Here is a 72089-nt window from a genome sequence, read left to right as displayed (position 1 = left end):
GACGTGTTAAGTGTCATGAGGGCTTTTGAACGTAACCTCTATGAAACTGAAGGAATGCTAAGTTAAAAAACTAGTTGGCCAGACATGTTGATGATTGTGCTGCTGAGCTTCAATTGGACAGTAAATCTTTAGGGTATTTTTAATCGATGGATAAAGAGTTAACTGCTTCATGTTGAGTGAACTCCAGCCAGCCTATTTGAATTGGTGCTCTGCCGGGTTTCAGTGTAAAGAAATTCCTTCCCTCCATGCTGCTACAGTAAGATGTTAAACTCAACATCTCTATTTATTTGAGCCCCTGAAGTGTTTCCTCTCTCCTCCCACTGCCTGTCTTTTCATCCTACTTTCCACCACCACACTGGTTTGATGGAAACGCTCAGTCGGTGCCAACACACACATCATGCACACACAATGCCCTGTAGCTGGAGACAGCACCATAAAGCCGGCACCACAGAAACAGCGACTGCAGGCCAGTCCTGGAGACAAGCAAGGAAAAGTGAGCTCAAACTCGACCTTGAACATTTGGACGAGCAGCTGCCCCCTTTTCCCCCATTTTCTCTTCTCTGAATAGAAATAGAGCATCTATCTATATCTGAATTCAGTCATGCTATAGCTTCCAACCACAGTACAGACATGAAGTCATGTGAAACCTCCTTCCCTTTTTGACATATGTGTTGGCTGTAAAGCAACCCCGCATGCCAAAAAAAAAAAAAAAAAAAAAAAAAGTCTGCTCTGCTGGTTTGTGGTTTTCTTTCCAAATTAGATGAGGCATATGGAAAAAAACTACATTTTAGTGCAGGGAACAAACCTGCAGAACACATTACATCAAGCTATAGTGTGTCTTTCTGAAGATATACTGTAACCCATGATGGTTTAATGTGTTTTCACTGAGAGCATGCAGGTCTAAATTTGGACATGAGCGTAGTTTTAAAGCACTCCTTGGCAGAGATGTAATGAGTGCTGACAGTGGAGGTGCCAGGAGGAGCTGCTTGTGGTCTGATTGTTTTCAAAAGAGTCATGATGATTGCTGCGTGCATGAGCAAGAATGGAAGTGTTACAAGATTCTGGAAAGCTTGTGGAAAATACCTTTCAGTCAAAGCTGAAAGAAGTGTCTCCTCACTTTGCAGAGTTTGTAGAGACAGTGAAGTGAAATAAAAGTGGGCAGATCAGCTCCCTGAAATCCTTCTGTTCTGTCCTCTCGAGGATTTATCAGGTGCGTGATGTGTTTGCCCTGGCTTCACGTGCCTGCACCCTCCGGCTATTCTGGGCACAAGACAAACAGCGTGATTACATAGACGAGTGGATATCCACATGAACACGGTTGCCATGACAATGAGGCTGAGCAGGCTTCAGCTCCAGAGGCTACATAAAACAATGTTTACTGCAGGGCTTTAGCAGCATAACAGTGCACTCTGGATGATGGCAGGTGAGATGAAATTTTTGGATAAATGCTGATCGCAGGTTTCAAGGTAGCACTTTATTCTAAAAAGGTTTTAACTAATGGCTTAATTAATAGTTTTTAATAACTCATGCTTTCAGAAATAGAAAGAAGAAAGAAAATAATAGAAAGGAGGGTATATAAGCGATTTATAAGGCATTAGTTATTGATTAATCACCTATTAACAAAACCATTAGTTACAATAAAGGACACCTTGTATCTACCCATTTTCACTATAACCAGCCAAGTAACTGCAAAGCACGGTGACTTTGTGCTGTAGTGGGACATACTGGCAATTAAAATAAAGTCACACAAACCAAATATCATCTCATATGTCTTACCAGCTTTGACATCTAAATTAAACATGTCACGCTACGTACAAAACATGAGCATCTTGTTCACTACAAAAAAATTATGTTCCTCTCACCAACGCTGCTGAATGCCCCCTTTAAATTTTAGTATTTAATTACATTATTATCCACAATTTTAATTCAACTTTTAAAGGCAGAGATGAGTGTCTTTGAGAGGCAGAAATCTCAAATTAATGCTCATTTGGTGTCAGCTTTTTACATGAGGGTTATTCATTTTCATTGCAGCTTTTATCACAGATTTTTTTTCCCACACATGCTTTAGCATTAGTATACTGCTCAGGCACTCTCTCTGTTTGCCACCTGAAACGCTGTCAAGAGCCTTTTTGCTGGCAAGTTTTACCCATTTTTGAGAAGCTAAAAGACAGACTGGTTGTGTCTCCCTAGAGGCAGAGCAGAGGGACAAACAGTGAGCTGAAGCAGCACACAGCATGAAGGAAGCTTCCACTCCCAGTATCCTGCTGTTTTCTTCCTTCCTCTCACACAAACACCAACACAAGCACGATTCATTCTGCCGCTGACGTGGGTCTCGAGGTACCTGACAGCATTCCCTTTTCTTGAATCTTATTTATATTTTAATCCCACGTTTGTTTGGTTCACAACTAAAACTGGTCGAAGAAATGGAAGTGAATTGAAACAAACCACACTGAGTGCTCTGAACCAGCTCCAAAACCTGACATGGAGGATTGAAAAGTAAAAGCCACAGAGGTCGACTGCAGTTCACTGGATCAGCTGAATCCATATCTCGCTTGAGTGAGTGGAATGTGTGTGTGTGTGGTTTTTTTAATTTTATTTTCATGGTACAACGCATTTTTTAAATTATTTTTGTTATGCAGTGTGTTTAGAGAAAAGGAGTTATTTTTCTTTGTAAAGTGAAAATGTTAAAACAATTAACTGATTACTTTCATTGATGTGGAGAACTATATAATGCAGTATGTAAATTATACAAGCTTACCAATGATTAAAGATATTTTAAATGGTTTACTTGTGCTGTTATTGCTTTTCAGACAGGAAAGTGGAAGATCACGATGATATTTCTCCTGAAAACATCTTTTCCAGTCTGACTTCTGTCTCAAACATTTCCTACAAGAAAGAGCTGAAATTCAAAACCAGACCTACTGCACCCCTTGTTGTAAACTGCTGTGAGAGCTTTCATGTAGATTTCTAATCAATATTTGTCCCAGCACTTCCACAAAGGTTTATCAATGCAGATCCATTAGCACTCAAAGCACTCGATGGCTGCTTTCCTGAACAGCTTCACAGACAACGATGAAAACAGGGGAAGCATCACTGCCCTTTGCAGGCAGTAACTGGTTGAAGGTGTGTAGAACAGAAGGCTTTGAATATATATACAAATATGCTGAATCTTTAGCCAGGAAATCACCTGATATTTAACACAGAAGAATAAAACTGCTCCAATAAACAACAGTTTTAAGCTTCTGGTGTCAATAAATAATATCAGAAATACCAGATTGGTTCAGCTGATTGAGTCAATCATGACGACAGAGTTTGTGTAATAAAACCGCATCTAAAAACACTACTTACACGTGTACATCAACATAAAATAGTGATCAAAGTTTTTACTAGACAATCCCAGTATTTAATCAGTTATTTTTGTACATCATGCATTTTCAATTAATCTGGAAATGGGAGTTTTTACTGTTTGAGAAAGCTTTGATTTTATTTCCACCAACTCAAATTGCATCGTATAGAAACATTTTAAAAAGTGAGGATTAAAATCGATATATTCCTTTGAACTTGCGTCACAGGGCTTTCCTGACTGTGAATGAGGCATCAGATTGAATCCTGACTGGAAATCTGCAGAAGTCTGAATCAGAGTAGCCATAGTCATCTCTCAGCTGACAAAGAAACACTTCCTAATTTACTTGCTGTCAAGTGTTCTCCCACTTTCAATGACGTGTGAATATCATTGATGATTTTTGAGGGTTTGTGTGCAGTTTCCCCACTTGAAAAAGGATGTTTCATCTACCCGGGTTATGAGCTGGGCTCCACTCATGAGTCAGACAGTTGCTTTCTTTTTCTTCCTCTTTTATTTTGCAATGATTGCAAGGTCATGGAATACAACGATGGCAACTTAGGTGATGGGTTTAGTTTATAGGGTTAGTTGAAAAACCTTTAAACAAAGCACAAAAGAACAATGTTCACAATATTGCATTCGGCAGATAGTAACAGCCATTCCCCATATACAATTTCACCTTTGTAAATGCCACTCAATTTATGTTTGTTAACCTCAACATCAAATAACTGAAGCAACAAACCATGGCATGACCAATTTTCAACAAATCCTATGCCGCATATGAATTTACCTGCATTTTAAAGAGTTGCTTTTAATCACATTTTAACAAATTTTACTCAACATTTCTATCAGACTTTTTAAACTATTTTTATACTTTTTCATATTTTTACAATTATTTAAAGTGCATAAAGTGACTTTTAAAGTGCATTCCGTTCCAGATCCAATAAATAAACAAATAGAATAAAGTGCATAGTACAACCCACCATTACAAACAGAATGAATTAACTGTTTTTTTTTTTTACCTTAGCTGGAAAACCTCTAATTAGCACCAATTAGCCTGCAATCTTATTTTCAACTGAGCAATTACAAACACAGCAATAAATGGCATACAGATATAAGTTATCAACCAGCCGCTCGTGGCTGACGTCGATCTCCGTGGCTAATGCTAATGCTAACACGTTTTGCAGCGGCACACATCGGCAGGTTAAACAGTCTCCCGGATCTTTCATGGTTCTGCTCTTACCCGCTGCTACCCGGATTTTTGTAGATGAAGCAGTCCTGCACAGTCAGTTTGCCGCAGATCCTCACGCTCACAGCCACTTTGTTTGAGGAGGTCATTCATTCTCCTCAGTGCTGCGTGTGTCCCTTTTTATGCTGCAGGTAGCAAACCTGCAGCCGCAGATTGGTTCCGCCCCAGCTGAGTGTAGCACCTGTGTGAATGCTTCTTCTGTCTATCGGACTTCAGCTTCTTCTTTCTAAAGCCGCGATTCCACAAGCACCGACTCGGCGCGGCTCGGCTCGGCTCGTCTTTGTTTGCGAGCGTTTCCATATGGGTTAGTGCGTGGTATCAGGCACGATTTTCCGTACCTTCTCGGCTGAGGTTCCAAGCGAAATGAAGTGAGCCGAGATATGACGTCTACATAGTGCAGGCCACTGATTGGACAGGGAGTGACGACACAAGTGAGCGACTCCAGCACGAAAACAAAACCGGCATTTAAAAAAACACTAAACAGCGAAGGTGCGCATTGCTCTTCACGGAACTCTCTGTTCTTCATAATTTTAATATGACAGCCAGACCTGTACCCTAACCCTTGCCTTTGGAAATCACATATGGTGTTGTTTTACAGTATGCAAACTGCTGCATTACCACAACACTGCAATTTCCCTTATCTAGAACATTTATTTCATGACAGGATTCATTATATTATAGAATAGTTGGATATTGGTCAAGGTGTTGGGTGTGAGGAAAAAAGAGTGATCCGGTCTGTATTTCAGTTCTTATGTGGCCAGAGTTGAAAAAATAAACACCAAATGAGACTGAAAATCTACAGCTATGCTAGCAGCACCCTGAGGGTGTACATAGACAAGGTAATGCTCCAAGTTAAATGATAAGATCAGTAGCCCACCATGCTCACATGCTAACACGCTAGAATATCTAATTTCAGCTTTGAGGATCTGTAGTCATGGGTTTTAAAAAGCACTTAACAATTTACCCTGAAGGGAAAAATTTGATGATATTTGCTAAAGTAAAAGTCAGGAAATCACCAAAGTCATTCAGATTGATCCTGCTGGAGCCATAAAGGATGTTCAATAACTGCTGAAATATTTCAGTCATACGTCAAAATGGGGGACAGTGCTTTCACACTCTCAGTGAAGGATCACACCTCTGCTCATGATCACACCTTATTAGGGTCATGAGCCAAAACGGTTTAGTGCAGCTGTGGTATCTGACTGTTAAATGCTTCTCAAATCTGAGTGCATTCAGTGTGTGAACATGGATAAAGCTGGTGTCGTCCCTACTCTTCTAGTTAAATCTCAGCAGAATTACAGTTTATCTGTTCCAAAGGGGACAGACAGTATCATGTAATCTAACAACGACCTCTGGGCCCCTTCTGCCTGCTGGACGAGAGAATTCCCACTGAGCTGAGTGGGGAGATGCTGAGGAGATTATATGGTGAGGATGCAACACAGTCGTGTGTTTTCTGCTGATCTGAACATAAGCCGGTTGGGTTAACAGATTGAGGTGAGAATGACTGGATGTGTGGGTGAGAAGCTGGTGAGAGGACGGCTGTGAGGATGCCCTCTGGGTGGGACACTCAGCTGTCAAGGCTCAGATGTGGATCAGTGAGGAGTGGAGGGTGGAGCCTGTCTAGACCAACAATGAAACTCAGCCACAGATGACTTTATCAGCCCTTTAAAATAATACCTTCACAATGGTGTCCAATTGTCTAGATTCTTTGTGCATCTGTTCACATTTTACTATTTACTGTACACTCAAAAATGAAAAAAATCAGTTGCAATTATATGTAACACAATCCGCTTTCCATACTTATTTCAACAATCTCTGTTGCTAAACAAGCATCATGTGTATGCACATTTGAACTGAGGGATTTAATTGCATTAAGGTAACTATACTAAGCAGTGAAACAATAACTGACAAAAAGACGCTTCTAAAAATAATGGATGATTTTACAGTTGCTGCTTTAAACACTGATGTTGAGTGAAAAGGGTCTAGTTCATCCACACAACCAGGAGTCGTGCACAAACACTCATTAATACCTCCCAGAGCCACTGATTCTCACAAACAAATATGTAATTCCAAATAAATGAATGAATAAATAATTGTTTGAGAGTTTGCAAATCATCCCGCTCAGCAGAAGTTTTTTGTTTAACGTCCAGCTCTGCTCTGATGGATTGCTGTGTTAAATGCTTGCTGGTGTCAGTTTCAGCCATTGATTTTCACTGTCCAAGAGACAGTGGTTTAGTTTCGCAACGCATAGCTCTGCTAATTGAAGCAGGCAAAATGTTTGTGGCTGGTGTTGACGCCTGTGTCAGCAGAGACTTTTCATTTTACAACCAATAACCACAGGCCCAGTGATGCTGAGCAGACTGCAGAGCTGCAACTTTTAACTTGAAGTTAATCGACCGATTATGTAAATTTTGCTGCTTCAACCTGTGTGCTTTTCAGAGCCCTGACAGGGTATTTTTATTTCCACTTGAGCGTGTTTTCTGCCACAGTGGGTGGCAACTGTATGAGCACTCAGATAACGTGGGGAGAGTATAAATGCACAGAAGGACAGAAGGAAGGTTTTCTGCCAATAAGAGATGGTGGAGGACTCAGAACAAATATTCAGTAAAGGGCTATTTGCTGAGAAATAGATGGGAAGACTGTCAACACAATCATTTTAGTATAAAGCTAGACTTATGAGGCGATTAGCTTAGTTTTGTATGATAATTGAAAGCAGATGCAGATAACAAGCTTGTAGTCGACTGCATGAGTCTGCACCCACCAGAGAAATCATTTGAGCCAATAACTTCACCATAAAACCATAACTTGTGTTGTTTGACCTCTATTTTTGTATGCAGACTAACAAGATATTTGTAATATTTAAGATTTATAATTTGCTAAATCTGGTTAGCAGGTTAATTTAACAGTGGACAGAGCCAAACTTGCTGTTTCCCCTTGTTTCCAGTTATTTTATGCTAAGCTAAGCTAACTATTTCCAAGTTTCAGCTTTAAAAGAAGGATATGAGAATGACCTATCAATGTTTACATCTCCCAGCAAGAATGTAAATAAGCATGATTGGCAAAAAGGTTGAATTACTATACAGAAACATATGTCTAAATCAGAATAGGTGATTGAACTGGTGTAAGTGCTGTTAGAATAAAAACACCCTTGCTAACCTATGTATGGATGCTCACTTACTTGATAATCAATATTTGGTAAACAATAACAAAGCAGAGACTTACATGATTATGATGTAGTAGTCTCTGACCCATTCTGCAATACAGAGTAGTCTGACTGCCCTTCATTATTATTCTGTTCTCATGAGAATAAATTGCTCTGGCTTGTTTGCATTTGTTTAAGCCAATCACAGTTGTCTTGGACTGAACAAAGCAAAGGATGCAGCTTCACTCAAAATACAGACAGTGCAATTGTTTTTGGGTGACATGCATGCAGGGAGACAAGCAATGTTACTTAGGTAATTCATTGTATTAATAGCAGACCTGCCTTATTGCGCAATCCAGATCCTTAGCAAAACCTTAAATTTTCAGTGTGGTAGGGTGCCTGTTGGAAGTTGTTATTGTTGTTTCCTGTAGTGAAGTGGGCTTTGAAAAACACAGATAGCAGAAGGAGAGGAGAAAACAGCACGGAATCCATGGCCAGTGATAGGCTTATACCCACACTCTACATCTAGTGAGACAGACTAATTAGGTATTTGCCATAGACTACACAAAAAAGATGAACATAGCGGCCATGACATCACCAGTTGGTTTGTGAGAGACAATGATTTGAAGCCTCAAATTTGGTATTTGACTGCCACTGTATTGGTCTTCTGCCTCTGGATATAAAGAGTGAGGGGTGGATGTGACACAGAGCTCAAGGACACTATGCACAGTAATGCAGAAGCTACCTGTTAATCATAGCCACGTCCTAAAGCCTATGCTGCTTTATCATCTATTGTACACTAGATGAGACCATCATTTACAAAATGAACATCATGCTGTATTAATGGAGTCTTGAGACTAGTGATAGAAAGCATAAACTAATTAGGGAAATGTTAACTGAGTTAACATATCAAATGAGAGGTAGAGTCATTTTCTCATAGAACTCTATAATGTGACTTCATCTAGTATCTGGAAGAGTCGCCTCCTGGTGGCCGTTAGATAGGATGCAGGTTTCATTTACTTTCATGGTTGCTTCACTTGCCATACCCAGATACAACGTTCATTTAAAAAAATAAATTATGATCTATGATAGTTAGACGTAATCTACCACTTATATTTTGGGATTCAGTCCTGGTTTATCTCCAGTAAAAACATATCTGTGTGCTGTCGTTCTGTCAGCCATCCAATCAAGTTTAGAATAATGGTCATAATGAGCCGCAGACTCCAACCACACAGTACCGCTAATGTTCTCAAGCGCTCCTCAATGTCATGACAGCAACCATTCAAAATACTTTGAGTCTTCCAAAACTGGAGAGAAAAACACCACAGGCTGCCCTCCCCTACTCAGCCTCATTGTGGTGTGAGAGGAAACCACAGATCAGGGCTGCTTCATCCTCAAGTGTCATCTTTTAGCCTAACATCTTCACAGAAGGGATTTTTAAAGGGAGGGATACTAATATTTGATCAGAAAATGACGGATGATTGCAGCCTGCTGCAATAATAATAATAATAACTCAAACAGAACAGAGGATTGAGCCCTTTTGAATTACTGGGAAAAGGTGAGCTGTTACAGTGTGGGTCTCATTCTAGTCTTCATTTCATGGTTCAGTATTGAGTGGATGAGAAAGTCTGGCCAAACAAGAGAGAGCATGAGCTCACTAAGTTGAACTTTATTGAAGCAGGTGAAATATAATTTGATGTGGATTTTGTGAATTGATCCAGCAATACTGGATCTTTGCTTCTCCTCGGTCTGTGACGGGAGAGAGGCAGAAGACTATAAAAGGAATAAAGCCCAGAATACAGAATAGGAGGTGAAACAGAGAAAAATGCCTGCAGTGACGCAATACGGCTGTAACAGCTGGGCACAGAAATTATGCTTCATCTGTGTTTTCATGCAAAGTCAAAGCATATGTCATATTTTGGCGACTGTTTCTGTAGAAATTAAGCTAGAAATTGCTGTTAATTTGTTTTGCTAGTTATGTTTTGCAGGAAGCATAATTGTTCACTGGCAAGACTTTTATTTTTCAATTCATGCATCAAAAGCAAAGTAAACACATTCTGTCTCAGTTTCAAATCACTTCAAATCTAAGTTGAGATCATTCCCTAACCACCACAAAGTGCTGCTGTAAAAAAACAATGCTTTAACAAGAGAGAAAGTGCTGATACTAAAAATTTAATTCAGACAGCTTTTTATAACCCTAATTACTTTTGTAAATTAGAAGTATATTAAAGTGACAACTGTGATAATTATGGAGTTGTTTTTGCGGGTCAAACCCCATTATGGTGCCAGTCAAGACAACATTTTGATTAAAATTCAAATATTCAGAGGAAGAGATCAGTTCATCTGAGTATGACTGGTTGGTCTACTGAAAATAAGAATCAAACCCTCTGACTTTCTCTCAGCAAACCAATCTGTTCCTCTGTTCAACTGGATAATATGATCAAAAGTGTGTTTTGTTTGCACTTAAATTCCTTTGCCACCTGCCTAACCATTAGACAAGCCTTAGCAAGTTTCTTAATTAGAAAGGCATTTGCAGAAATCATCCATACAACAACATTGTTATTTTTTTCAATTTTGCACTTGCAGGTTAACTCTTTTCACCATGGAGTTCCTTGAGCTGGGACCAGCCAACCTGTCTCCATTATTTTCATCTTTGTATATTCAGTGAAGAGGTACTAGTACCACGGGTAAAAGGGAAAATGGATGTATAAGGGTACATGTTCTTGCATATTTTTCAACATAATCTCCCTTAACATCACTGGTCCGCCAATGTTCAAGCTTTGCTATCCCTTCACAGAAGAATGTCACATCTTGAGCCTCCAGATTCTCCTTAACAGCATGCATGACTTCATCATCAGTCTGAATATGGTGTCTGTGGAAGTGGGATTTCAGTTTGAGAAACAGAAGTCAGAACGTGCAGGATGGGTCAGTAAGGTCTATGGAGCAACAGTTCAAAGCCACATTTGGCTGCATCTGCATCCTGTACTGTGTGGACAAAACACCTTTGTTTCGTTTCCTTCTCACCTTCTGATTTTCAAAGAGAAATGATCACAACTATTTAAGTTTTTGTGGAGAGATATATAAGACTTTATAATATACAATTATGTCCCAAAATTCACCTCCCTTTTCTGGGTGAAGCAGAGAACTTTTTGAGGTACCATTATACCTCTGTTTTGTTTAGTTTCTGTTCTGCATTACATTGCAGTTTTTAGAACAGGTTCAGTAACACGAGTGTCTATTGATTCATTGTTATATGGCTGCTATTTATTCTCTAGGTTACACTTTCGATGGCGACAAAGATTTATTGTATGTCTCAAGTCTCCCATTTTTCATTCATCGTGACTTTGGTTTGGCCTCACAGTTGCAGAGCTATTATATCGACTGAATATGTTGGATGCTTTCTCAGGTGAAAACTTAAAAAAAAATTGCCTGGCTTAAGGAGTTGATGATTTCACCCAATTCTCTCTGGTACTCCCCATTCAGTTTCTGCGCTGTCTTGGCTGTATGTTATTTATCCAGTCATCTCGTCCTCCCCCTCACATTAACGACTGCTTGGATCCCCTGACAGTTTGTTAGGACGTTCCCAGACGGTGGAATGTGCGCTGCCGTCCCACGAGCCGCTCGCTACTGTTGAGTGTTTTTGCTGCAGTGATCTCCGGGCTCCATGGGACGCTGAGGGAAACAAACAAAGGGGCAAAACTAGGCCGCGGTGTTCCCACCAAGTGACGTAACCCAACGTGGGTCAAGGTCGACAGAGGCCAGCTTTTTGAAAATTGCTGTTTGAGTTTCTAATGGGTACCCCAAGATACCGTGGTGAAGTAACTCATAACATAGTTGAAGGAGAAGCCATCTGTTTTGTGTTAGTGTGACTGTGTGTGTGTGTGTGTGTGTGTGTGTGTGTGTGTGTGTGTGTGTGTGTGTGTGTGTTTGTGTTAGCTTCTCAGCAGGATCCACCGGTCATAGTATTCTCCGCAGGTTGTTGCTATTGAGGCCAATTTGTGTTCACCTCTGTCAGATGTTCATGTATTGCAGTGACAGGAAGAGAGAAGAAACAGCCAGTTAACGTAACAGGGAGAACAAAAAACTTTGTTATGATGCTGACACACATGAAGCTTTAGCATTTTTGATTTGTTCAAGGACTTAGCAGAATATTGATCGTATAATCCCTGGACACATAGATCAAGGCATCAAGATTCATTCTTATTCCACTTCATGCCTCCTAAATGGTCGATGTTACCTTGAGGTCCTCTGATTGTCAGATCAAATACTTCTGTTTAAGAATACAGTACAGAGGAAATCTAGACAACAGTTGTGCAGATTAGACATTAAAGACCTGCGCTTTTGTTTCAGGGGCTGCACAGTAGCTTGGTGGTTAGCTAGTTTTGCCTTGCAGCTATAAGATCCCCGGTTATCCTGGAATCTTTCTGCATGGAGTTTGCATGTTCTCCCTGGGCATGTGTGTGTTTTCTCTGGGTACTCCGGCTTCCTCCCACAGTTCAAAAACATGTTGTGGTTAATTGGTAGCTCTGACCATAGGTGTGAATGTGAGTGTGATTGTTTGTCCGTATATGTAGCCCTGCGATTGACTGGTGACCTGTCCAGGGTGTCCCCTGCTTTTGCCCGAAGTCGGCTGAGATAGACTCCAGCCCCTCTGCAACCCTAATGAGCATTAAGTGCTGTGTAGATAATGGATGGATGGACTTTTGTTTCACAGGTTTAAAATGTGTCTTTATAGATATTTTTTAGCTCGTGACACACAAAGAAAACATAACTAGCTTCATCCTCATGCATGTTTTCACTGAAAGAACACTGTAGTAAAATCTGTAATGATTTCATTAAATCTAGAACTGATTGGAGGTTCCGATGGTCTCTTAGTTGCAAATCTATTCTCTGCTTATAAAATAATGGAAAAAAAGCTGGATTAGTTAGATAATGGTGTTTTAAGACATCAAAACTGAATTTCAATAAGGTACTGTAAACCTTTGTGATCTTCTTAATCCAACTCAAAGAAATCAAGTGAATCCTATGCCTGAATAAACTAGATGATCTTTTGGCATTTTATGTTCTGGGAACATCTTCTCTTAGGTATGTATAAATGTCATGTCTTTTGACCTTTCCTTTGGTCAGAGATGCTGGTGGTTCCCATCTAATACTCCTCAAAAGCACTTGATGTGTTCACCCGTTGTAATGCAAATTCAGGTTTTTTATCTGATTTTTATGGCACCAATGTGAGGGGAAATTAGGTCCAACAAATATTCCCAGTGTGAAAGGAGCCAAGGACACTACCAAGTTATCTCTTAACCACCAGAACACCCGAAGCACTGTCCATTTTTTGATTGTTATTTACTTCTCAATGTCACCACAGCATTCAGTTGTGCCAGGGAAAAGCTGCACACCTGATGTTCAGCCTTACAGGTGTTTTCACTGACTGTGAATGAGACATGGAGTCTCTTTGGAAATGTGTGAGCATGTGACTGCAGCTGAGAGAGTTACACTATCCTGCTTATTGGTTCATACTGTTTTGTGTCCTCCTGTCCAATCGCTCCACCAAGCTTCAGTGGAAAAACAAGTCTTTGAATGAATTTTTTAATTATTATGCCATTTGTCGTGCTGCAACTGTATCTTCTTGGCATAAAACCACGTACATGCCTTGATTTATTTGGAAAATGTGTAGTGCAGATTTCACGCTTCAAAATTCAGACACTCTAATAGATTGGCAGACAGTAAATATGGTGTTCTGTAAAGTAAATAGGGAATGATTCTGGACTTAGCCATAGTCTAGAATCTGTAATTTTTTGGAATGGCAAAAGTAGCTTTCTCAGGGAAAATAGTTTATGCAGGGTTGAGGAGATTTACACTGTAAATAAATAAATAAATAAAAATTCAAACCAATTTTGCCCTGTCATTTAAAAATAATAACAAAACAGAAACAACAGACAACTGTTTCTACAGCTCTTCCTTGGTTTGGATTTTTTTTAAAAAGCTGATTTTTCTATAATGCACTGTAAAAAATACAGTTTTAATAGTATTTAACTTTAATTAGTTTGGAACAATTTACTGTTATTTTCTAGGTTTAACTTGTTTTAAATCAACAAGAATGTCATTATTTTACATTTATCTGCCATTATTTGAAACAATATCTACATTAAGAATTTAAAAATCTGGTAAATACTCTTTTTTCGAGTTCGTCTTGTATATTTTGATTTCAAATAATATCTAGTAAAACCACAGAAAAAAAGTATTATTTACATCCTGAATGTGGAGAAAAAAAGGCCAAACTGTACACAATGTTCACATCAATAAAGTGAATTTTTGCAAACACTAATTCATTGTAAAATCACACACTCTTTCATTGTATTTAAATCAGCAGAACATATCAGTATTTAATGGGCATTTACTGTTATTTTCCCAGTTTTCATGTTACAATATTTCACTTTTTGTCAGAATTAATTTTTTGGTAGTGTATCTTGCATGACCACACCATATTTTGTATTCTGGACCCAGTAAAATACATCCTGTAGATCTAAAATACAAGACATAACCATAGTGATGTTGCTGTTACATGACTATACGAGTCTCTGGGGAGCACCGGTCTGATGGTGCTTTCCAGTAATGCATTACAGTAATGCAACACACCATGAAGAGATGGTCTTTTGTATTGCTGACACAGCTCATGGAAATGCTTTTCTCTCTCACACACACGCCTCAAAGACAAATGGATCCACAGCGCTGGTCTTATAGATCCATATCTGCACTCATCTGTACACCACTCTGTTCTAGAATATGACATGGGATGACTACTTCATCTGTAACTCCAATGAACTGTAAAAATACTCAAGTAATTGTCTAAAACTGCTGTCCATGTTCAAAGAGAAAACAGCATATCAGCCTCTTGGCTTAAAATCTACTTTGGTTGTTCGTAGATCAAAGGAATATCTCCTGAGGGGGGAGTCAGAAAAAAAAAGGGAACAAGTGCACAGAGGCCTGGGGTGTTGCCTTGGCACATGCCTGTAGTGGACCCCAAACCAATTAGGCCTTAATTGAGTGTCAGAGTGAAAAGGGGGCCATTCAGCTGAGCCTCTTTCACCCTGTTAGCCAGAGACAAGCATGCTTTGTGACACACGTACTGACTGATCTGGAAGCATTTCGACCCACTTCCAACAGAGGAGGACGGGTGAAAAGGCCGCCTCGGGTCGCTTTCAAAGGCTCATATGCATCTCACGTTCTCTCCCACAAACAAGTGGACAAATGGATTTTGCCATGCAAATGATTGGCCCAATGGTTTTGGCTGAATATGAGTGTGTGCCCTATAAATATGTAGGCTAATGGTTCATTTCCCTCCTGCAAACAGGCAGAATAATGAATCAGATTGGACGAGGATGAGCTCTTTGATGGCATCCTTCAGCGTCGACGGTGTGGAGGTTTCTTTGTCACAATCAGTCTCGGGTGACCCAGTTGTTCTGTATATAATCAGCCAGGGAAAACAATGTAGAAGTAGCAAGTGAGGTAATGTTACCGGTCTTTAATTATTGTGTCGAACACGAGGCAGGAATGTGGGCTAGTTAATTGCAGCAAGATTACTCCTGGAAAGTTTATTCGAGTCCGTTTGGGACACACATATATATATATATATATATATATATATATATATATATATATATATATATATATATATATATATATATATATATATATATATATATATATACATATATATATATATATATATATAAAATAAAAAAAAAACACAGATCAAATACGAATAAAACCAAACTGACTCCTACTTATGTTTTGTTTTCATCTGTATGATCTGTTTGTTACATAAAGAATCTTGAAGTCGAATGCGTATTTGTGTCACATCACTGGAAAAATTCATGCTCCATCATGAAATACTGCCGGGTGTCTGTTGAGATAAACCATGCAGCATGCATCAAATAGCTCGTATATTTGCAACCCTGTCTGGGAGCAGTGGAGTGAGAGCAATATGCATGTCCTCCCAAATCCTCCTCCGAGGCCTCCAGCACAGAGCGGGCCCCAGGAGAAGGTCCCAGAGGTCAGCACAGCTTCTGTCCACAGGCTTTTTTTTTTCCTCACAAAGACCTTACACTCCCACACTCTGCTTGCTCTGCTCGCTTCCACCTGCTGTTACAGATACTTTCACCACATTTGTTTTCATCATTGCCTTCTCTTATTTTTTTCATCCTTTGCTTTGTGATTTTTCTCTTGATGTCTCCGTGTTTCCCCTCATGAATGTGTATGACATCGATTTCCCTGAGCTGCAGCTGAGCTAAGATTACAGATTACATGGAGAGAGAGAGGCTTTACATTCCCAGAGAACCCAACATCCATCCAACTTGCTGTGCTGTGGTACCTGGCAACCAAACCCAGTCTCTTTTTTTTTAACCTCCTGTTTACAGAAAGAAAGAGAACACTCAGTGTAGTGTGTACATGTGGCTTTGAACCAGCAAAGGCTGATTTTCCTTTATTTCCTTTGTGGTTGCAAAGTTCTGTCGCGGACTTGCCACGTTCTGACCTTTAGCCCAGATGTTAAAGCCTTCAAAGCCAACGTGGATAAACATCAGTAGCTAAAAGCCGTGCACGATCGCCGCACGAATTAATGCCAAGCGATCAATGAGGGATTTACAATGTCAAGCTGCTAAATCTTTCTCCTGCTTCACAATAACAGGGTTGATGACAGCAGCCGGAGCATGAACGGTGGTGTCAGGACATGCACACACACATCTAGGTCAATTTGTCAGTTCACTGATGGTACTGACAGTCTGCCAAAATCACCATCAGTGCAGTAATGCAAATAGAACACATTAAACATTGTAGCGGTAGTTTGTCTTAAACAAGGTGAAGTTTTCATGGAACACCAGCACAAATATGTTGATTTTCATTCTTTTGGGGTTTTTTTTGCAACAATTTGATTTCTGTCCATCTGGTTTTGTTTCCTCTAAATGACTCATTTTAACCATTGTGTTTGGCAGAGCGGAGATGATTTATGTGAACTGCGTTTGTAATTAAACTTTGCATTTTATTCAGCAGTGGTGGGTGTTTTTTTTACTGTGTTGGATAACCACAACTAACCACTGAAATGCACATCACGTCTACTTTTTCAGAGAACAGGGAGCCTTTTCCAAACAGAAAAAAGGCTGTATGTAATGTAAAAAATTTCACATGTAGTGATGAATCCACAGAGAATTGTCACTCCACTATGGGTGTTATTCAGCTTAACAGAGTGTTTTAACATCTTTCACTTTAATGTTTTGGTTTAGTTGCCTGCAATTCTATTATTTTAGATCTTACTTCTTGTCATCACTTTCCAGTCCAAATCCAGCAGGAGGCTTGTTTTTGGAAAAAGAACATGAGTCACTAGGTGGTGAACTTAAAGCTTCAGAGCATTTAACAGCTAAACGTCGAACATTTCCCTTAGAAATTGGTGGGGAACTAAAACAAAGCAAAAAGGGGAGCGTTATTTGTCACAATTATTAGGTACTACTGGGGGAGACAGGGTTAAGGACCTTGCTCAAAAGCCCAAGCAGAGGCAGAGGATCTGAACCTCTAATCTCCTGATTATCACTGACAAACCTTTAAGCCACCACTTGCTCTAAAATCACCAAGTTAATTCTGAGGGCTCGTCCAGGATTTGAACCCAGGACCTCTCACACCCGAAGCAAGATGTTACCCCTAGACCAACGAGCCACAGAAAAACCAGAACATCAGTCATTTTTCTTGGTTAAGAGGGCTGAATCCAGGTACTAACAGTTTTATCTATGGAAAGTAGGTTTAGAACCCACACCTCCAGAGAAAACCACAGCCCGAGACCAGTCAGCCATCCTGACAGCTCGTACAGTGAACTGATGTTTCTGTCTACATGATGAATATGAATATATCTCCAAAATGAATGCTAGTACTGCTCTGTTACTGCTCAGTGTGCAAATAGGCAAATGTTTGCTGACAAGTTTGCCTCAGCAGCTTCAGCTGTAATGTCAGTGTGTTTACAGCTTCTTTCTGCTGCCAAGAGCACACGAGATCAGTTATTGCTGGTTTAACTACAAATCCTCAGCATCATCTTGTCTAGTGGGAACTTATCAAGACATTATACTTAGTTACAATAACATAGTTTTGTTATTCAAATTCAAAATTTGTCTAAATCCTTTGGAACTTTCTGACAAAACTTTTAATTCAAGTAACATTTCTTTCACCTGCCTTGTTTTGTGTTGTGTTCTTATGTTCAGCATTCTGAGTCATAACATCTACAGTCATTTTGTGAAATGGAATGCTGGCACCATTTGCAGTTTGAATGAAGTGGTGCTTAATCTCTTTTAAACTTCTTATGTCGTGCAATCCATCACAGTGAATCTCAAACAATTTTGTCACTGTTACAGTGTGAAAGTCTGCCTTGCATCACCTCGCAGCAAAAACTTCACTATGATCTAAAATCTACCATGAGCTTGATATTTAGAGTGAGAGGATGTTGGTATTGTTGCAAATATGTTAAAACATGTACGACCACTGTTGTGGTCTTTTAAAGCCAGTCTCCAAAACGTCACTTAGAAGCTCTGCGAGTGCCTCGTTTACACTTCCACATCATTTTATTTGCTGTTTTTGACTGTTCCAACGCCCCCCCCGGAAAACTTTTCTTCCATTATTAACATGTTTGAAGGTTAAATCTTCTGCTCATGGCCAAGTTCATGGCTTTGAACAAAACACCTTATCCAGTCTTCAAAAGGAAAACTTAAGTTAATATGTATAATCGTATTTTTCACCACAGTCCTTCTTTCTCCATTAATGAACAAAATCTCAATCTTAAGAATGAGATTACGACATTTCACCAATACTTAGTTTGTTTACACCCCCTCACTAGCAAAGTGTTGTTAAGATTTCAAAGGCTTAAACAGCTCAGTAAACATTCTTTCTTTACAGTCCAAATCAAGTTAAAGTTATCATCATGAAACTGTCTCAAACACAATTATAAAATGCTCATTGCTACAGCGGTGTGTCTTTCTGAGAAGGTCAGTCACCTCTTTGAATATTTTAATTGAGACTGAGTAAGGTTAATTTGTCACAGCTGAGAGATCAGCAGAGCACCAAAGAACTTTCACATGTGCAGCATTTCCCCTGCTGGCTGCTTTATCTCACGACCCCCATGTTAAGCTGCTGGTTTACAGATCAGGAAGCAGGTACTGAGGTCTGCTGCTGGGGGAATCTGGGTCACTTGACCAGACATAGCATCACTGTAGAAGCTTGTTTAGGTCATTCTCATGATGAGTGGGATGTAATTACATAGAAACATCAGTGCTGGTTGGCTCTCAGGCTGGGATCTTTGAAGACACTGTACAGAATGTAGTCTTGAGCTCCCAAACTATAACCATAAACACGACTTCTCCCCCTCTCTGTACTGCTTCTATTACCATATCTGAACCTGACATGGCATCAGGCCTCAGTGTTTTTAAACCTCTCTTTGCCAAAGGCAGCAGCACTTCTCACCATCATGCCCTTCTATGGCAAATACAGGAGACGAAGCACAGAGGGCCTTTAAGGATACAGCTTCCCTGACATCACTGAAACAGCAGCTCACTGAGCAACATCACCGCTTCTTTTCTGCCTCCTTGTGGCTGCAAAATGCAAATACATCAATATGAAGCATTAGATGACCACAGATGGATTTACTGTACAATCCTACAGTTTGCCACCATCTTGAGGCAGATTTATTGCTAAGTGGTCTCTGTTGATTTTCTTCATGAAACAGTGTTTTGTTAAAACAAATACTGCATATACTGTTCAAATAAACCTTACAATTCTAACAGTTGATTCAAAGCCTCAACATCACTGTTTCTGTTAAACAGCAATTATTATTATTATGATGTTTTTTTACTCATAATTGCTGAGAATAGGTTTGTTTTCTAAATAATAAGCTTCTTAATTTTATTTCTCAGGGGTATGTGTAATTGTTAGTGGTTTGCATATTTAATAGAAATACATTTGTCAATTGGCATTGACACAATTAAAGTTTAACCTAAAACCACATTCTCTTTCAATGCACAATTAAATCTAAAAATGTACGTGACACTGAAGTAGGAAATTGCTCTACAATCCACAGTAATGGACGAATTTGTGCTTCAAAGTTGTATTTTTACTCTGAATGTTGCTCCAAGTTTCTAATGATAGAATATTTCCTAGTTGCTGTGAGGTGAGCTCTATAGGCTAGGCTAGGCTAGGCAGCTGGATTTGTATAGCACATTTCATACACGAGGGCAACTTTAATCAAAAACCTTCTTTGTGGCATTTAAAATTCAAATGAAAAACAACAACATTTCTGAATAAATTTTAACTTTAGAAACATTTAGAAAATCAAATGATCTATGCAGAAAAAATGTCCCTTCATCAAAGCTTAACTATAATAAAAAGCTTCAGTTCCACCATGTGTGCATTTGTGCAGCTCTACCGTTTGGTTGTAGAGACCTCTAGTGGAAATTCAATTATTTATTCAAGCTGGCTGGTTATACATTGAAGACATCACCAGTAAAAATTCTGTTTTTACCTTGTTATCATGTCTGTCTGGTGCATTTTATGCGTCAGAAGACATATCATGAGAAAAATAAGCAGTAAATACCACGGCTGAGCATTTCTGTCTTGCAGATACAGTGTTACAAGGACAGCCTCAATGACACGGATTCAGACTTTTTGTGTTTATACGAACCGGCTTTAAATTAATCTGTAATTTCTTTTAAAAAAAGTTTTTAACATGGTTAGACTCACTTGCTAAATATGTGACAAAACCTTAATAAAGACCTTAAACTTTTTTTTAAGGTTGGGACGTTTGTACAATAGTTTTGTTTGCCATCTTTGTATTTCACTTAAGTTCAATACAGACTGGAGCTTGATGTTATCCTGATGTATTTACTTGCTGCTGCCACAAGGTGACAGAATATTACTGCAGTTTAGGAAGGTAACATGTTCCGTATCATGTTTTTTGCATGCGTTTCTCAACATATTTGCTGTGTGATTTCTACTCTTTATTTTTGTGATAATAAACATAACTATACAACAGATAAAATTGGTAAATGTGCATAGACTAAAACTGGAGATATTAACATAATTAGGTTGAGCTAATGTTCTGTTTATGCCGTATCAATACAAAATCTAACCAGTTCACGGCTACAAACCAATGACAGGTCACTCATACTGTAGTACTGGTTCCTGTTACACAAACCACACACACTCACAATAAATAGTTTATTTTCACCATGAAAAATAGACAAAAGATCTCCATAAAGAATAATAATTTCTGTCAATAAAGGTTCCACATTTTCATTCATTGTCATTTTAGATGTCCTCTGGATTCAAATATACATTCTTTTGTCTTTTATGTACAGAAGACAGCAGCTGTCCATTTAAACACAAAAACACAGACAAAAATACAATAATCACATTTCTCACATACTGTAACTCAAATACATTACAGCACACTGGTACAGAAATGCTTTGGGCTGGTGGGTGAGTCACTCCATGCAGATGTTGATACTCAAGCTGCCTATGAAGGAAACAAATGAAGTATCCAAAAATCACCTGCACTCACTCACCAGCTACAGTTGTTTTCATCATCCACTCGTCTCCTTTAGTCACAAAAATAGCTTTGATGTAACATCAAAGTTTTGCCTCCACTTCACAGTCGCATGTGCTTTATGAAAAGCCCAAACTGCAGATTGTGGGCCTTCCCTCTCACTTTCTGTGCATTTCTTTCTTCTCTTTGAACCCCTTTCATCTTAAATATAGCGGAAATAATTCAGCAAAGAGTAACAAGGCTTTTCAGCATAATGTTAGGAACAAATGACTGAATGTAATTAGGAATACAGAGGGTGTTTTTCAGTTCTTTCAATTCAAGCATATCTAAGATATGACCACCTGTAAAATATGCTGTATGTACACCACAAGATGTTTGAAGCCACCAGATGATCTCCTCTTTTTTATCCCCTCTTGACGCCTAGCATGCTGCTTGTACAGCCTTCCTGCTGCCCTCTGAGCTTTATTTTTCTCAGCAAATGCTCTTGCATCAGTGATCAATAGTGCACAAAGGCAGTTTGGCACAGTGGAATCTGGGTTTAAAGCCCAATAAAGAAAGAAAGAAACGCCTGATTGGCTCATGCCTTTTCCCACAGACACAATAGCAGCACTGATGAATCACCATTAGCAGTCACACATATGTCAAGGTACTTTTTACATTTTCCAGCTCCACACCTCAGCATGACCAACGGAGCAGATGCAAATCCGCTTTGGAAATGCTGAATCGCGACACAATGGATATAATGGCGCACATTTGAATCACAGTGGGGGTTTGCCGTCTTGTGTTTGAGCGTTGAATTGCCCTGTACATGCAGCAGTTCTGAACTGGGGCAGGTACAGCGGGGAGAGGCCGCACGTCGACGGCGACAGCAGCCCGCTGGAGTCCTCCGGGCCGAGCAATGGATGCGACTCTATAGAACAGTCCTCTCTGTTCAAAACAACACTTTTAAGAAACTCAGCTGTTGTCTCTTCCTCTCTCTGCTCCTCGTCGTCCTCACTCTTCTCATCTTCTGCTGGGTAGTCCATTCGTAGATAGTACAAGTCCTTCTCTTGTCTCACCTCCCCTTCGTCTTCTTGCTCTGATGTTTCAGACAGTTCCTCCACAGAGTTGTAGGACCGAGAGCGTCTTGGGTCGTCCATCTCCCCACCGCGGCAGCTGTCCAGCTCCCACAAGCCGCCGGTGAAAGATCCAGAAATGTCAGAGTTGTTGGCGGAGAAATTACCCTCATCACTGGAGCTGCTGCCTCCTCCATCCTTGTAGTGGAGGTCAACCGGCGGAAGGTCCTGCTTGGGATGGGAGAGCAGCACGGTGGCGTATGTAACTGAGGACTGGGCAGAGGTATCAATGTTACTTGGGTGCTGGTCCTCTGGGAGATCAACTGGCTGTAATTCATCTATTTCTGAGCTAGAAGTGACTAAATCATCCAGGTTAATAGCTACAGAAGTGAGCGTCTCACTCTCTATGAACTGTTCAACAACAGAGTCAAACCCTGGAGGAAGGGAGGTAGCTGAGGCAGTGGTGCTATCAGGAGTCAGAGACACAAGTGGGGTTTGGACAGCCAGAGCTTTGTCCACTATGATGACTTTGGAGATGTTCTCAGAGGAGGGCATTAGTAGCGGCCAGGCTGGCAGACCTTCTGGAGGCTGAAACAGGTGGTCAAAGGTGTCCGCCTGAAAAGACAACACAAATAAAGTGACTTTTCGCAATATGAACTGATATAAAGTGTGGATATAAATATATGATACTGCAGACATTGCTATTATAATGGATGAACGGTGAAGAAAAAGTAATAACTGCATATTTTTGCTCACTACGAATCATAGCTTGAACAATGCTGTACTGAAGCTTGTAGCAAGAGGAAATGTGGTTGCATAAAGCCGATTGCAGCTTCTGTTTTTGTATTTTTCAAAGCAGCAGATAAAAAAACACTGTAAGACAACTTGCATGGTTTTGTTGGTCCATCTACAGCACTGAATTTTAATAAAAACAGGTATGTTATAAATTCTTGTCCAAACGCATGTTGTTTTTAATTTAGAACATACTGTAGGTCACAATTTAGAGATGTCCTTATTACTTTTTCGGTTAAACTTGAGAAGATACTATTCATTTATTTACATTAAATGTAAATCAGCTGATTAGCTTAGCATAAAAACTGACAACAGGTGAAAACAGCTGACCTGGATGTCTTAAATTTAAAAAAATCCTGTCTCTGGGCCTTAAAAACAACACACAGTAGTTTGCTTTTTAGGTATTTGTGAGGAGTGTTGTCCTCATTGTGAGGTTTCCAGGAACTAGTTCAGATTCCAAGGCAACTTTTTGCATTTTTGCAGGTTAAACAAATAGGATGTGTAAATCAGCGACCTTTATAGATGTGCTGGTAAGAGATATGAGAGTTGATTATTCTAACCCTCCACAAGAACGCAAATTAGTCCTCTGAGTCAAATATGACCTAGCAGATGTTGTAAATTACCATGAAATTAAGTCCTGATTGTTAAAAACCTGTTATCCAATAGGAGTTTTCACACATGTACTGCAGCTCTGAACTTTTTTTTTGTTTGTTTGTTTTAGGTATTATCCACAGGAGCTGCATGTGACAACGTAAATGTTGAATTGTTCAGACTGGACAATAAACCGATTTTATCCTGATAGCTGTCTGCTACAAAGTCAGCATCATGTTGGATTGAGCCCATGTATTGAATAGTGCAGGTAACTGAAGAATTTACAAGTTGCAAAGTTTCCTGCTCGTTTGCATTATCTTGCTTCTTACACACTTTATTCCTTCACCTCTCATCACCTAAACTGAACTGAGTATTTCCAGCAGTGAGACGAACGTTCTCCTGTTTTCTACAGTATGCAGTTGTTATTTTTTTGTTTTGGATTTTTTTTTAAATTTATTTATTTTTTTTACCTTTTTGAAGTCTATTCCTTTAGCCCATGAGCATTTGTTCGGGTTGGGAACATCTTTCCACACAAACTTTTTCATCCTGTAAATGAAATACAGCAGATATTCAGGTGGCGTGTCTGGTCTCAATACTCCTTTTTTCCCTTCCTCTCTGTTTTCTAATTTCTCCACCCCTCTCAGCCAACATCAAGTGCAATTACACGTCTGTGACCTGTTAAATGTCACTCTCCTCATTTTTCATGGCCTGCGTCTCTGTGTCCTTAATTAGGCTGCACCCCAGACATTACTATCATCCATCACTTCTTACAGGTGTCTCTGTTAAAAACTAATTCTGTATACACTGATGTTGTACAACTAAAACCTGGTATGACATCAAATGTGAAAATAAAACCCAAAAGATCTGCATGTAAAAATGCCGTTTGCTTCAGTAGGCACAAGCTCTTACTGGTTTTGGGAGAGCACCAGTGTGATAAACAGGACGATGGAGAGGAAGGAGATGATCATCAGCAACATGTAGGCTGCAGGGTCTCCTCTGGAGACTGTAACAATTAGCAAACACACATCAGACCTTTAATTAATAGCACAATGAAAGTGCTGGCAGTGTGTAGAATGTGATACTGATAAAACAAGCTTGTGAACAGTGATCATACTTAAAGTGTGAACTGGCTCCCCTTCTTCCTCAGCAAACACAGGGTACAAGGAGAAGCCCAACTTCTCCGAGCCAATGAAATTACCTGACAGGATACATCAAAATGGTTACGGGTTAGTTTGGCTGAGAACACACTGATAGTCCTTTGAACCCCAAATACTTTCTAGGCATTTTTTTATTTGCTCTTGTTGCATTTTTACTCACTGTGGGCTACTTTTCACTGCAAACTAAAGCCCTTCATATCTATGGAAACACTACAACCACGGCTAGGTGTATTGAGAACTCAAGTGTCTTTCGTGCTGCACATCAAAGTTATGACGCCACAAACAAACATGCAACGAGCATTCACAGCATTTTTCCAAGTTCTCACAGGAGTTACTCATACTAGGAAAATGGTGAGTCTTCTTACATTACTTCATTCTTTATTTCCCTACTTGTCTTCTGTCTGCTCTGTAAACACAGCCTGCAGCTCAGTCAAATAGTCCTTGAATATTTGTCATGTGACTGTTGTTTACAGCATCCAGATATAAATATGAAGCATCCAGAGCCCTCAGGTCATAAGGGACAGGTTTACTGTGTGTTCCCAGAATCAGAACCAAAAACAGTGAAGCAGCATCCAGCTATTATGCTCCTCACCTGTGGAACAAACTTCCTGAACACCTGAGGTTCTGCTCAAACTGTCAGCTCTTTTAAATCAGGCTTGAGAACCAGATTGTTTACTGCAGCTTTCTCTTAGATGCTTAATCTTTTTTCTTGCCTTTGAAATGCACTTTTCTGATCTTAATGTCTATCTTTATGTTTATTTCTATGATTTTAATGTATGTCTACCTCATTTTTCTGAATGCATTTCTTTGCCATGGTAAAGCACCTTGACTTGCCTTGTGTATGAATTGTGCCTAAACTTGCTTTGCCTGCCAGCTGAGTCATTGCATGTTGAATGTAGCATTTTTGATGACATATCATCATTTCAAGTTTAGATTTGGTTAATTCTATGACATCGCTTTATGTCTCACATTATTAGCTCGTGGATTGTTTTATTTTGTGTGATAAGATGCCTTTAAAACCCACTGGCATGTTTTGGGGTTCAGAGAGTTAACAGTATAATATACAGTACTAAAAAAGACAGTAAAGACAGTATTACCTGTCAGATAGACAGGGTGATCAGTGTAGGGCAGTCTGGCCCATGTTTCTCCACTCGGTTCAGAGTCCTGAGAGTCCTGTTGCCTCTGAGGCCACCACTGGACCACCATGAACTGAGGCACAGAGCTGTTGTCCAACAGGCTCCAGGACAGAGACACACAGGTGCTGTTGATGACCAACACATGGAACGAACGCACACAGCGGCCTGCAGAGCACAAAAGGAACAACTGAATTAATACAGCGCTGTCAGCTGACTTTTGCACAGGTGTTTGTAGCTGTGAGCAACAAATCTAACTTCAGCTCGTATTAACCTTTTCACAAACCCAGATTTTAAACACACGAGGAGATTACTGGTAAGATTATATAATCTCACCTGTTACAGACTTCGAGGTAATAGCATTAAAAGCTGTATTTTTGCATTCAAAATTTTAATACTGACATTTGAGTTTTGAATAGATCTGAAATTGTGGGGCAAAGAGAAGCAGGCGAAACCTTCATTAGAGGTCTTTTATAAGATTTTAGAGAGGTTTACCGCACTACTAAAGCCATGTAAACTGTTGCTGCGCTCAGAATAACTTGAGGGTTTGTTTAAATTCTTATAAAAATGTGTGGTTATGAAAGCTGCATTAACTTGGCCCATACACAAGCAAAATATGTGTGGCACATTTGAGGCAAAGTTGTGGTGGAATTACGGCAAAGAGGTTAGTTTTCCAGAGAATGTTGCTTCAAGTTTGCCCGTGTCGGCAACTAGTGGAAAAATTCCAGGAACATTCTGGCAATATTGCTATATTTGTCCCAACTTTAAAGCGTGTTCACCAGCTGCTTGCAACCAAAATTTGCCAGTAGCGATAGATTTCTAGGAAATTTCTGGCAACAAGTTTGCCATTAGCTTCCTGCAAATTTATGGCAAGGACATATTTTTCATATGCAAATTAAATCAGTTGCAAACTTCTGGTGGAATTCTCACTAGCTTTGTGGAAAACAAACAGCACATTTGCTTGAATGTTTACTATTACAGAAAGCTTGCTATAAATCCATATTTATTTTTAATAGTATTTAAAGATAGACTTTCATGGTACTTGAACAGTGATGCAGTAAAATTTGTACCGTTACCTCACAACAAGAAGTATGGGTTCGATCCCACGTACAGGTCACTGGTGGCTACCAATTCAAGTTGCATACACAGAATGGACATATCCTTTAAGTTTGTATGTCTTCTAATTGCACATCCTCAGATACAGAGAAAGTTGCAACATTAGGATTCACTTAAAGTCGTGATTGTTTGTGCTTTTCAGACTGTTTTTACCTCCACCAATTACCATGAGAAATATTTGGACCAGCTGCTAAAAGGTTCACCACATAGTTACTAACTGTTTGCCCTTTGCTACTGCAAAGGTGTTTATCTGCTAGTAAGACGGAAAATGCAAATTCTACAATACTTTAAAGAGAAAATAATGAGAAAATGTCTAACAAACAATGTTCTCTGACAAGTAAATGATAGAAACTGCCCATTTTCATGGAAAACCATTTTCATTCTGCCAGTTAGTAGTCTGTGAATCATGAGTAATGGGAGAGAGACAAAAATGTTGTTGATTGAGTACCGTCATTAAAAAAATGAACCTTGTTACTTCTGTTCTGAATGCAGCTAATAGTATTTACTGTACTACAGCTAATAGCAGCTTTTATAACGTCCTGAGAAACACATAGTTAAAGCTTCTGTCTACATATATGGCTGTTTTTGTCCCCAGGTTTGATGCACATTTTTCTCAAATTAAATATGATTGCCAAATGGAGGTCATTTTTTGGAAGGCAAAACGAGACAGGCAAGAAAAAACGTCATGCGGGCTAGATTAATAATGTCAGGAAATGCTTAGAGAGGTTCTGATTGAAGTGGATGACACAGACCACTTTGTTACTTTCTTTATAATACATGTGCACCTGTGTTTGGACATGTGAGCACAATAACCATGAATCTGTAAGCTCTGATGGATTGACTGATCTTAACCTCACTTATGTAGACCTGTACATCTTATTTACAGTGTACTGAAAAACCCTTTTGGTCTCAGGTAGTTCGCACAGCTTTAATTGATTATATGATCCGGCTCCAAAAATGGAGCTTACCCGGAAGTGTCAAAAGCTTGCAATATCACACCATCCCCTAGGGGCTGGCTCCAAAAAGCTCCATAGACCTCAATTCTACACAGGAAAAGTTACAACTCGACAGACTGCTTTTCTGCGGTCAATGATTTTTTTCTTGCTAGTTTTCATGGTCAAAATGAGAGATCAGGTGGCCAATCTGAAATAAATCAATATTTAATTTTATATAGAGCGTTACAGTTTTGCAAAGTTGGGGGCGGGGCCACTTGATTGACAGTCTGGTCTGGAATGATTGACAGGTCAGGCAGCCTAGACGCTCATTCTCCCTAAACTCTGCTCTCCTCATTTGGATTTAATTCTGGTGTAATAACTGTTAGTTTATTTATCGGTGAAGCAGCAGAACATTTTCCACAGACAGTTTTTCTACCCGCTGGCTTGTTTTAACCACCTTTCTACCTTCGGCTGATTCTACCAGCAGACTCCGAAGGGACTCTGTAAATAAATGTTTATTTGCCTACTGGTGCTTTTAATGCACTTTATATGCAACTTTAGTGTCAGATATAATGTGTGTCATGCACTCTAGATATCGATGGAGTTTATTTCTGTGTGTTGACCAGAAAAGAGTTTAGCTCCACTTTTGGAGGCTAACGTTGTTACCAGCAGTGTCAGTCAACAGCAGAAACCAGGAAACGTGGGCAGGACAGAGAGTCCTCGACTCGCTGTCAGTCTGACCAATCACTGCTTTTCACTTTTCATCTCTGGCTCCAAAAAACCAAAAATGGCTACCAGGAAGTAGCAAAATCCAGGCTTCATTTTCTCAGTGCAGAAACCAACAGGTGACGTCACGGTAGCTACGTCCATCTTTATTATACAGTCTATGGATTTGTCACATTTTGTGGTATGTGTCTTGTGCTTGTTGTCTGTAAAGCAGTCTGCAAAATATTCCAAATCATACCACGCAGAACCACTATGTGCTTAAAGAATACCTTCACTGTGTTTTCTCACTCCTCCTTCCTATCACTCACGTTTAGGTTGTCTCTCCAGCGTCATGTTTATGTTGTTGGTGGAGCTCCCCAGACTGTTGTAGGCTTCCACAGTCACAGTCTGTAGCTCCTGGTTCCACTCGAAGCTGTAGGAGGACACCAGCTCCATCTGCTTCCTTATCACAGCCCCACCTGAGGTCTGCCGCTGGACTATAAATCCATCCACACAGTACGAGTTCCCAGACACTGGTAAGCGCTGCACAACAAATCATAACATTTAAGCATTTTTAATGATTTGCCTTGAGGGACAGAATGTCTCTGTATTCTTCTTAGTTTGAACAAATCCCATGAAAAGACCAAAACTAGCAATGTGTTGCTTCTAACCTAAAACTCAGTGGTTCCTGTTGGATATGTGCAGCTTTAAAAATGGATCGTTCATTTAAAAAAGGCCCAGTAATTACCTTTAGCAGCTGGGCACCGTAGTTTTGAGCAATTGTTACCCAAAAAGAAGAAAATGATGCTTTTGGATGCATGTCAGGCTCAAAATAAACTATAGTTACCATTTCAATATGACACGTATTTTTATAGTTTTTCAGCAAATACTGTGCTCTATTCCACAGAATTAAACGAAATCAGGTTTGGCTACACAGACAATACCAATTGTTTTTGGTCTTTAATAGGATTTGCTGGCAATAAGATTATCTCTACAATTAACCATTGATTATATGGTTAAATATTTAGTTTGTGCACCTCAAACAGTAGAGTGACATTAGTCTGCTGCCTGTGTGGATCATCTTGAAGGATTCTCCAGAAATCAGGGCGTTCAGGAGCTGAGTAGGAGACACATTACCGAACATCATTACAGACAGAGTTTATTTCTCTGCTAGTGATGGAGGTGATCATGTTTCTGAGTACAATTTTTCAAAATAATCCCAAGGTCAGGTGTAAATTAAACTGACAGACCAGGCATCAAGCTGTATCTGCAAATGTCGTCATCATCCTAAAAGGATGGTTCTGTTTGAAATTCTGCTTCATGGGTGAAATGAACAGTGTTTTACCTCTGCTGTTTTGTGGTGTGGAGTAGACAGAGTCGCTCCATTCGCTCCAGTCTCCGGTGCCTTCAGTGTGCATGCAGCGCACCTGAACCACGTACACCCGGCACATGTCTGGCACCAGGACCTCCGCCCAGGGAACCCGAACTGAACTCTGGACCTGCACACAGGACATTTTTAAAGCTCATTTAGGAAAGCAACAAATATCACTAATGGAAAAAACAATCTGATACGTGGAGTAGACATCTGTTTAATCTGTCTGTTCACTTTACCAGAGGAAGGAGGGAAAATGAGTTCTTCATATTTTTCAGCATTCTGAGTGAACGTTGGTATGTGGAAACATTTGAGTACAATTTCCAAAAGAATCTTTCAATCAGTGGAATGAAATACGTTTCATCGAGCTGATATCACTCGAGTACAACTGACAAGCTTGAGCCCATGTCAGAACATCCTGTGTTGAATTTAAAGCAGTATATAAGGCCTATTTATAACATGTTTGTTCCTGCTGCTCTTCATAGATTCAAAAGGAAAAATAATTTAAGGTCCTTTATTCAGAATAAAATGGCAATAAATGAGCAGCACAGAATTGAAAGTTCTCTTTGGAATCATCCAGTCTGCTAAAAATTTAAAAATTCCATGCAAATCAATATGTAGAGAAAATGATTGGTTTACGAGAAAGATCAGAAATCCAAAGTGCCAGCTGATCAAACTTTCAGTCAAAGCCTAGTGGTGGTTAAATAGTCTGACAGACAAACTCACCTTCCAGTCCGGCTCGGTGCTCACAGTGGATGGGGAGTGGTAGCGAAACTGACACTGGACTTTGACTGGCAGAGAGGGAGGCTCCCAAGTGACCTTCAGATGTCCACTTCTCCGGCTCACGGCCTTCACATCAGTGGGTGGGCTAGGCTTCACTGCAGGACAAACAAACAGAGATTCAACTTGTCTCAGCAAATCTCTGACAAAAAACATTTAACTATCACCACTGCCATAGAACAGCCAACATACACAATCATAGCTAAAAGCTATTTTCAAATATAATCTTGAAGTCATGCTGTCTATAATTACCCAGATTCACAATCACTACTTTAGCCTCAGAATTTAAAGATGTCATTCAATAATTCATCTCCTTTTGTATGAATCTTTAATGTAGCAATGGTTGGCTTTGAAGCTTAGTGCCCAATGCTTGAAAGTCTGCTGTTTGGTAAAAGTGCAAATTTTCTAAAATATTTCAACTAAGCAGAAGACAGTTGGCACTCTTAATATATTCCCACAGGCTATATACTCACATGAATAAATTAGAACTTCTGTGACAAGTTAGGTGAATGCCAACTATGCTCAACTGGTCAACTACGTTTTTGATAATTTTTTGCAAAAGTAAATTCAAAGAAATGCTTCAGTAGAGGAAAGAGTTTCATTTCAGCTTCATAGATTGATACATCTATAGAAAGGATCACTAAAGCTAACTTTCAGTCCCTCTTGTTATGTATCTTTGCACGTGATGTTCTCCACACATGGCTATTCTTGTTGCTTACTGTGATCTTCAGCAGACACGTAGACAGATTTGGACCTGATAGGACCCAGCGGCGATGGGACCTCCAGCCACAGTTTGTAGCAGTTCATTCTCAGAGGCTTGATGGTGCAGGTTTTCTGAGAGGATCTACAAACAGGCCCCATCTCCCCCACTGTCTTCCCCGCTCTCTCCTTCTCCTCCATCTCGTCGCAGGGCAGGTCGGCCCAGCTGCAGTGACAAAAAGACAGAGTGAAGATCTTCAAAGCTTTGTCATTTTATTCTTGAACTTATGTCGTTCACTGTGCATCAGATGCTCAGTCGCAGATATTAAATGATAATTCCCAACAATTACAGCTTGAGTCTATTTAATCAATAGCTGAATGTCTTACAGGAGAGGCAGTCTGAAGATGTGTGCTGTTATACCCATATTTAAACAATTATCACATCTCCATCCTCTCTCTGTTATGACTTTGAGTGCACCTTTTGGCACAACTAGAACTTCTGATTTCCAAATCAAAAAGTTTGTACACAGTATGCCATACAAACCCATTTGAACATACTCTGATCCTTATTCACCATTGCCACGACTATCAGATATAATAATGTCTGAAAAAAAAAAAAATCGAAGCTCTGAAAATCTAGCATAATTGCTAAAAGAAACAAGAAACTATTAGATCAATAGTTTGCACAGTTTACACTGTAAATGTCGCCAATAACCGCTCAATGAAATGGAAGGTTGTACAGTTTGAGTAACAATGGTACCATTTCACTTTGTTTTCCAATCGTCAGTGGCTAACCAAAGGTTTTATCTGCAACCTGTGTGTCTCATTTATAGCAATATCATTGTGTTAAATCAATTTTAATGTTACTATAGAGGAAAAATACGGAAACCTGCAAACACTTCTCTTTTTAAGGACAGAGCTCAAGTAGGCAATAAGACAGCTGCAGTGAATAGTTCAACTGTGATGTTGCATAAGAGACACTTGCACAACAAGAGCGACAATTACATCATTCTGTCAGAATTTCACTTTTTCTGAAGTGGAGAAACTTCCTATTGCAGCAAAGCCACATATATCGCTGACACTGACTTAAAGTTTACTGCTCAAAGGAATTCCTGGTTTGATTTTACATTTACACACTATTTCCTGGGTGTGTTCAGTGAACTTGGCGTCCAGGACATGATGTTTTGGTGACTTCTAGGTTGTCAGCACTCTGAGATCTAATTGTTTGCTTCATCTTTTGACACATACAAACATATTCCACCACGGGGAAGATCGACTGTGTGGTAAACGCTGCTTTACCTGGATCGAAATGTGAGTATAGTCAACTGCGTGTCGTTCCAGCTGCAGTGCATAGCATCGATGTCACCGTCAGTTTTACATGTTATGTTAATCAGAGCTCCTAGAACACAAAGAATGAAACACATTAAAGTTGAGACACAATAAAAACAAACCTCACCGGAGATAACCTTTGGGGACTGGGATTGTTTTGGTTCACATTGTTGTGCCGCCACACTCTTTCCTGTTTTTGTCCGCTTAACAGGAAAACTGAAGGGGACATGGACTTCCAGCGTCAGAAATGAAATGTTGATGTTTGGCTTCAGAAATAGCTCAACTATTTCTTAAATCCTAACTAAACTTTTTTAGGGACATCAAACAGCAACAGCTCACCTTCCAAATAGATTTGGCTGTAGGCGAGGGTCCACTCCTTCGTACAACGCAGCACGTCATACATGTGAGTCTCCGATGGACGCACTGTGATCTGGCTGACCTGGTTTGAGTGAAGGAAAAACACGTATTTACATGGACCTTACTTTTCTAAAAAAATAAACAGGGGAGTCATTTTAATTTTTGGAAATGTTCCCAGAATCACACACAGCCCTGCACAGACAGTTTTTTCTTACCCATTGGTTGACTGGGTGGTACTGGCTGTGACTAAGTGGCTGCTTGTGGTTGAGCATCCACACGGCCGTGCTGGCGTTGATGCTGTGGTCGTTGAACACACAGTACACGGTTACGTTCTCGCCACGTCGCGCCACTATTTTGTCAGGAATGTAGCTCACCTCTGCACAAAAGAAAACAAGTGACAGATTTTGAGAAAAACTTTTTGTAATGACCTGCGTCTCTCTTCATCTTTCGTCTTTAAGAATTTCTTTTTGATATGAAACCACAATGAACAAAAAGCTAAATGGATGTCACAAGCAATAAAAGAGAATAAAATAAAGACCATGAGTCAGAACAAAACACCTGACTCAGTCTCATTCATTCACAGTTTTAACGTAGATTTTCACAAAAGAGAAAAACTTTCTCAGGGATTTTCATTTGTCACATGATATCAGACTGTGAGCGTGTTGTCATCCAACCACCTCCTCTGATGCAGATGACTGAAACATCTGTGCGGATCTCAATGTCAATGTCGGCATTATCAGAAAGAGAATGTGACTCATTAGCAGATCAAAAGAGAAACTCCTGTGAATACTAAAATGTGTGCCGCGATCTTTTGTTCTGTCATATGTTGTTTTTCTTGTATTTTATCAAAACTTTTCAGAGTCGTTATTTATTTTTTTGAAAACTTCCTACCATTACTTTAAGGAGGTTTTATGTAGTTCCTTTCTGTGAGATTACTCAAAACATCTGAGTCTCAAACTTAACCCCATGACTCACAAACATGTGGTCACCTGAGGGTCAAGTTTCTTCCAGCGACATGCAGTAGAAGGACAGACTGGCAACATCACATACACAACAGTAAAACCACCTGTATAATATTGTGTAGGTTGGCTCCATGCCACCAAACCATCTCTGAGCTCCACAAACCTCTGAAGGTGTCCTGAGGTACCAGGTACCAAGATATTAGCAGCAGATCCATGAAGTCTTGGAAGTTACAATGTGGGGCCTCAGACTTGTTTTTCTTCCCATAGACAGTTGATTGGACTGAGACACCTTAAACGTGATGTTCCTCAAACCATGTCTGAACAAGGTTTGCAGTGTGACAGGCAGTATTATCTTGCTGGTTGCCATGAAGGGGTGTCTGTAGTCTGCAACAATGTTTAGGTAGGTGGTATGTGTCAAAGTAACATCTTCAAGAGTGCCAGAACCAAAGGTTTCTCAGCAGAACATTGCTCAGAACATCCTCCGCCAGCTTGCTTTGTCGTCCACATGATGTAAAAGAAAACATGACAAATACCTTCTTCCACTGATTCTCGACACCCACATGCTGAACGTTGGCATTTTTTGTCAGTGTCCAGAGATCAGTGTGGTCATTCTGACTGGTCTGTGGCTACACAGCCCCAAAACACAAACGGCTGTGATGAACAGTGTGTTCTGACACCTTTCTGTCAGAGACAGCATAAAGGAATTCAGCAATCTGTGATACAGCAGTTCTTCTGTTATTCACTTCGTCTGTCAGTAAGTTTGATATTGTTGTTCATCACCATATAAATCTGGATGTATATAATCAGGTAAACATATACTCATCTAGTCTGGAAACACAACACTTTCCAATACTAGACTCAATGACTCACTTGTGCTGTTTGAAGCCCTCGGGCTCTTAGCTTTAAATCACGAATGTGTGTTGCAGAGTACAAACTAACAATCAGTCAATATGAACAATTTATCATTTGGAACGGTGTTGATTTGAAAGCGTGCAAACAGCTCTCAAATCTCAGTTCTTAGTTTCATTTCTCAACTTTCACTTTCATAATTTAAAAAAGTTTTTTTTTTTACATAATCTAATATTAACTTTTGGTATAGAAAAAGTACACTGAGGCACAATTAAACACTCTTTTATGAGCTCCTGATGTTGCTTGTACACTACATGCTTGTTACACTTGTGTATGTGAGTTGGATGTAATGATAACAAACTGTCCATTGACATCTGCTACATGTTCAGCTCTGTGACAGTAAACTTTTTTTCACTGCATGATTTGTACCACAACTGTAACCTTGAGGACGACCTGTGACTCGGGGTTTACTGGTGTCAGCCATATTGAAATGAGTCCTTCATTACTGGCTCTGACTAATGAGCTGGATTCATTATTTATAGCATAGAACTGGCATAAATCTGCCTGAGCAATAACTGGGGTCAGCGATTGAATCCATCTAGCTGCAATTAGCCATGAATCCTCGTCTGTGGAGCCTATTGGAGAAAATGAGAGCTGAACTGAACCACCAGGGCTGGTTCAAAATGTCAAATGCTGACTGACTTGACAACCAGTGCCAGGACAAGTAGGACAACTTTGTAAAGTCAGATCATTTTATCCTTAATTTAAAGCTGCAAATATGATAAAACTTGTCCAACGTACATGAAAATTAAAACAACTTAAAGCAGCAGCTGCTCCTTTGCTTTTTTTTTTTTTTGTCCCTGTACACAAAACTGCAAGGAACTAGTTCTTACTGTTTAGGTAAATGTGGTGAGGTTCACTCCACTCGCTCCACAGCGGAGGCTCTTCCTGACCGCAGCAGCGAACCTGGATGCTGTAGTTCAGTTTGGGCTTCAGATCCAAAGACAACTGGGGCTTTCCAGATGCAGACACCACCTGGAGACAGAGCAGGGGAAATGAACACCAACACACAGAGTTGGGTGTGTTCCTCCGAGAGCGATGACTAAATCAAATCCATCAACACAACATGAATGCAGCTGCAGTTTGGTGTCTTTTTAGCCGTAAATGTTATCAAAACTAAAACCAGCATCATGTGACTGCTGGCCATTTCTGTCATTTTGCTTGCTTGTTTCCACTTGATCATTGTTTGTACTAGGTTTTAGTGCTTTCTTTACAATCTACACATATTTGTTTATGTTTTAATTCCTAAATAAAGGCATTAAACACATCACTGAGGCTGCTGTGTTTTTGCTAAAACAGATTGTTTTTCAGCTTTGACATAGAGTCTAAAGGAAATGCAGATTACTGGACTTCCAATAAAGGTAAAAGAAAACTTTCAAGAATCATCACCTCTTAGGAGCTGCAACAAGAAGTCCACCTTATAAGTCAAAAAAAAAATCTGAAGATTTGCTGCTTTTCTCCATCCAAGAATTTTGGTTTTCAGTCAAGAATTATTTCAATATTTTCTGACTTTTTAAAGTTAAATGATTAATTCAGCAAAAAAAAAAAAAAACTAGAGATTAAGTGATAATTAAATATGTTATCTGCAAAAATCTGTCTCTAAAATGGTTTCTGATCCCTGCTTGGTGTCTAACAGGTTACTATTTACCTGCCAGGTTGGGTGAGTGGTGTTGGAGGAAAATCGGACCTCATATCTCAGCGGGCCGAGATCAGAGTCTGTCGAGTCGTTCCACTGAACGATCAGTTCTGCCTCAATGGTCTGAATGTGTGACACGTTGACCGGAGGACTCGGTTTCACTGCAGAAAAAGAATATATTATCATACTGTGAGCTCCGCTACAGAAACAATGTGCTGCATGGTCAGCAAATCACTCTTAACGCCACCGTCAGACCACTCTTATACTGCTGTAAGGTCAGTTTGCTTCATCTAAAGTTAGAAAATGCCTATCAAAATACCTGTAAATACAGTTAGAGAATTATATTTTTTCTTTTGGCTCAACAAACTGCCTTAAGGTCTCTTATTAATTACAACTCTTTGCTATCCATCAGTATTTACAGCCTTTAGAACATACAGCATTACTGCACTGTACATCTAACAGTAGCATTCGCTGTAATGAAACTAATCTTCATCTTGTAGTTCTCTTGCAAGGATTAAATAAATCAATCACATCTTGAATGCAGACTTAATGGAAAATGTAGCCGGCATGTAATTTGATTTCTCTGCTTGTCACAAATGGCAAATTAACTTCACTTTTTAGTCAATAATACATGACATGTGTGCATATAAATGTCATCAGAATACATTTTTAATTTCCTATGAATGACCCACTCAGTGTAGGTGACTGTACAGAGGCTGATAGTTGGTGTACGTGCTCATTTCAGGTGGCTTTAAGAGGTAATCAATCAGATTTATTATTTAATGTCAGTCTCTGAGGTGAGATGGGTGCAGCAGATAACAAAGGTATCTCAGGTGATCACTCAATTATGACGAATACAAACAGAGAACATTGAGTCTCCTACAGCCACAAATATGCCTTTCGGGGCAGGAGAGGTTACACATCTTTATTACTAACAGCTCAACTATTTCTCCAGAGTACTTTCCCATGAGCAACAAGAAGGGCTTTTTGTTCTATCTTAAAAGGCTAAATTACACACCTAACTCAACACGAGGCAACACTTATTACTATCCTAAATGAAGTACGCGCTGCTCGATTACAGTTGACACAGTACAAGTGAGAGAAATCACTTTGACTGCTCCTGCTGTACTTTAAGTCGCAGAGACTAACTTAGCTGAATCTGAATGTGTGCAGCCACTGTTGTCTGTTTCCATGGTTACAGAGCAAACAGAAAAACTGCTAAAGCATGACTTTTCATGATGTAAATGCACCGTACCATAAACACACACAAGCTGAAAGGCAACACTCACGGTGTACTGAAGAACATCATTATCTAAAACCGCAGAAAAAGACTATGTGATAGTTCAGTCATTTAAGTCAGATTTTTACCATTTGATGATCCCATCCTATCCAGTTTCTTGTACTTACACTTTAAATTGACTATGTATGGTTTTAAACCGTTGGCCGGAAAAATGCAAGATATTTAATAGCCTCATCTTGTGCTCTAGAACATGGGGATTCGTCTTTTGTTTTGTAGCAACATCCCTCTTCAAAAAACAAGCAAAAGCTCTGCATTCAAAGTTTTACTACAGTTAAAATCTACAATATGAAACTAAATGTATATAAAGTATCAAAAGTAAAAATAATTGGAACATTGAAATGTCTTTTTCAGAGTGATGACTATATATTTAGCATCACTGGTTTATGATTGATGCTTTGTGTAGAGATGTAAGAAGTATATTAATATTACTGCTGTTCAGGATGTTCCGTTCAAGGAAAGATTTGTTTGCAGAGCAAAAAATAAATAAACAAACAAACAAAACAATAGCTAATTTAAAAGGGTGAAAGCTACGGCAGGGACGCACTTAAACCTGTAAAAGATAAAACTGCAATGAAGGAAAAGTAATATCTGGACAACACATGGTTGCTGCCCACTTTCTGTTCTGCTCTGTGAGTTTAACCAAAGAGGTCTGCTTGAACAAACAGCATGAGAAGTTCTTTTCTATCACTGCAGAGATCTCACAGCTTCAATACACACACTAACACACAAGGCCGGGGTCCAGCTTCTTTTACTTGTTTTCAAGTCACGTCCAAAATTCACAGCTGAATAAAACAGTTTCTCCTTATCTGTCACATTAAGGTTGAATGTTACAACAGTTCGTGCTTAAAAGACTAAGATCCTCGTCATGCATGGCTGAATCTATTTTTAGGACCTTTACCCTTTGAAAAAACCTGAATGCTGGGAACTTACTTACTGGTCACTTACTGTAATGTCCTGAAAACTTCTTAAATATGCATTTAAAACACGAGAATGTATATTAACAGCAAAAAAGTTTACAACTTCAGCTGATTCAACTGTTTCACAAAAGCTTCGTTCATTTTTAAAAATATTCAGCGATGCTTTTCACCTTTTTTTTGCTGTTTTGCTAATTGTTTCTCTCAGCCTGCAACATCATCCTGTAATATAACCAATGATCTTGTACTTTTCCCATAACTAATGGAGACACATGTAGAGCTTCTCCAAAATAAACAAGAGTTGTACACCATTCCTGAGAACTGAGTTATATTAATCTGCTAAACATTTATACCACCTGCCAGATATCCTGTAAGTCCCACTTATGCTGCCAAAACTGCTCTGAACCATCAACGTCTGGACTCCTCAGAACTCTGAGGTTGTTCCGTGGTATCAGGCAACAAGAGGTCAGCACTGGGAGTCCTGGAAGAGGTGGTGCTTCCATGAATCCGACTTGTTGTTCTAGCAAATCCCAAAGATCTCTTTTGTCATGTTCTTCAAACCTTTTTTAAACATGGGTGGATCATCCTGCTGTCAATGCAACACCTCCATGACTGTCAGGGCCTAAGGTTTCCTCGAACAACACTCCCCAGAGCCCAACAATGCCTCCATTGGCTTATCTTCTTCTCATAGTGCATCTTCCTGCCATCTCCTACTCAGGGAAATGATGCACAACCACCTGCCCACTCATGTTCCCATTGTAGGTGCTTTTAGGTCAGCATGTGCACTTTGACTGTTGACTGGCTTTACAGTCCCACACACAGCAATCTGAGATGCAGAACTGCATGTTCTGACATCTTTCCGCATTAAAGTTCTCATCAGTTTGTGCTACAGTAGCTCTTCTTTGGGAGCAGACCACACTGCCCAGCCTTCAATTCTACAATTTACTGTTTAATTTAGCAGATGCTTTTATCCAAAGCGACGTACGTCTGAGAGTAAATACAACACAAAAAAAGGATCTAGTGAAGAGAAAAACCTGAGTGTCATAAAACAAGTTCAAATGTGTCTGTGGTACCTACAGGCAACGCGAGAGGTAATAGGAATTTGTTTTTTTGTTGTTTGCAGTCTGTCAAGTGCAAAGGTGTTCAGTGTAGAGCTGGGTTTTTAGTCTTTTCTTATCATCTGCAGAGGTTTGATCGTGCATGCGGGGAGACCTGCCAATAAGAAGTTGCCGTTTCGATGTGTGATATTGCGAGAGCCTGTACCAGGAGTTGTGCTACATGTTCAGACAGGAAGGATCTGAACTTCCTGATGTTGTACAGGGTGAATCAACATGACCGAGCAACAGTTTCCAGTAGAAATTGTGGGCTTGAGTTGGGTCGATTCAAGCTAGAAGCTGATTTCTTCACTATGACATGACACTGTCACCAAAACACCACTTGTCCTTCCTCGGGCCACTTTAAGTAGATACTAACCTCTACATATTGGTAATACTCTACAACAGCTGCTGTTTCAGAGACGTATCACAATGTGGTTCTTGTCAAAGCCACACCGATTCTTGCACCTGCCCATTTTTTCTGCTTCCAATACAGTAAGCTCAAGAATTGACTTCACTTGCTGGCGAATATATCCCACACCTTCAAAAGTGCCCTTGTAATGAGATAATCAGTGTTGTTCACCTCAACTACCAAGTATATCCTCTAGCCACGAGTAATTCCATCTTCAAATATTTCAAGGCAAACTGGATTACTAATATAAAACTAATAAAGAAAACAACAAAAAATATGTCTTGTTTCTTACCAGGTCGGGCAGGAATTCTGAGCAGAACTGGAGGAGCCACGGCGTCTAAGATGCTGACAGTTACCACGGTGACAAAGCTTGTTGTAGGGTCAAGAGTGATGGAGCACATGAAAGAATCCTCCGCTTCACAAACAACAGGACAATCAGATGCAGGATTGTTCACTTCTGTGCCTGTTTTCTGAGATCTGGAAATGGACAGAAAATTACTTGAGCTGCTGTTTTCTCAGTGCAGCAAAAATAGTATCTGACTGTAAATATAAACTTGGAAAATTACAGTATTCGTAAAATTACAGTATATTTCAGATTAAGAGTTCCGGGTACATTTATTAGCTGTTATGCAGTTTTTAATTACGTTTCTTTTGACTTTGTTACCATGGAGGAAAAGCCTTTGAAAATATGGAAATTAGAGCATCTCCAGTTCTGTAACACCTGTGACATGTTTATCTGCTGAATATGATTAAAAGCCTCAGAGCAGCGAATAAATTGACTTTGAGGGGAAAATCAATTTGTTTACTTGTACAGTAAACACTTCACAACAGTGTGCAACATGTCTTATTACCATTCAGCTCTTAACAAGCTTGTGTTAGATCAACAGTGAGTGGGTGTCTACAGGAATATGTAACATAGCTGCCCCTCTGCTGATCACAGTAAACACACATGCTTAACCCCCCAGTGAGCAGTCGGTAAGGGCAATCACACAAAAGTACACGGACACACAATGAATCGTATGTACACACTCTAGAGAAGCAGAGCACGGATGAAACAACTGACGGCAGCTGCTTCATACTCACAGCAGGCGCTGTAATCTGACCGCCATCAGACCAACATCCAGCGTGCCGGACCGTTGGCCGTGAGACTGAAGATCACAAGTCAGATTTCCCCAGTTTTCATCAATTCTGCACAGTATGTCAACACAGGTGCCTGCTGAGAAATCACATTTGCATGTTAGCAGACTGTGAAGTCCTGATGAAGTCTTCTAAGAAAGCAGCCAGGATAATATTCTGAGAATGAAGCGTCTGCTATGAAACTATGAAAATCTCTCAGAGAAACATTTGGTGTGCTAACAGCAACACGGTCGCGCCTACAGCCCGGGAAGTAGGACATGAAGGTAAAGAAAAGGAAAAAAAAAAATATCACCGACACTTAAGTCATTATATTTTTTAATATAAAAGATAAACAACATTAATGTTGGAGATATTTTCCTTGAGATAAATCTCACTTTTACTGGTGTAACAAAGAGTCTAATTGAGTTAAATCTATGTTAACGTTTACTAATCATGTAAACACAAAATCTGGCAGAAGATGGAGAGAACATCACCAGTTTTGCAAGTATTTACTGACAAACCAAGCAGTTTTTCAAGTTTTCTGCATGAAAACACATGCACAAATTCCAAAATCATCAAGTCCATGACTGTGGGCAATGGAATAATCGAGAACTTTTGAAAAATGTGAAATTCTAAATGCTAGCATGAAAACACTTTGTCTGCAAAATCATACTTCGGTGCAACTTCCTAAGGCATTCCCAAACAGCAGTGGCTTCACCCAGCAGGACAATGCACTCTGTGGCACCACAAAAACTGCTCAGGAATGACTCGAGGAACACGACAAAGAGTCCAACGTGTTGATTCAGCCTCTAACCTCCATAGATTCTAAACTGAATGAACATTTGTGGGAGGAACCACTCTGCAACCCAAAGGACAAACTGCCAACATCCCACAATAGGTCACCCCCAGAGGTCTTATGTCTGTGCCCAGACAGGTCAGAGCCAAGCAAACATTTTAATATTTGGTTTGAATACTGCAGCTGTTGCAAATGTAGTTTTGCTTCAGTCTTTGTCTTCTGTAACTCGCACCTGTCTTAGGGAAGGTTTTTTGCTGCAGAAAGCAACAAAGGCATGAATGAAACGTTATGACTAACATGTACACAGAATGACTGTTTTGAAATTTTTACAATGCTTTGTGGACAGCTGAATCATTCCCATCTGCTTAAAGGCCTGTAAAGCAATCAGAAGGCACAAAAGAGGCCTTTAGCTTCACTGTTTAATTGCCATCACGTACACGAGGAGCTCGGAGCGCTTGTGCGTCACAGTGCCTCACTGATCGATGCAAACAAACAAATCCTCCTCACCTCCGCCGTGTCTCAGCCATCTTCACCTCCACACGGACGATATCAGGAGAGTATTTTATAATTATGACTCACTTGAACCGGCTCCTGTCGGCGGTTTAAACTTAATGACCCTCTTATTTTCTCTCCTTGCAAATGAACAATCAATCAGAGGGTGCGCATGGTTTGATTGATAAAAGGCAGAGCGGATCCTACTGAACCTGATCATCTTGTTAACTGACGACAGGGTAGGACTCACATGGTCGCCCACACTGACAGCAGGAGGAGGGAGGGATGCCAGATAAAAAACCATCCATTATCTATACACCGCTTAATCCTCACTAGGGTCGCGGGGGGGGCTGGAGCCTATCCCAGCTGACTCAGGTGAAGGCAGGGGACACCCTAGACAGGTCGCCAGTCTGTCGCAGGGCCACATACAAAGACAAACAATCACTCACACATTCACACCTATGGGCAATTTAGAATAATCAATTAACCTCAGCATATTTTTGGACTGTGGGAGGAAGCCGGAGTACCCGGAGAAAACCCACGCATGCACAGGGAGAACATGCAAACTCCATGCAGAAAGATCCCGGGAAAGCCGGGACGCGAACCAGGGATCTTCTAGCTGCAAGGCGAAAGTGCTAACCACTACGCCACTGTGCAGCCCCCAGATAAAAAACCATTAAAGTGTAATGAGCCTGTCAACCTGATCTTTGGGGGCATTTCTAGCAGTGATAAGTGATGCTGCTGAATGAGTCTGTGTCACATTAACCCTGCTGGGTGCCCTGACGAACCGGAGCCACATTGTGCAGCTCACCTGTCGCTGCTGATGAATCACTTAAAAGGCTTTCTTGGGAACAAACACAGTCTTGTTGCCTCATTCAGACACTGCTGTCAGTCCTGCACCGTATAAAGTCAAACATAAAACATCAGTCGGGATGTGTGCTGCGTCTCCTGTGGGACTGTGCATGCGGTTGTACAGCACTCATTAGTGTTCAGTTTGTGTCCAAGAACAGATTTGCTTTGTATATTTACCTTTAAAGTTCCACTCCCTAAAACCTTGCCTCTGTCTATCAAAATTACATATTTATTCCTGAAAATAATTCCACCATGCTCACCTTTGACTCCAGAAACCTAATAATCTTGCTATGAGCACAAAGACTAACTGATTATCTTCTGTCGACTGCACAAAATAAAGAATGTCGAGGCTTTTTTGCTCAGAAACTTTGTGGACATAAACTCTCACTTACCACCAGAGGGCTCATTGGGATGTGATTGGGTTGTCGAGCTCCTGTACTTGCAGCGAGGACGAAGTGGGAGGATTGATTCAGAGCGGTTAGCCTCTGATGTGTTCGTGGCGCCTCCCTCGACACCAGGGTGGGCTGAAGGTGAGTCACAGCACAGCTCAACCTGCCATGGGAGGCCCAGGGCACCTGAGTGAAGCGAGGCTCCATCCTCAGGTTCCAAACTCTGAGCATCTGCTCACAGAGAGGCGGGGAGTTAATTAGGTTTCAACACACGGACGGGGAAAAAAGCTGACTATTGAGAGTTATTATCATTTAAATGTTGGGTTTCTGTATTCTGAATCAAACAGGTGACCTTATAATATGGTGGATATGTTTATAATGAACTTTTCTGTGGTAAACACAACCATTTGTATTGTTCTTGCTGAAACCACTGCCTAATATAGCTGAAAGGCATTCAGGGCCTTTTTTTTGCTTTTTGTTTCTGTTCCCCAAAATGTTGCACAATGTTAACAGCAATTTCAGAGGCAAATTCTGTGTAATTTTGTTTTTGCATCCACTGGCTAAAAAGACAGTCTGTGTTTCACTGGAAAATGAAACAGAAAAAACTTTGTTAGTGCACAGCTGACATCTTATTGATTTGGACCCAGGTGAAAGTCATCATGTCAGTTCGACAAACTGATAGTGGCTCATAAAAGCACTGTGGTTTTCATTTTGGTAGCAGTAACCACATGAGCCTCACACAGGGGAAATCTGTCTAGTAAACTAAAACACATCTCTAGCAATCGAGAGTCAATAGTGTTATGAGGCTTCTGTGTTCTATCAGGAAAGTATACGGATGTACACTTCATGGCCAGTGTTACTCCTTCAAAACCCAGAGTAGCACTTGAAATTATGAGCAAAAAGTCGGAAAAAGAATAGAGAAGTCACATCTATGGTAGTGCAAACCTCAGAGCACTATGGAGAAACCATCTGATTAAACTGGTTTAAATTGATTTATCTTTGCCCAACACTTAAAAAATTCTACTAGGACTCTTTAGGAGAAATTCAGCTTTCAATGATTTAGGTTTTTTGTGGCAAACTTGTAGGTCGGCTGTTTTGGAGGATTAACACTAAACGGTGATATAAAAGGCTGTGTTGTCTGTATATAAATGTTATGTTACAGACGCAAATGGACCTAAAAAGCATGAAAGAAAAAATAGAAGTTTGAGGAACACCTTCAAACAGTATAAAATTTAACACAGGATGAAACATGGCTGTGTCTGGTCTGAAGCCAAATGAAACCAAATAAGACAAAATGGTAATCCAACAGCACTCATTACACATCAACATTATGCATCATTAGTTGTTCTAAGACAAGGATATTTAATCTAGTCGCATCTCAGTTATCTATGCTGACACTCAGACACTGGCATGTGACCATTTGACAAACTTACAACTTACAATTCGGTTAGAGCTGAACAATTCACTGAGTACAGATTGAAATCACAATTTGAAATGATGTCGTTAGTGACTCACAAAGGCCACAATGACAGTAACAATTTCAGTGGTATCTCGTGTTAATACGCTGTCATGTTTTAAAGATATTACACAGTGAATATTGAAATGAACTTGACTTTAAAAAATATAACAAAAATCAAACTGCAAGAATATCTGTGAGAAAAATCACAATTTTGCACAAATCAGCCCTAAACTATGGTAAGATGCAAAAGTGAAGTGTCCAGATACAGTTGATGTTTAGAACTTCAGAATTTATGTAGACTGACCCCCAAGCAGTCGAGTGGTAGACAAATCGTACTTGACAAATGACCTGAAAACTGCAACTAATACCAACTGTAGATAATTGTCATGTTATTGTAGGCGCATCCGTGGTCTGTTCCGTCTTCAGCTTCGAAACTCCAAATATGGTGTTCGGGACAGTCCTAGATAAGTGGCTTATCTATAATTGGCACCGTTGCAGACGAAACTACACAACTAAATTGGTTCCAAGCAGAAGCTGCTACGCCCAATTCACATTCATAAGTCATTTTCTTCTACAATGACAACATCAGAAGCTTTCTGTCAGAACCAAACCGTCACAAAGCCCATCTGATAAATGAAACTCCTCACACTGACCCTACTTAAATTTATGTTCTTGACATTCCTGACTGGAAACATCTCCAGGCTCGGTTTAGACATAAAAGGTCAAAGAAAGAACCACTGTGATGTGTGTCTTTGGAGTGTTTGGAGTGTATCATTTCATTTGATCGAAAAAACTAATCAGGAAATGAACCTGTCGACTCTGTTCTCTGTACTTAACAGGTCATATAAAGAAAGAGACTAGCACAAGCTGGAAGAAGACATCCTGTGTTTGAGATGAAACTCACCATAGGGAGCCAGGAAAATATGCATCAGGACCGTCAGCACTACAGACCGAACCCTGTAGAGACACAGAGGGATGTAAGCAATGGATGAATGATTAAAGACAAGATAAAAAACAGGAGTAAAGTGAGATAAAGAGAAAACAACACAAAAAAGAAAATTACTAGAGCAGCTATAAAAGAGCCAAAATGTAGGCAACAACGGAGCGAGTCAGGTGTCAAGAGAACTAGTAGCTGTTTGGGTCTGCTGCAAAAACATAATGAAAGTGTAAACAATAGGTGTGTATGACATGCTTTTAGTAACATGTTGTAATTATCCGGAGGATTCAACTGGTGTATCTGCATTTCTGATCTCTCTTCGGTGTCTCGTGAAAGCTCTGAGTGATGCAACCTCAATCAAAAACTCACACTTGCTGACATAAAACAACTCATTATCAACAGATCTGCAATGATTACAAAAGAATGTGTCATGACAGAGCAGATGCCACTTTTCTCATCAAGCCAGTACCAGAGAACTGGAGTTTGATACAGATTAACTGTGCACTGGAAGAACTGGACCAACTTCTCTACACACTTAATGACTCATCTGGCATAAACCGTCTATGTTGCAACACAAGACACTGGTCAGTATTTCACATTCACAAAGGTTGCTGCTTACTGATACTCAGATTTGTATGCTAGAGCAGTGGTTCCCTGTTTTTATATTTTGCTCTTGGCTCTAGAAGCCTGCATTGTTGGCTCAGGGTCTCTCTAATGTAACGTCTGTTTATTTAAATTGATTTTAATTGAGATGAGATTTAACACTATCCGATGTGCAGCTGTATCACTGCATTACTTGTGTATAATTCTATTACTTTTATCTTTAAAATTCTACTTCTTCTACTTCTGGTTGCACCATGTGATCTTATCAACTGCTCTAACATTCAACTCTGCTCTAAAAAGATTTTTTTCTCAATAATTTATGATCCTTCATCCAATATCATAATCTTAAAGTTTTCTGACTGCAAAGAAAAAAGATTCCAGTTTCACGTCAATATCAGAGGTTTATTAACGTTTGTATTTCACCTGAATGGAAAACATTACACACTGCAAATTTGCTGATATAAAATTAAATGCTAGCGATTCCAAAGAGCACCTCCAAATCCATCCATTGGGAGTTTGGCAGTGTTTGTGTTGCTTTTCTTAATCACAGCCAATTTCAGACTAAAGTTTTAAGATTGAGTCTTGTGCAGAAAAAGATACTGTCCACCATGATCAGTCCAAATAGCAGCACTTTGCCCAACTAAATTGAATTCAACGCGTCATTAAGAGAAGATTAACCCATATGCTGGTACTTACATTGTAGTCGTGGTCATAGCGTTAGCATGGTCTGTCTGGGTTTTGGCTGGTGAGAATCTCACTGAGGATAGAGAGATAGAGAAGAAACACAGAGGTTTAAGGAGGCTTCTTGTAGTGAAAGTGCACAAAGATCTGAAGCAGTGGATTTTGATTCAAGCAAGGCTGAAGAGCTTTGTCCTAACGGGGATAAATGGGGGTACTTACAATTCTTGGCAAAGGGTAGAACCAAGCAGACTGCATAGTAACTGTACTGGAGTATTGGCATTAAAGGACAACAAGGATTTCTCAGACTCATCCAATTTTAAAGGCAGAGCTCTTACTGACAGGAGGACCTCCCACCCTCCCCTACACAGATAAAACACTCCAGAGCTGCTTTTCATTCATGAAACAAGCTTGTTCACAGAGGACAACAAAGGAAAAGGTGAAATCATTTCTTCTTTTTGTCCATTTACCTGCTCACTAGAGCTCATCTGCATTTATCACAGTCCAGACTGGTGGCTATTTGATTTCTTATTTCTCTAATTGAAATTAAATCCAATTAACACACTTTTTATCGGCATTGCCCTTCATTATGAATTTCATGGTTCCAGTGCCAAAGAAGAGCGGTCAGGCAATTACAGCGACCACATCTTTCAATTCATTGATATGCATCGGTCAAAAACAGCACCATGGAAAAAACACACCAGGAACTGTGTGTTCAGCATGTGTGCAATAAGGTAATGATTTGCAAATCAGTCTAGTATATGTGTGCCACAGCTCTCCAATGTTTACAAGAATCAGTGAGAATAATAACAGGAATAAACCAAAAGGACACGTTCAATGAATTAACCCGGAGATGTACAGCAGCATGATGAGACTGCAGGGGAAAATATACTGAGCAGCATCTCATGTATTTAAACACGTCTGTCCCCACCAAACGTACACAGCACAACATCTGCAGCTCCTGGGAGAGGAGGCCACCTGTCATGTAGCACTCTGTGTTGTGAACACTTCTCTATAAATACTGAAAGTGAGATTTCAGTTTTTACCAGAACAGAAACAATAATGAAGACACTGCTGTGGTTTAATGACTAGAAAGTGCACAGTTCTTGTATTTAAAGTTAACCTTTGAATCTTCCTATATGTATTTTGTATTTATTAACTTAAAAATGACAGTCACTCAGTGCAAAGCAAAACTGCACATGGCAAAGTTTTTATAATAATATTACATACTAACTTCACGGTGCAATGACTCACTGTGTTTTGCATGTTTGAAAGAAAGAAGCACAGTCCTGAATCTCCTGTTTGCACAAAGTCTTTCAGTCTCAGTCCTGGGTATCGACATGTAGTATATGATAATAAAAAATTGAGGCACTGTAATGGAGAACATAACCAGGTGTGAATATCAATTTTTGGCTGATCCATACATTGCAAAAAACAATCCGCAAAATCCAAAAATGTCATGGAAAAAACCCTCACTGATTTGTAACACTGCCTACAACGGTTTAATCTAATCAGAGATAGCAACAGGATTACTGTCACAGTATAAACACAAAATCTCTGCCAAATCTGCATAATCCCATGACGTAGCCTACAGTGTAGTTATTTTGTCAAAGGAGCAATTAAAACCACACTCAACCTCAATAGAAAGTAAGACTATTTCAAACAATACAGAAGAGTCCCTATCTTCATGTAAAGGTCTGTTTAATAAGTACACTCTTATCATAAAAGTGGGGTTTTGCTGGTCCATAACTACACACCCACAACGTTACAATGATAATTGAACAACTGACTTGTTAAGTACTTATCAGGTGATGCTTGGGGAGGGGGTGGAGGGGTGTTACATGAGCAAGCTCCAGGCTACACAGCTAAAGTGTTTTAAAATATCATTAAAAAAATCTGTTATTAAATTATGAAATACTTTAAAGATAACATCAAATATCTATAAAATAGTGAGCTTTTTTTTTAAAGCAGATTTAAATGTGGCAAAAACAGTGTCACATATTGGAAAAAATACTATTTGTCAAAATACAGATTTTCAACAATAAATACTTTTTCTGTGATTTTACAAGATATTATCTGTAATAAAATCGGTAAAATAACAGTGAATTGTTTTTAAAAGAGAAAAATATTTTCCAGACTATTTTGATAATCAAAATATTTTTAGATGATTTTGAAGCGGTCCTTGTTCTGGCTCCTAAAATGCGATAACTTCCCACTCACCTCTGTATCATGTTAAAATAAACATCGTTGGCTTTCGGATTGTTAGTCCAAACAATTTTGAGTCATTCTTGTTGGCTTGAGCAAAGCCCAGGTGATGGGCATGTTTCTCTGTCTTCATAGATTGTCTTAAATGGAGATAATTGCCAGATTAATCACTACTGACAGGTTATTTGAATAAATTAATTGGTTTGATCGAGATGTGTTGTTGAAAAACCTGAGAAATAACTCAGGATGTCCAGGCTGATGATGTAATACATTCAAATAATCTAATTATTTCACTGTGGACCAAGGAACAGCAGCCAGCATTTAACCACTTGCAGCTCAGTAGTTGAATTAACTGACTCAGCTAATATTTACTTTACTTACTGCTGTGAAAACACACTTGTCCAAGTGCATCTACCAACTAATGGCTCATTGTAGGACCAGCAGTGACTGCCTATCCAAAAGCACCATTCTCCTGCTTCCCCATCCTCTTTGGAAACAGTTAGCCTACATCAAGACAACAATCTGAAACTATTTTTCCCACTTGCAGGAGAGGCTCTGTCCCTCTGCTCCACGTCCTCCAAGGACTCCACCTCGCCCTCCAAGGACTCCACCTCGCCAGCTATTCATCCAGGTCTGACTCACTGCCTACCGGTCTGAAGCTGCTGCGCACGGAGACTTGTTGAGGCTTGTTTCCCCCCCATAGTCCTCCTCATCAGCAGCCACTGCAGCAGCAACGCTCTGCTGACGAGTTGTTCTCTTCTACACATTACTAACTTTTCTACATCATCACAATAAATGTTAAGTAATGGGGCTATTCGCGTCCCACCTGTCACAAAGCTCCGCAACAACTTTTATGCAAATCAGGTTGAAAAAGCGCACAGAAAGTTAAGACCGATAAATGGAAACTCACCATAAGAAAACAGTAGTTTGGACACTGAATGCAAAGAAGGTGGTTGCCTTATATTACGGCACCTTTCAACGTAATAATAACAGACAAAAAAAAAAACAAAAAAAAAAACAATCACAGATGGAAAAACACCAAACACATGGAAATTGGAAAAAGACTCAAGTTGTCAGTTTGACAGAAGTGGGTGAGTAAATCCCCACTTCAGTGTGGAAAAAGAGAGGAGAGGGTGTGAAAGGTTACAGGAGCGGTTGGAAGGTCGCTCATACGTGGTTTCTGGAAGCGTTAAAGTTGAGAGCAGAGCGGGTTCTTACGTTTATCGCTTCTGGAGGAGGTGTTGAAGGTTTTTTGCGCGCAGGTTTCCTTCGGTGAAGTTCATTCAGTGGAGTTTAATCCGAACTGCTCTCCTCTCCTTCACACTTCGCTGTCCGCTGACAGCAGTGAGGAGGATTTCCCACGGAGAAACACGTTCCCTCTCACACGCTGCTGCCGTTTCTTTGACGTAGAGACCAGCCGAGCTTCCAGCGTAAAGAGCCGAGACTGAACAGTGGAGCTGCTGAAGGGAGGAGGGACAGGCGACCGTGAGGCGTTCAGGACGCCTCTGAAATCTTGCCACATTTTGTAGCGGACTGTATTTTATCCAAGTACTGCACCTGAGCATTGGTTTATGTTTCGTTTTACCATTGCAGAGGACCTGACATACGTTTGTACCCTTCCTGCATCAATTTATGATGGAAATGTTTTTATATATTAAAAGGAAAACACAGAATTCAGCCACCAGGTGACAGTATAAAATAGGTACAAAGCAATACAATGCATTGAGGCTCTCAGGCATTTTGCTGCTTATTCTCTTGTACATCAATGAATATTATCTGTTTTTTTACTGCGTCAAATAGGTGGAGCCTCGGCGAAGTTATCCGTGGTTTGTCTGTATGTGGCAACATTTCTCAAAAATGGACCAACAGATTTGAATGAAATTTTCAGGAAAGGTCAGAAATGACACAAGGACCAAGTGTTTAGATTTTGGCAGTGATGTGGCTTATAGTCTGGATCCACGGATTTGTTAAAGATTTCTGTAGCGTTGTGAGACAGTCACAGTCACTGTAACTATGACAAGTGAACACTATGGGGGCGGCCTGCTGACGATCACATGATTGCGGTCTTACTACAAATCGACCATGGCGGGCTTATCAGGATTTATCTGTCGGAAATGATACAAGGAACAAAAGATTAAATTGTGGGAGTGTTTCTGAGTCCCATCAATTCCGGCTGCCCGCTACATATTTAGGTCAATAACCTACACATGCATAACACGCCTGTGCTCAGCAAGGTCAGTTTGTTTGTGGGTGTAGCGCCCCGGGTGTTACTCTCACTCTCGACCAGCACCGTGTACCATAAGCACCGTGAAAACTACAGAATTAAACAGAATAAACAATGTCTCACTGTAATATCACAAACAATTCACATATAAATCATGTTCACATCAATGCAAATAAACGCAACTCATCTGATAATAATGCATATTTAACATTTTCATACCTCATTCCGCCGTTCCAAGGGCGCTAATTTAAGTGTTAGCCATCAGCTAGCATGCTCTCCAGCTCGATATACACACACACGTCGCTGTTCAGAGCTACGAATACAGGATAATGAGGTAAATCACAATGTAAACCTTTCCTTAATACAATTCAAACAGATAAATGTGATGTATAACTACTGTTTTTAGACAGCTTTTACCGTTTCTCCGACGATGCGTGAGCACAACGTTGTTTAGACAAAGAAACGAAGTTCGGCGTCACAAAAACCGCAGAAGAAGAAGAAACGCGCGCTTAACAAAATAAAAGCGGAACAGACCACAAGGTGGCACTGCAGGACTACAATGTCTTCTTAATACATAAACAATATTGTGCAGGAGAATAATAATACAATTTATCTGACATTTACAGTGGATACATCTATAGCCACATTCTATGGTGCCGTGATTTCTGCCATAACTTTTTTCACGATTTCAGCCATCAGAAATCATACAACGACTGAGCAGCCTTGGTGGAGTATTGCACTCTCTGAGTGCTTTCTTGTTTTGCAAATGCATTCACCCTATCCTTAAATCTACACTCATATACCTCAGTACTACTTTAAGGTAGTGATACTTCAGTGGAGCATTTAAATGTGATACTGCTTCAAAGGAGCTTCTCAGGAAATATTGCATATTTACTCCAATAGACAAAATAAAATTAAATAAGTTGACAGATGTTTGCTGTAAGCAGGGTAATTAGATGATACCCGATTGATCCAAGTACAATTGTGAAATATGTGGCATTGTTGTCATGCTGCATTTGCTTACATTATACATATTATTATATAACAATATCTCTTACACATTGGCACTGGTAATAAATGCTTTTTGTGTTATTTGATTTGCTCACTTCCCTTTCTAGTTATTAAGTTTATAATAAGTATTGTACTTCTTTATCACAATATCAGTAAAACATCATTGTTTGTTTGTTTATTTGTTTGTTTATTTGTGTGTGGGCTATCTATTCACCACATTGTTAGGACAGAGTTGGAAGCGCAAAGGCTGAGAAATTAAACCAACCGGGACTTCCCAAAAACTGCAGTTCCTCAAAAGGCCACTTGAAACAGGCTTCAAAAGTGAGTCAATCTCTATAGACCCCCACGTTAAAATGTCCAACTTTACAGCTTAAATAAACATGTTTACAGCCTGGTGCAGCAAACAGTTTTGGTCTCTATTTGTAGATTTTCCTTTCACCATAACTGTGCAGGGGGTGAATTTTCATATAGATTGCCCTTTAAAGTGTTACTAAGGCTTAAACATATTCATCATTAAGGGAGTAGCCACTTTATTGTCCACCTCAACTTTACTCCATCTCATTGCTCTTTGCTCATTTTTGGATTAGCTGAGAGGATACACTGTCCTTGCAAAGTTTTTAGGGTTATAAAATTGGAATAATCAATCTATCCATATTCACTTTCTACTTTTGTCAGTCACTGTAATGACAGGAATACTGAAAACACAGTGAGATTCACACCTATTAGCAATCTGAAGCTACAAACCAACAAAGATTTAGTTTGTTAGTTTCTCCATGTTTTGTAACATTCCACATCTAGCTCACAAAGGGTGTAGCCATGTATTTTGATACACATCCAGTATGTCCCTGTGGACCAGCAGCTTCCTGTCTTGATTTAAGCTTCTCATGCAAAGCAGGATTTTTACAAATACATGAGTCTGTTGCAGCTGTGTACATTCTACTGTTCTCATAACTATAATTGGTGCCATAGCTGTTTCTAATTAGAGCACAAACACTCCAATTAATCTGTATAGTGTGGGACACGATTGGTCACCACATGTCACTTCCTTCTCTCTAGGTGCTCGTCACTCCTGCAAAGCTAGAAAATGCCACCTTTTTAAAAATCCCTATACTGAGAATGCGCTGTTGTACTGAATAATTAAAGACTGAGGAAATCTGGCAACTTGTTGAACACAACAGCGCGAAAAGACCTCAGATGTGCTTCATGTCTTCAACCTCTGGCATGTCAGCTTTAAGCCAATTAGAAGCTATTTTTCAGCACGCCCAGAGATACTTTGACAGTGGCAGTGGAACAGTTAGATAAGCATACATAAGTCACAGTTTGCTCAAAGGACAAATACTGCAAACTTATCTTTTCCGTCACAATAATTATGGGGATCGCCACTCCTACTTATTGTAGCATGTGTGTGTTGATAACTCGCTTGTTGGCAACAAGACAACAACTGCAATACTTACTGCCTCTAGGTCTCTAACGTCTCTGTCTTTCCTCTGTATTTCACTTCCTTCTGCTTAGGAAAGCCTCTGACTTCCTGAGAACTACATAGCGACTGTGTGTTCAACTGTGCTCCAGGCACTCACCATAAAAACACCTGTTGTGCTCATATGAAACTGGAGTCAGCAGCAGCAGAAGTGCAAACAGTCCGGTTATCTGAGGCAGGTTTATTTTTCCCTTAATTTTGAATAAACCTAAAAAGCCCACTGTTTCAGGCCTGGAAAAAAATTTCCTTCCAGACGTGAATCCGTGACCACACCACCAAGTCAACCTACTTTTCCAAATGCAAACAGACAGTCCATTATTAACTTGGAAAGTATGGTTCACCTCTATCTTTATTAACTATACAGACGATTCTACAGCAGTGAATGATTTTATTGTCCTGATTGACTTGGAATTAAACTGAACCAGCTGCAGACTTTATATGTATATACTGAATTTAGAAACCATTATATTTATAAATACTGGTTTACTACTGTTTGTCTTATAGTTGTGCATCGTCTACTAGTTCTCTTTCTTGACTCATGATCTGTACACAACAGCTTCCAACACATCAGGCATTTGCTTTGGTCAGTAACCTACTTCCTGGATGTAATCAAGCCTGTGGTCAGAACAAACTATCACATTTGTAACTAATAAAAAGATATGATGTCACACAATGAAAACAATAAATCACTGTCTGTTAGACCAACCAGAGTGCATTTGTGTCGGTGTGTGAAGTGTCATGTGTCAGTGTTGGTCGTTGGAATGAGAGAAAATCGAGCTGACAATCTAATGACTGGCTTGTCTGTAGGTGTGAATCCTTATTAAGTCTCACACCTCTGATTATACATTCTTGGTATTATTAGACATATCATACCGCAGGAGTTTTGTTAGACATCATGTAACCAAACTACTGGTCTGTCACATACAACCACAGTTTGTAGTTGTATGTGAATATTGTGGTAGTCAACATACATATGCATGAGTACTTACCAGTTAGATGACACCGTAGAGCCACAAAATCTGAATAAGAAAGAGGTTGGGGTCAATGGATGGGTCAAAACAACATTGAACTTTCATTTCCATTTTCATACAAATAATCACTGTTACTTTTAACCATGAACTTTCCTTTGTCTTTCTTACTGTAGCAATGACAGTGAAGGTCTTGTATTTTAACCAAAAGCCTGATCTTTCCTGATAAAACACAAGGTTTTGTGTTCTAATCGAAAATGCTATATTCTGCTAAGTCGGTTACATTGCAGAAGTTGGGACAAGCAGCCCATATAGTCATTGGGGTAGGAAGACTTGCTGAGTCAGATTTAATGACTGACCCATCACAACACACGGTTAACCATTTATTTTACAACTAGGCTTGATTTTCCAGAAATCCATCCATCCAGTTTATACACTGCAGAGCAAGCTAAAAGTAGAGGTGACTCCATAAAAGTTATATTTCCATCAAAGACCTAACATATTGACACAGACAATGACATTCACAGCCACATTCTGTGAGAGGAAACTAGAGCATCTGGATAAATCCAGACAGCCATGAAGAATAGATGAAATCTCCACAAAGGACGCTCCTGTCTAGCAGATTTTGACTCAGTAACTTCTTGCTGGATGGCAGCTGTGCGAACCACAAAGACGCTATGGAGCCCAGATAGGAATTACAACCAGACTGAGGCCGTGTCCAGGTTGGAACAGTTATCTTAAGCTTACGGTAAGTCTTTGGGGGATTTAATGCAGCATAATGTCCTTACAAGTATAGCAGTACAGGTTTACGTGTATGTCTTCCAGCGTGAGATAGAGCCTGCAGTCACCATCAAACTCTATGACGTAGAAAGGATGCGTCACTGTGTGCTTGCATAAATTTGCAGTTACGAAGGAGAGGAGATTAATTTGCAAATGGATTTCCTCGATCTGCATCATGATGGAGGCCCATCACCTCACTTCTACAGCTCACTGATCTTTATTGAGATGGATTTGGCTCATTATGTTCAGCAGCCTGGGACTCCTCCGTCACTGAGAGCTGCAGTGAGTGTTGGAGGCATCTGGTTTCACATCCACAGCCTCCTCTGAGGAGCAGCCAGATGTAGTAAAGAAGACGGAAAACAAAAGTTTTTTTCTGCTGTCAGATTTATCTTTTGTTAGGATGTCATCATCAGCTAAAATTAAGTGAGCAAATGAGTTATTTGCTTTCTTTCCACAAATGCAAAGTAAACAGAAAACTGCCATCGACCGTCTTTGATTTTAACGTTCTGGGGACATGACTCACAATGCCGGACTCAACTTAGAAACTTGATGAAAACTATTGCAAAAACACTTTTACATGGAAGCTATTTTTAACATTTCAGTCACACACTTTGACTTGAAATTGCTCATAAAGTGAACATATTGGATTTGGGAAACACTAACTTGCTGCCAAAGCTAATCACTTAGGAGGTTTTTCCTGTAAATCGTTTTCTCTAAAGCATCTTTGTTTGCCCTTGTTTCCTGCCACAGGAAATATCTGCCATTCTTTTGAGACACATTGTTAAAGTGGTAGAGAAGTATGAGATTCACAGCCTGTGATACAATATCTAAAATTAGGTCAAGTTGTAAGGTTCAGCGATCAGACATGGATGTGAGACAGAGTGGAAACACTGCAGCAGCAACCGCACCTACAGTGTGCATTCAGAGTGAAGAGATGATATCATCCCCTCCGATGACATCACCCCAACCTGTGTGCAAGAATGACGTCATCCTCTTGGTATCTAATCCTCACATGGAAAGGTTAAAAATAAAACAATTCAATGATTAAAATGACACATAAATGATGTCAGGGCTTGACACCAGCAGGGTTTTTCTGAGTTAAATGTGATGGTCGTTCATTATTACACCACTGAAGCAGGAAATTCCTTCAACCTTGATCTCTATTAGTCCTCTGCAGTGCACATTTTGCACCATAATGATCCAATCTGGTGTCTGTTTTGATATTCAACCTTTGAGGTGGCTGTACTTTGCTGCGAGGACCACATGTTTGATGTTCAGTTGCAAAGGAAGACTGGAGCCAGAACAGGAAGGAGATGATGGCTACAGCATGCATCTGATTACCATGATGGTAATAATCTCCTGAGAACATTTTTTAGGTTTCAGGTAGATGTCTGGCTTTAAATATTATAATCTGCTCTGAGAATGTTTCTTTTTTAAACTGTTTCATAAATTTTAGATTTTATCCTTTCTAAGTATCTTTCAAAGAATGGCACCTAAAATCATAATCAGCGCACAATTTACTAGCATTCTTTGTAGGAAAAAAAAATTGTGGACCAATGTAGATATTACGCTTTATTTTCTTTTTTTTCATTTTACAGTTTCTACAGCTTTTTATTTCTCATGTTCTGCTATATAAATATTCTCTATCTATCTATCTATCTATCTATCTATCTATCTATCTATCTATCTATCTATCTATCTATCTATCTATCTATCTATCTATCTATCTATCTATCTATCTATCTATCTATCTATCTATCTAGTGAGCAATAAAACCTCATATTTAATGAAAGGTTCATATTTGTATATGAAATTGACTTATTGTTTCAGCCCACTGTATATGTACATGTACATTTGAATTTATGACAAAGGAATGCACAATATTATGTAACCTTTAATGTAAAACATTACAATCATGTAAAATTAACTATTTAAACAGTGTTTCGTCCTGTACAAACTGCAGCACATCCCTCTAAAAAGTGGAGAGTAGAAGCATAAAGTAACATACATTTTCAAAGGATTGAATACCTCAATTTTGTAGTTAAGTGAAGAACTTGATTAAATGTATTTAGTTACTTTTTTTCACTTTGCAAGACATCAGTTCAGGGTCCTTATAATAATGCTGTGCCATCCTTGGTGAGGGGGATGATTTGACAGCAGAGCTACAGTATCCTCACCACAGCTGAGTCAAGCGCTTTACACTTTATCCACATTATGAGCTGACTCTCCAACAAACAGCCCTCTGTGCCCCGCAGTGTAAAAATGTCTCCCCGCCTCCGACAGGGAAGCCACTCATGAATAATTCAACACATGCACATGGAGCAAAAAACATCCTCAGGGGGGATTACATACCAACAGGATGATGTCATGCTTGCAGACTGGTTAGATGATGTCACCGGTGGGGAATGATTTCATCTCTTCATTGTAAATGCATTCGTGATTCTGCTGCCATGTGATTCCTTCACCAGCACCCTTGTTCACAGGTCAGATTAAATGTGCTTGATCACTGAAGGATGCATTGTAACTGGATTTTATATAATAAACTGTAAATCTTGTGCGTTTCTGTCTTTAATGCTTTTCTGTGAAAGAAAGGAAATAAAGCAGGATATAAGGAAAGATGGGTTATTGTTAGAGGGCACGTTGTACAGGAATTACCTCATTAGCTATGGGCACTGGTTTCACGAATTCTCTCAAGTGGGCACTTTAGAGGATTCTGTAAAGTTGGGGGATTTTGAGAGACAGTAGTATGAGTTGATCCACACTATCATTTAGTAACACAGGATTTTTATTTTAAATTTTTACAACCATCCAAGATCATTTCAGACATGACCAATATTATACACCAGTTCTTACCAGTGTTGTAGCTCTCCTGATGACAGGTAAAATTAATCTGTATGTGAAATTTGAGGAGTGCTTCCTAAAGACCTTAGTATGCTGTAAAAACTTGACTGCAGTTGTCAATAACGGTGTTAGAAGCCATCTCACTATGATTTACCACCTATAGATAACAAAGCCAATACAATACCTAATGGGATAAACCACAACAAACTGCTCCAACTGAAACTCATTCATTCACCAGGGAGGAGTCAGCACCCACTACCAATGTGTCCACTGTGGGTCATGTTCCTGGAGCTCATGTTCCTCAGGGAGGACTGCATCAAAGAAGCCAATGAGAGGAAAAGTATGTAGAGTAGGTGGACCAACTGGGTACTCGTATGTATTATTAAATGTCAGTTAATTCCACTTTGACTGATAAATTAGCTCAAACTCATCTCATGACCTCTAGGAGTAAAACTAGCTGAGTTAAATTAACTAAATGTGAGAGAACAAAGTTCATCTCTCCAACAATGCATCCTGGAAAGTCTTCTTCTGTGCCACTTTTGTTTCTTATAAACTCAATTTAATGACTTGAGTAAACTCTCAGCTGCTCATTCATTCAACTCATCATTTCAGGTTGAGTTTATTAGAAACAATCACTTGATTTAGCTGCGTTTCATTATGGTGTTTTACAGGGCCTACAAGGAAATGTAAAAGGGAGTTAATCTTATTTAAGCTTACAGTTGATTAACATGCTATGTTATTGTCCCACTGTAGGTATTTTCAATCCATGTTTACTGAAATACTCTACTCTTCAAAAGTTTGCGGTCACTTAGAAATGTCCTTATTTTTGAAAGAAAAGCAATTTGTTTCAATGAAGATAACATTAAATTAACCAGAAATCCAGTCTAGACATTGTTAATGTGGTAAATGACTATTCTAGCTTGAAACGGCTGATTTTTAATGGAATATCTCCACAGGGGTACAGAGGAACATTTCCAGCAACCATCACTCCTGTGTTCTAATGCTACATTGTGTTAGCTAATGGTGTTGAAAGGCTAATTGATGATTAGAAAACCCTTGTGTCTGAATTTCTTAGTGTGCTTCCCACTATTAGAATACCGGTATTTATACTATTGAGCTCTGTGTTTTTGTGTTTGCGGAAGGTCCTTGGACTGGACATCCTTATTTCCTTTGGCATTACGCCCAGAGCCACCCTATGAATATCCTTATTACTGAGAAATGCAGTCACACACTCAGAAACCTACTGAGTACAAGAAGTCATAAAAGTTTGTTAAACAGATGCCTCTGTCTGTTCACAGGTTTCTTGTGTCATCTTTCATGTTTTTTCTTTGGTTTATTTCTTTAAAAGGACATAATGGCTGAGTGTGAGCTTCAGTTTGAGCATACACGCTTGTTTATATCATAAATTATCCTCGTCAACATCAGCAGTGGTTTGCACTGACAAAATATGAGTCTGATGACATTTCCAGAGCAAAGCTGTATCACATGTCTCCTTGCTGACTGTGGCATTGAAGTACAAGCTGACACTGCTTTTATTATGAGTTCTGGTTAATGCAGCCAATATCTGTAATGTAAAACAGACCAATAGTTTGGAGTCATCAGCCAGAAAACAATAATATCTGTTGATGATAGCCACTTTGGAACTGAGGTTATGCAAACCAAGAACGGTTTCAAGACGAATGAACAAGAAGAAAGCAGTTACGTGACGAAAGCACAGACTGGGCTTGGAGCTACTCACTGCTCATGGGACTGTATTTTCTTGCTTTAGGTCATTTTTGGTAATTTCTGGGTGTGTTTTTCAGATTCTCTGTTTGCTTTTGCTCTGAGAATTGAAAATACATCTTCGTGCCAGCATCCAGTGGTCTCTTTTTCTCAAGGGGGTGTTAGCAAACCATGAAACCTTAAGTCCACTGTTTGTTCTCACATTACCATATAAAATGTGGATTTAATAGGTCTGAATTTTCTTCTTCTGTTTTCATGAAGGAAAGTACCCTCAGCCATAGATGAGAACTATTCAAGGACCTGCTGAGGCTGGGAAAAATACAGTTGGCAATGATGTATGTTCGGTTAATATTTTGGTTTTAAATATTAGATTTGAAAACCCAACCAATAAAGCTTGACCCACTGGAGAGAATGTGTAAAAATACCTCTTCCTCACCTCCTCCCTTGTTTCCACTGCCCTATTTCACTGTCATGTTCATGTCCGTTATACTGGAAAAACTTTTCAGTCTGGAGCACATCTAGGCAGTTCAAGAAATACAGTGAAATTTTGCATATTTTCATGAGGCAAAATTGTGTTTTTTTCCACCGCTCAGTAGCTGTTTATTAAATTAGCCGAACAGTTCTTCTATTATAGAGCCGGAGGAGATGCAGCACCTGCCAGACATCAAATCCTGCGAGACGAGAGACAGACGGAGAAAATGTAGCAGAGGCAGAGGGAAAGTGTGAGAGTGAGTCAGGTGACCCAACCCAGCAGGTTGTGGTAGAATGTGCGCAATCCACCATATGGCAAAGCAGCATTTAAACCAGATGCCAACATATGTGACTGAGTTTAGAAATGTTTATTTTATGGAATTACAAGTGACAAACCCTCCAACAGTCTGCCCTCTGGTCCCTACACAATGCTCTTTGAGAATAAAGTAGCAAGCTCTGGCGATAAATAATACACAAGCTTTGCAACAATGCTATGAAATTATTTTTAAAAATTCAAAATTATCAGACAAAATGCCCAACTTTGACTGGTTCCTGTGTCTGTGGAATATTTTTGAGGTTTACTCTGTTTGGCATGGTCACTATTTTCTTTCATTTCATTTACTACAAGGTGCTTTAGTTTATTAAAAAACACAGCCAAAAGATTGAATCATCTTGAACATAAACATTACTCGGAGCTCTGCTTTATTATATTCCTTCTGAGGGCCTCCGCCTGTGTCTCCGTGAAACAGATTTACCTCTGTGCTCCAATGAGATCATGTGTGCACTTATGTCACACTTAACCCACCCAATATACTGCATGTAGTGTGTATGTGAGAGAGAAAGCAAGAAACAGTGTGAGTGTGCAGCAGCCCTCAGGAATTAACGAGACAGCCGCAGCTAATACACTTAATGGCTCTTATTAGTGACCCATCAGCTGGCACAATCAGCGGCCTGCAAAACATGAAGAGCCGTGTTGTTGGGAATTGCGGGTGCATGATGTGAAAAACGCTCATTATTACCAGATGTGAGGGAATAACATCTGGCTGTAACACCAGCAAGGCTGCAAGATGAAGCCGTGTGGGGTGGATGAGCTGGGACCAAAGCAAAGGGCCTGGCTGTGGTGAGATGAGCACATGTTAGTCATCTCGCGGTTGTTCTTTTCTTTTTCTTTTTCTACCTCTCTCATCCTCTCTCTCTCTGTTATACACACACTGATATGAACATGCATCAGCACACAGTCTACAGCAGTTCACACGATGATGTGTTGACATGACAGCGCCGAATTGACTCTCATCTTGTTCACGACCGCATCATCAAAGCCTGACAGAGTCACTCATAAAGGCACAATCCCAGCCTCTCTCTGGGGTACACACACACACACACACACACACACACACACACACACACACACACACACACACACACACACACACGCACACACACACACACACACACACACACATGCACACATGCACAGAAACGGCGATACATTCAACCATTCTGTCACTTCTCCCACACCAAGTAGATTATGTGCTCAGACGCTCGCAAAGCTCCCTTCTCACTTTCTCCCTTGAGATTATAAAGGACTACCTCTCTTCTTTCCATCTTCTCAGGCAGAATATGGAAAGAATTATGGGGAAATGCTGAAAGAGAGAAAGTGCTGAAGAGTCCCATTACCAAGCTCGTGCGTCATCAGGTTTTATTATCTCAGACCCAGTGAGCTGCCTCCTCCCAGCCAGCACAATAAAGTTACAGCAAGGGAGTCAAGAACAGGACTGAGATCTGATAACAGATCGAGATTGTGTTTGTGCTTCTGTCACCTTGATATAAGCTTATGACTGCTTTAAAAACAGATTAGGGTTTTAGAAGACATACTGAGTAACTGAGAATTGCTCAGTATGTCTTCTAAAACTGCTTTCTGCAATGTGGATTTTAGATCTGTAAAAACAATCCATCCATTACCTATACACCGCTTTATCCTCATTAGGGTTGTGTGACTCAGGGCGAATGCAGGAGACACTCTGGACAAGTCACCAGTCTGGCGAAGGGCTACATATAGACACAAACAAGCACACTCACGTTCACATCTATGCACAATTTAGGATTACTAATAAACCTCAGCATGTCTTTGGACTGTGGGTGGAAGCTAGAGTAAACACACACAGGGAGAACATGCAAACTCCACGCAGAAAGTCTCAGGCACAGGCCAGGAAACAAACTGGGGGTCTTCTAGCTGCGAGGCGATGGTGCTAGCCACTGAGTCACTGTGCAGCCCCTCTGCAAAATCCCAAGTTTCCATCATTATTCTGTCTCGTTTAGCAGTGATTTAAAGCCAATTTGCTGCAATTACAGTGTTAATGAAATTTCACAACTGTATTTTGAAATATCAGGTTTGTAATTAATAAATGTTGCACTGAATGAAACTGAAAAAAAGGATATTAACATGCACTGTGTATCCAGAAAGCTTATACAAACATATAAGGAAAAAAGCATAGGTCATTTTTAACTGTGTTCCTCTCTCATGTTTGCTTTGGCACATTAAACTTGCCAAAAGAAATACAATCTGCTATTAAATAAGAAAGGACTGCAGTACTTGGAAATGGTATCTGCAATTTGTGAGTGACAATTTTTGTAAAACAGTTTGTGCAGATGAAAATTCTGGATAGTGGTATCACATTATAGAGAGTAAAATCCATCAAAGTAAAAGGTTGCTTGCTGTAGCTCCACTTTTTCCTGTAAACTCAAGCAAGTCAGACAAAAGCTATAGATAGTAGCAGTACCATTAGCTCAGCAATGGTTCAAAAAAAGCAAGAAAAAGGGCAGGTCAGTCCTACCTAACCCTTTTGCATACAGAGATCTAGGGCCTCTACCACAAAACAAGTTCAACAAATTAGATTATCCAGCGTCAAACCGCATTCACACTGCGTGGTCACACTGAGCTGTTTATCGACGTCAAAGTCAACCCACGACTCTAGTAAGGAGCGTGTTCATATTGAAGTGAGGCTACTGGCACCAGGCAACTAAATGCAAACATAGACAGATCTAGAGCCACATCTTTCACAAAAGAGCAAATTATAATCTTAAACCAATGTGAGGAGTTGAAAAGCATCATAAAGTCTAAAAGCAACACAGCTGCTGGAGCCAAAGCAGGAAGGAAAGCTGGCAGAAAACAATGCAAACTGTGTGAATTTGCAAAGTTAACAGGCTTATCAATATTACTGCCCTATCCCTGCGGTGTGAGTAAATGTGATAAATTAAATTAATATACTGCAGATGTATTCTAATTGTTTTATAGGACAATTTCTGCCTTATTCTTTCAGCTGTGGTCCTGGTGGTGCTAAGCAGTTTTGGGAGCAAGAAAAGATCCGATATTAAAACATCATAAGTAAGATCTTTTTTATTACTATCATATCTGGCCTCAAGAAAGCCAAAGGGTTTCAATGGTCTCTTAAAACTCTTCCACAACATCCTCTCTGAACGGTGATTCCATTTTCTTAAGAGAACTGATTGATCAGTAGACAGTGTTTTTATATGCAGGTTAGGAGCTCAGTTACTTTGCAAACGTCTTCTACTGGGCTTTGATGATGGCAGGTACAATCAAGACAACAACAAATTCTGATGCTGGTTGTAAATGCTTGATACCGATACAGATCATGAGCTAATAAAGCTGTTGTTTGTTGGTCTAATGATCAAACATATGTAGCTTTACAAACTGATTGAGCTCATATGTTTTTCTTCATTCATTGCTCTGCCTTTTTTCTCTCCCATACACTAACTGTGTTGTCATTTCAGAGCTGACCACTCCCACCTGCTCTGTTTTTCTACCAGTTAATCACATGATCGTCTCCATGTCCATTCCCACCCACTTCAACTCTCCTCATCAGACCCACTGTATATATCCCACATGTAGGTCTTGTGATCCACGCTTTGCCAGATCCTCTTTGTGTGTTTAGCTCTAATGCTCCAGCCTGTTTTCACTACTCTGAACTTATGTGTGTTTGGTGGACCTCGAGCTCTGCCCTGGCCTTCTGGTTTAGATTGCCTGGGTTGTACCTTCATTTTTTGTGATCTAAAGTAAAGTACAGTCATGGAACTGCCATGATTTAGAGTCAGGTCTGAGTATTTGTGAACAACTACTCTCTCACTTGTCAGGAATTAGAGGTAAAGCTTGTCATTAAAATCTTGAGCAATGCTCGTGTTCAAAAAATAAATCCTCCTCACACCAGGGCTGGTACTTGAACATACATGCTACATTTTAAACATGGGGAAAACAAGTAAATATTCACCTCGTACACTGTGTGAGACACATCAAGGAGCTGGTCATTTGCAACACATGGTTGACAGGAAAGTCTTAGCTCTCTGACTGAGCTAAGCTGCTACAAACACATACTCATAAGTCAACCAAAATCCAATGCCAAACTTTTGGCAAGTAAAGCTACATGATCATATCAACAAAGTCACTGTTATAAATGAACAGACAAATGCTGATTGTGAAGCTTTAATGAACAACCACATACCGATTCACTTACACAGCAAGCTAAACTGCAATACTGGTCCTTAGTTAATGTGATGGTACAGTTGTTATAGAATCAAGCTCAATTCAAGATTCTAATTTACTGGTTAATGATACTCTTTAGACCACGAAACAGCAGCTTTAAATGGGATAAAATGCAGGGTGGACTGTCCACAAGTGAACAGACAACAACAAACATAGTCTCATAGCCTGTGCCAGTGCAGCCATAAAACTTTCAGTATCTGAGTAAAACATAGTTTTAAGCTCATTGCTGACAACTGGGGAAATCAAAGGACACAGAAATGCAGGAGTTGGGGTTTCATATGAGCACAGGAGCAACATGTGGGGCTTCCAAACAGTATCATTTACACAATGCCCCACAACCCTCCAGCCACCCGCTTGTGCCTGTTGGATGTTTCCATTCAGAACCTACTCACACTAGAACAGTATACATCCGTCAAACAGCAGGTAATAGAATCCAGTCTGTTTGAGTCATACTCCCTCACTTAATGTCTCTGAGAGGAGGAGAGAGCGTCAGTTCGGCACCTTGAACTACTCAAATTCTCTTATTTTTCTAAACAACAGCACTGAGGTTATAAAGCCTGCCGGCAAAGCGTCATTTAAGTAATATGATGCATAATTTCTTCCAACACTTTTCTGAATGAAATCTCTCCATCTGTTCCCTCGGCTGGGACCACAGAAAAATGTGTTATTTATTTTCCATTACAGAGTTTTCCAGGCAAAAAATTGGTAAACATTAAGGTGTTTATTTGCAGATAGCAGCCCCCGGTTGTGAAAAATAAAGCCAAAGTGGAAGTGCTATAAACTGCAGTACCTCTAATAGCCATTTGAGACTGACTCCAAAAGTGAGTCACAACCATAGACCCCCATGTTAAAATGTCCAAGTTTACAGCAGCAATCAACATATTTACAGCCTAGTATACAGTATATATAAAAAAGATCTCTATTTATAGCTGTCATGAATAGAGATCTGAACTTATGTGTGTTTGGTGGACCAGGGGTTAAATTAAATCAGTCTAAATTATATTTAAGTTATTCAAAGTTAAGGGCGTGACCAATTTGAGTCACAGGTGGTTGCTAGCACAGCACAGCCCATGGCTCAGAGGTGTTTGCATGGTGCAGCTCAGTTACCGTCGACTGCTTTGCTCAGTTTGGGATTGATAAGCACGTGAGATTAAGATGGCAAAAAAAATCACTGTTTCATACACAGTCTCTGCTTATTTGCAGCCTGAAGCCCAAATGACTTTGAGTTCAGTTTCAGTGCTTTGTTTATTTTCTGTCTAATGACACTTGACATAAGGCTCAGAGATAACAGTCCAACCTTGGTAACTGCCAGACCACATTAAAGAGGGTTTTAAAATATTTTTTAAAAGACTCAAAAGATTCTCTTTAATAAGTGCAACACACTAATAACAGAATGTTTATCTTAGGTTTCTGATATTCCAGTCAGGATTCCGTCTTGCTTTTTTTCCCAGCTTTCCAGCTCTCAATGTGGCATTGGCCTTTCCAGTGACCTTCTCAGATCCAGCAGTGAGTGAGAAGCATCGGAAAATGATGTATGTGTGTGTGTGTGTGTGTGTGTTTGTATATGTGTGTTTGTGCCAACATGTGTGCATTTCTGTGTTTTCAGGTTCTCTAATGACACTGACTACCACAAAACACATCACGTAACAAAAATCAGCATAAATCGAAAGGGAGAGTGAATTATGAGTGAATTAAGAGTGAGAGAAACAGGAACTGAGTGAGATTAGATATATTAGATACATGGAAGATAAGTAACAGAGTAAACAATGAAAAGGCCAGCGAAGACAGAAAATGTAAAACGTGTAATGAAAGCAACATTCGGAATGAATTTTCATTTCATTGGAGGTTCTTATTTTTCAGTAAATGCAAATTGGATGTCTTTCTTCCCAGAATATTTCCACTGTTATATAACTAAAAGCAGCGTTATTATTATTAGCAGAAACCACATTCTCACAGCAAAACAAGTGAGGTAAAGTATTTTGTTGACAGTCGCACAGGCCAGAACATTGGTAGTGATGTACTTAGCGGGTGGTGTGCATGAGCTGATGATTCACAAGTAGACGGGCAGAGAGATGAAATGAAGGTCATCATACTGTGCAACAAACACAACAAACCTCTCCTAAACTTCATGTCTGGCCTGTGGAGGCTCTTGTGCTTCATGATGGAATGCAATAAAAATTCTAAAAGTCTCTGTAATCCCTCAAAGTCTTAATCCAGGGCACTGCAGTATCACTTTGGGTGAAAGTCCCATCATTCCTAAGATATGATGCCTAAAGTGGAAACTGTTTGTCCATATGTGTGTCAGTCAAGAGCCTTGTGTGACCTTAAATAGCAGTCATCTGGTATGGAAAATGGACATCTGGTTGGAGTTATGCTGATACAAGCTTTTTTTCTTCCGTTCAAAACTACCATCCAACTGATTTTGCACCTACAGACAGGACTTTAAGGATTGCTCTTCATTACTTCCAAAATAAAGCATCCAAATTGCTGTTAAATTCTTGCATTTTTTAAAAACTAAGTTAACTGTTCAGTGATGTCATTGCAATTTTAAACGGCTCTGTATAAATGGAGGGCTGCACAGTGACTTGGTGGTTAGCACTGTCGCCTTGCAACTAGAAGATCCCCGGCCTTCCTGGGATCTTTCTGCATGGAATTTGCATGTTCTCCCTCTGTGTGTTTACTCCAGCTTCCTCCCACAGTCCAAAAACATGCTGAGGTTAATTGGTAACTCTAAATTGTCCATAGGTGTGAATGTGAATGTGATTGTTTGTCTCTATATGTAGTCCTGTGATAGACTGGTGACCTGTCCAGAGTGTCCGCTGCTTTCTCCCTAAGTCAGCTGGGATAGACTCCAGCCCCTCTGTGACCCTAATGAGGATTAAGTGGTGTAATGGTAATAGATAATGGATGGATCTTTAAATGGAGCAGACATTTCAAGAAAATTCAACTGGAAATGAGCTGACAAACTCTGAATTTTTCCTGTGTTCAAGACATGACTGCATACTTTTATATTTCCACAAAACTATTAGAAAAGAGGAATTTATCATGAAATATAAAGATAATTGTAGTAGTACTGTTTTATTTCCCTTTTTGTGGGCCTAGAAGTCACATATAAAGATGTTTATCTGCATGAGAAATACACTCTTTTCTTTGGGCTTTCTTTCAAAGAGTAAAACGAAAATATCTAAGCTGCTCACATCTTTACACTAAATATGAAGCTTCCACTTGCAGCCAGCTGACTCAGCGCTGCGTAAGCCTGAAATCAGCAGGAAACAGTGAGACTGACTCCATTCAACAATAACAAAATCAGAACCGCTTACTGGCAGTAGCTTTGTTTTTAACATACAGATGGACATTTAACATACATGCAAGCAAATATGAGTGTTTCCAAAGAATTATGGCTGCTGAAAGCACCAACAAGCAAGACAGCGAACAAGACGTAAGGATTCTCAATGGCAGCCACGGTCCTGCCTTAAGTGAGAACATGAAGGTCAACAAATTATTTACACCTTTAGCTTCTGTGCAAATTCAGCCCCTAAGCTGCAACTGAGCAAACAGCCCCTCATCACCATGGAGATGTCTCTGACCATAATGTCACCTTTAGCACTTAAAGTTTAAATAAACCAGTTGGTGCAATTGGCAGAGAAATGAGCTCAGTTCAATGACCACGGCTGTTAGCTCAACCACACATTAAACAACACAGGAGTCTCCCACTCTGAGCATCACTGGGCTGTGGATCGATTCAGGCGGAGCAGCTTTTGCCTGAGGCTCAAGTGAAAAAGCACCTGATCTGAGCTGGCTTTGCCTTTTAGTGACACTTCAGAGACTGCAGTCTGAACATGAGGCTTCTTAGCCATTAGCACTGTCCTCTGTTGAGATAATGTTCAGAACTGATAGGAAAAGCGTTTAATCAAAGAGTCATTCTAAAGCCACACTAGTGGCTGCAGCAGTATATTGGGGAAATGATGCTGTGTTGATTGTTGATACCTGAATATATCTGATATTAAGACTAATTTAGATCAAGGTTAGATGCTGACAAAGCATCAGTAGAAGCTCCATACTAGAGACTTTAAAGAAATAGTTTGACATTTTGCTTTTGAGAGAAATCACAACAACAATATTACATCTCTGTTAAAAGAAGACATTATGAAAAATCGGGTTATCTGCTGTCTTGATGGGAATATCTGTCTGATGAATGTGAGTCCAAATACACTTATTGGCATGGTTTGGTTGTATGACAGCAAAAAAATATCCCTTTCACAAAACGCACCACATTTTCACTAATAAACATTTTACAGGGACAATTGTCAGGAAAACTCCAGAAAATCATTGTGAATTATGGCAAAGAAAACTGCTCTGGAAATGACTCTTTATAAAATCTCAATTTGTCATTTTTACACATAATTTTGTAACAATTTCTGAGGAGCAAGATCAAACATGTTTAGTTGGGGGCTTTAGAAATGCTGAATTTTGAAGCGAGCATGTTCAGTTTTGTTTAGCACCTTTATGCTAAACCAGTCTAAACACATCTGGCCTGCAGCTGCTGAGCGATCAAAGATCTTCTCATTATAGTCTTGAGAAGAAAACACATGAGTAAAATTCTCTAAATGGCAGACTGTTTCTTTACATATGATTTTATGAGTTTCTAAGTTCAGACAGGTGCAAGGGAATGATGCGGAAAAAACTCTTTTTTTTCCCCTGAGCTTGTGTCCCTCTGACATTTAATTTCTGGCTACAGGAAGAGATATAGCAGTGTTATCATCTCTGTTTATTCCTCATTAAAAACTGAAGTCACTGAAACATGGAGGTGGAGGAACAGTGTAGAGAGAGAAAGCAGCAGAGGGATGACACATTGTTACAACAGAAAGTTTTTGATAATTAATTAACGGAAATGATGACAATTGCTGTTTTATCACAACAAAAGAAGTTCAGAGAGAGTAAAGGGAAACACAAGGTCGAGATTTCAGTGTTTGCAAGTTATTCCTCCCAACAACTAACCAACTAACCACAAGAACATTTCCACTGAGTCAGTATTAAAACAATAAGCAAACTGGTATCAGTTTGAATGTCAGTTATGGTGTAAGTGGGTGGGAGCATCTTGTGAAGAATCTCATTCATCCTGTCAGCTTTTGTTCCATATTATCTGTCTGTAATACTGAAAATTACTCACCATCTGCCCCATACCAGGAGACCTCCAGCAGTATAAGATGAAAAATGAAGTTTGCTGGCCGGCTGATTTCCTAAACACTCATAGCAGCAGGACGGGAAGTACCATTATGAAGTCCCAGAGATGGAGAGCTTTATGTGGAACAGCGTGTCTCTGGGCATGAGGGGCTATTTCTGATACACGGTGTCAGAATACACAGCAGCCACGCAAGCTACATGTTTATCTTTGCACTCATCTGTGGATCTGAAGGTGTGTGTGAAAAGCAAGTGTAGATGGCACGAGGATGAGAGTTCTCTGGATAAAAGCCATCTTTATTTTTATGTGCATGTACACGGACTGGATGTGTGTATTTGTAGGTGTGTGCACAAGGGGATTTCACCGATACTTAGAGAAACAAGAGCTGAGTGACAAGCCTACCTTCTGTCACCTCAAATTTTCCCCTCTGGCTGGGGTACAAAGGGGTTTTCTGTGGTTGTGTGTGTGCACTGTGTGTCACAGTGATATTGGATCCCATAATTCCTATTTGCACTCCAGCCAAGAACTGCTTTTGGTTACAATGCCATGCCATTTACAGCAGCCTCCTCACTGACCCACTCTAATCCAGACCAGGCCAAACAAACCCCGGGATATAACCCAGAGTTTGTTATTTATCAAGAAGATAGGAAAAACCTCTCAAACTGGATATTGTTGGCAGAAGTCCAAAGATCTGTCCTGTTTGTTTAGAACGGAGTGTCCACTGGGCTGCTACAGACAATAAACTTAAAGCTGCTGTGAGTGTAAATCCATTTCATTTC

The 72089-nt window shown here is 39.8% G+C and overlaps 2 protein-coding genes across 5 annotated transcripts in view; one reads left to right on the top strand and one right to left on the bottom strand.

Moving 5' to 3' along the window:
* lurap1 (leucine rich adaptor protein 1) overlaps positions 1-2785 on the top strand; it is a 21921-nt gene extending 19136 nt beyond the window's left edge. The window contains exon 2 of the mRNA XM_023290517.3: positions 1-2785. This exon is cut by the window's left edge and continues 3992 nt beyond it. The gene's annotated coding sequence lies outside the window, so the exon portion shown is untranslated.
* Positions 2786-20959: 18174 nt separating this feature from the next.
* Positions 20960-71400, bottom strand: lepr (leptin receptor). Of its 4 annotated transcripts, XM_035957368.2 has the most exons (22): positions 71299-71400; positions 55778-55807; positions 47890-47950; positions 46558-46610; positions 44198-44425; positions 41633-41765; positions 40842-41026; positions 36842-36990; positions 36027-36168; positions 33538-33698; positions 33305-33404; positions 32936-33035; positions 31657-31862; positions 30884-31035; positions 30131-30284; positions 29823-29902; positions 29115-29328; positions 25994-26197; positions 24854-24937; positions 24649-24742; positions 24210-24285; positions 20960-22971 (listed from the first exon to the last, which is right to left on the bottom strand). In XM_035957368.2, the coding sequence occupies exons 3-22, from the start codon at positions 47904-47906 to the stop codon at positions 22060-22062; spliced, it is 3444 nt and encodes a 1147-aa protein (XP_035813261.2). In that variant the 5' UTR covers positions 47907-47950; positions 55778-55807; positions 71299-71400; the 3' UTR covers positions 20960-22059. The 4 variants fall into 4 exon arrangements, with proteins under 4 accessions (XP_035813261.2, XP_054860869.1, XP_035813260.2 ...); XM_055004894.1 differs by lacking the exon at positions 55778-55807 and having other exon boundaries at positions 71299-71334; XM_035957367.2 differs by lacking the exons at positions 55778-55807; positions 71299-71400 and adding an exon at positions 51295-51523.
* Between the last annotated feature and the right edge of the window lie 689 nt (positions 71401-72089).

Source organism: Amphiprion ocellaris, chromosome 2, assembly GCF_022539595.1.
Source record: "Amphiprion ocellaris isolate individual 3 ecotype Okinawa chromosome 2, ASM2253959v1, whole genome shotgun sequence".
Lineage (NCBI taxonomy): Eukaryota > Metazoa > Chordata > Actinopteri > Pomacentridae > Amphiprion > Amphiprion ocellaris.
The sequence above is the reverse complement of the archived record's forward strand: the minus strand, read 5'-3'. Positions and strand labels throughout refer to the sequence as shown.

What these genes read in the sequence shown, in the direction of transcription:
- lepr (XM_035957368.2), bottom strand. An exon ending in GCACCGAGCCGGACTGGAAG is followed by an intron (nt 30,285 to 30,883) that starts GTGAGTTTGTCT and finishes TCCTGTGTGCAG; the next exon opens with GTCCAGAGTTCAGTTCGGGT. An exon ending in CACACCACAAAACAGCAGAG is followed by an intron (nt 29,903 to 30,130) that starts GTAAAACACTGT and finishes TCTCCTACTCAG; the next exon opens with CTCCTGAACGCCCTGATTTC.